We start from the raw sequence: 54,049 nt of genomic DNA on the forward strand, positions 1-54,049 counted from the left end.
CTGAACACAGAAAGCACGTCTTTTTCTGACTTATCTGCCCCCAACTACCTCTTATGCACCAACCAGAGTAAGCATGCTCTCACTGGTGTCAAAAAGAGTTGGAAGGAATTACTGAATTCAGTGTGATTTTCTGTGAGAGGAAGATTCTAAGCCTAAACCTAAAGACAACTCTGATAAAATAATGACAATGAATTGGAAGGTTTGGAACCATTTTACCACACTACTGTAATAAGGGATACCAAAAAGTCCATCTTGTTGATGGAAACTGTTTATTAACAGGTGGTACTTGGGTAAAAACTTAAGTTGCTCTATTTCATTGTGCTTCATCTGTGGAAAACAATTTATGAAGGTAGCTATGGATCCCCCAAATGGCTGTTTGTTAAACATAGACAAGTTTGCTTAAGAATGTTTTAAAAACTGTGTAAAAACATCTGACCTAGCCAAGAATGTTACAGCTACTGCCACTGTGGAGAGGAAAGGGAATTGTGCAAGTAAGGCCTCTGCCTCTGCTGGGCACCCAACAGCACTGACACAGACCGAGCAATGAAACACCACTGTACCTGCAACAGGTACAGAAAAACAATGGGAGAACATCTGAAGCCCCTCACCCCCCCCCCCGCCCATAACTTCTTTGTTCCAAGAGGGTGCTGAGAAAAATGAAGGTCTAAGTATCAAGTAGGATGGCCTCACATTCAATAGTCTCTGTGTAGCCATAGAGATCATGGAGAATCAGACAATGAAAGGACCACCAACCCGAGGATGAGTCTGGAGTGACATGGATATGAAGGTCAGTGGGATCCTTAAGGCCCTGTCCTCACATGCAGAAGAGGAAGTCATTCTTTTCTTTCAACTTTTTATTTTTGCTTTTTAAAAATTTCTATTGTTTATATCTCATATCATACCATAAGGACAATTTCTAGTCCAAAATTGGAAATGGCGTGACAGTCTTTGTTCCAAAATAGTACATTATTGTCTAGGTAAGAACATTAAAAGAGGAAAATTACCAAAGATTATATTTTTTTAAAACACTGATTTGAATTTGCTTTTTACATGATATTGTACAAATGTTTGTCACAGGCATTTACTTCAATAAGAGGTGAGTCAGTCTTCATTTTGCCTTGGTGCTTGGTGAATTAAATGTCATGAATAAGGAGTACAAAATTTGTTGTCCATACTTTTAGGACAGAGATGGACCTGATATCTAAAATGTAAACTAAGCATTATCATATGTGTGTGATTATATATTTATGTCTTCTTTGTTTTAGATTTATCATACTTGCAATTAAATTCAGATGTTTGATACTACCAATTCAAAGTCTGTCACACACATTTTTTAAGTGCACATTTCTTTGTAATTTTAAAATCCAATAAAAAGGATATATATAAAATAATATTTTCTATTATTTTGGGATAATTTTAACATAATTTAAAATAATGGTATTGTCAAATCATTATTTGGTCATAACATTTTGTAAATGGCACAAAACATGAAATGGGTCTTAAAAATCTAGCAAGAGAAAAATTTTGCAATTTGTACTGCACATCTGCAATTTGTACACACATACAAATTGTGTGAAAATATGAAAACACATGCACAGTTTCTTTTGGTTGGTAACTGATTAGTAGTTGAGGAACTGCTCCAACCTTTCAAGATAAAGAGTAAAATCATAAGAATTTTATTCACTTTGAAATTATATTAAAAGTTTGATAAAAATCTTAGGGGTCATTAGCATTCAAACAATAATATTTCTAGGTCTGTCAAAAATTATACTTTATTAAAGTTGTTTGTATATAGGTTATATGAGTATATTCTTGTTTTTATTTTCTTTATTGACTGGTACTAGAAATATGTATTTTTCTGTGTTCAGAAATATGTGATTTGGATAATGGCTGAATTCTTAAGTGTCACCATCATATCTGGAAAAAAATAATAAATACTCTCACAAAACCTAAGATGAATCAGTGGGTATATGCTTCATACACAGATGCCATTTAGCATGCAAGGAAGAGTTACTATAGGTGTTGGGTTAAAAATTTGAGTGGCCAGAGGACTTTCAAGAAAAAGCAGGCCTGGGGCTGGGGATGTGGCTCAAGCGGTAGCGCGCTCGCCTGGCATGCCTGCGGCCTGGGTTCGATCCTCAGCACCACATACAAACAAAGATGTTGTGTCCGCCAATAACTAAAAAATAAATATTAAAATTCTCTCTCTCTCCTCTCTCACTCTCTCTTTTAAAAAAAAGAAAGAAAAAGCAGGCCAGATGTTGCTTAGAGCCTTGATGAAGAGCCTACTCAATAGACATTTCCTATGAACCAATTTCTGCAAAGCTCTGGAGAAAACCTTTTGACTTCAAGTGACAAGATTCATGGATTAAAAAACAAAACAAACAAAACAAAACAAAGTGAGCCAGACATAGTGCTGCATGCCTGTAATCCCAACAACTTGGCAAGTTAAGGCAAGAGAGGCCAGCGTGGGCAACTTAGCAAAACCCTGTTTCAAAATAAAAAAATAAATCAAAGAGCTGGGGATGTAGCTAGGTGGTAGAGCATCCCTGACTTCAATCCCCAGTACTACAAACAAACATGTAGAAACAAATTATAAAAAAGAAATCTTTCAAAACTGCTTGAGAGTAATAGAATATTAACAAGCCTTAAAACTATTGAAAAACAGCTAGGAGAACTACCAGATAACATTGAATGGTATTTTTCTTTCCTTTCAATATAAGTACATGACTGGATGAGGGACTCTGGCTCTGACTGTTTGGCTCAGTCTGAGAATTTGAGACTTTGAGAGAAAGGATGTGCTCGGAGAGCCAGAGTCTATCTGCACACTTTGGTGGTATTTACTGTTTAACCCTAAATATATTCTGAAATTCTGTGAAATAAGGATGCCCTAATATTCATGGAACAGCAATGAATATTTTGTTGCAGTTTTCAACTTCCTATATGCATGGGTAAGAAAAAAACTGCACTTTAGCTGAAAATGAAATACATATTTGCTTAATCTCAAGTTCAACTCAGAATTGAATATTTATGCAGGAAAGAAACAAGTACAGGTTTGATATTAAAGAAGTAAGATTCACTCTTCATTTTGAGTTTCAAAAAAACATTTTTTGTACATATCTAAGACTATATAAAAGATGAATAACCAATACAAATCTAGAATAATGTTGAGATTGCTAGGCTTATGTTTAGGTCACTCAGAAACGTTTTTTAAAATTTTGTCTAAAATTGTGACATGGCTATTTGTGCATGTGGTACTAGGAAATGAATGTAGGGCTTCACACAGGTGAGGCAAGCACCCTACCACTGAGCTACATCCCTAGTTCTTTCTATTTTGAGACAAAGTCTCTCTAAGTTGCCCCCACTGGCCTCAAACTTGCAATCCTCCTGCCTCAATTTCTCAAGTAGCTAGGATTATAAGCATATAATCCTGGCCAGCTATTTTTTTTTTTAAATTTGTATTACTTTGTTTTATCATTTAGAAGCTTTAATATTCAACATGATAAATAAATTTTCAGGTAATAAATAATAGGTCATAAATTTTTATCCTCTATTTAAATGAAATCTACTGAGATTACCTTAAGAAAATTAAACTACTATTTGGACTTAAGCCAGTTAGTGTTTAAAGCAGTACAAAAAAGTTACTGTCTTATGAGAATTGAAGGCTTTGAAAATGATAATAATGTCAAAGAAAGGTTCAACAATTTTTTATTCTTTTCAAGAAAGGTTGGATAAAAATCCATTTTTGATTTTAAATGGGAATAAACTACTCTTGATCATACCATATTCATATATTATACTTTATCTCATTAGCTTAACAGTAGTAGTGTTTACCATGTGTGTTTGTCAAAACTTATAAAGCTGTACATTAAAAAAGATGCCTTTTATATATGTAAGGGACACCTTAATAAATCTTTTTTTAAAAAGATCACAATAAGCTAGATGCTATAGCACAAGCCTGGAATCCAGGTGACTTGGGAGGCTGAGGCAGGAGGATCCCAAGTTTAAGACTAATCTCAGCAACTAAGTGAGGCCCTAAGCAACTAAGTGAAATCCTGTCTCAAAATAAAAAATAAAAAGGGCTGAGAATGTGGCTCACTGGTAAAGTACCCCTGTGTTAAATCCTCAGTACCAAAAAAAAAAAAAAAGTACAACAAACTTACAATTATATAAATTACATAAAATAAAGGTAATAAAAATGTTATAATTCTTAGAAGCACCCTGCCATGATAATGTAGACACAACAGCCTTATCACAAATGAAATCTTGGATGTCCACAGTATAACAATTTTTTTCCCATTCTACAATTAAGTTAAAGGTCAAATTGTCCTTCAATGACATTTTCAATTTTATAATGACACAGGCCCTGGAAAATATGATCAAAAATCAAATATAGCTAATTGAACTATATGTACTCTTTCTTACTTTGAGGAAAATAATTCATGGAATAGAAAGGTTTAGTTAGCTTTCTGTATCTCTGAAATAAAATACCAAAATGCTACATCAGAATAAAAAAATCTAATTACTTTGGGCTTAATCTTTCATAGCAAATAGACTTAATTTACAGAGTTTCTTTTCAACTCAGCAACCTGAACCCCACAAAGACCTGTCCATTTCATGACTTACATCATCTGCTTTAAGAATCTTGTTTGCTACAGAAGTATAACTATTGAACAAATAACCAAACCCAGAAATTTATAGAACTGGAATCTATTTCAATTACAGCATGTGGTTTGAAAAGGAAATAAAAAATGCAGAAAAATTTTAGCAAATTTATTTACCTCATCATCTCAGCAATCTTGAATTTCCTACAAATATAACAAGTAAAATATAGCTCTTTATTCATAAAGACAAGCAGATTGGAAATAATTACCTTGTACCAAAGAAACACTAACAATAACATTTTATAGTGATTGTAATTTTTCTAATAATCCTATGGTGTAGGACTGTTAGCATCATTTATAGGTGATAATGAAAATACAGTAGCCACCACTACCCCAGCAAATGAAAAGTATAATGCCAAATGATTTGTATGTGGTGCCTAATTTTTATTGTAACCCTATGAATTAGACATTGTCAACATCTCCTTTTATAAAGAATTAAGTACAGTCACTTAACTACTGATTGGCAGATGTTAGACTCAAAAGCGCAGATATGTTATTGGTCTTTAAGCCTATACTGTTTATATTACAAACGTCTTCTACCAAAGAGTATTTAAATTACTGGAATATGACTTTAATTATGAAGTTTTCTGGATGATATGTATATTATATTTAATTATACCATAAAGCATAGAGTCTTTTAAAAAAATGCATCACAATAGTACAGTGCTATTTCTACACTTCCAAAAATGAACTAATTCATCAGAAGTAAAAACTGTGCACTGTATAAGAACAGAAGAAAGTATAGAAGTAGAAGAGGCAAATAATTTACTCAGGGTGCTTGACTACGGTATTTTACAACCTTGTCAAGATCTTCCAAAAATAAAAAGGACTTGCTATGTATTCTTTATTTCCCTGTTAAGGGCAACTGTTTAGTATCTATTCCTCCAGGTCCAGGTTTCACAATCATATATGATTATTTAAAGAACAGCTAGATATATAAAGAAAAGAATTAACATAGCAAACAGTTACTCTAGAAAGCCTACTTACAATGTTGGTCTATGGCTAGCATCTGGGAACCTGGATTTCATCAGGATTCCCATCATGCCCTGTTAAGAAGATCACTGTGCCTAAACCGTCCATGCAAACAATATGGTTTGTGCTGAACACTTGCTTTCTTCCTGGAGTCTGTAGTTTTGGTTCATGCTAACCCCAATAAGTGTCTTGTGCACTGAATCTCTACAGTGCTTCCCCAATAGACAATATTTTTTCATTTCACAGGTGTGAAAGAATGTTGAGAGAATCAAATACATATTTGACTCTGCTGGGAGAGGACTCTTAGAAGTTTGGTTTCCTCTGGAATTTGCCTGTGTGCCTTTACCCTTTGCTGATTTTGTTCTTGTGTTTTCTTGTTGTAATGACTCAGAATACAACTGTGAGTACAGCTATATGCTGAGTCCTGTGGGTCTTCCTAGCCAATCACTAAACATGTGATGTTTTGAGGATCCCTGACACAAATAGTAAGATACTTTCACAATAAACCGATAGCTACCGTTAACAGAATGGCCATGATAATTTGCTTAAGATTGGCAAACCTGGAGATGTTTTACCCACCACTAATAAGTACAAAAGTAAGTTCCAAACACCTGACCTTGAATTATATAATGTATATTTTTTGTACCCACCAGGCACTCTAGCAGGAAAAGAATTAGGAGACCCTGCTCCAGCACCACCTTCTTCTTCATCTTCTTCAAATTCCAAATGCTCTTCCTCACCAGGGGCTAAAATTCTCCTATATAAAAAAGGACAGAAAAATTAGTGAGCTACTCCACTTAATACACCAGCTAACCCTCATAGCCACTAACTTCCCAGATAAGATGCTGATTATTAGGTTGATGTTGATATAAATGTCAATGTCAATCATCTCATTGCTACCAGTCATATCACCAATACCAAATTTGATAGGGAAAAAAATACAGAAATATTTGAAAAACAGGCATAAAATAGATAATAAAATCAGAAGACAAAATATGGATGCTTATTTATTTACCTTAATGGGCTAGGCTGAACATCAAATGGAAATTCTTTATTATATGTGAGAATATTTTTTAGGACTAGAATAAAGACATAGACAAACATTAGTCTTATATCTTAGTCTTACATGTTATGTAAGTCTTATATATTAGTTAGTCTCATATGTTATATCTTAAATTGATACTTTTAATCATATTTTATAGTGTATTAAGCACACATTAATATATGTATTTTAAATTCCGAGCTTCACTATCATTTTAAGACTCTGCAATTGACTACTGAGTGTCTTAGCAAAATAAAAATGTCCATAATGGACTGCAGGTACCAGTATTTTCAGAGTACTGTAAGATCTCCAAGGAAAGTCTCAGAGCCCTCATAGAAAATGAACCATAAAATAGTTCTCCAATGTACAAGGTCCAAGGTGATATGGGGTACCAGTGAAAGAGAATACCTCTTCTCCTGAAGTATTTTAATTAAAAGATTGATACTGAAGATGATTAATTAAAGAGAAATAGATAATCACATCTTATTCTTTATCCTAAATAGATTTCCCTCAATACTTATCACACTGGTAAGGTTTGTAGCAGCAAGGTTATAATTCCAATATTTCTTTTATAATGAAATTTATTGTATATGTGTGCACACATATATACATGCATATATATATATATGTGTTTGTATATATATATATATATATATATATATATATATATATTTACACGTGTGTACACACACATACACATACACACACACACACACAGCAGACTTTCTCCTCAGGGAAGTCATCAAACAACATAATGCTATCACCTCTTGTGTCCTGGTTGATTACTTTCTGGCATGTAAGCCTACAGACAGATGTTCTACAATTCTATCTGTATCTGGAAAAGTATTTTATGAAATTTATTGTTTCATTTCCCAATTTATGGGTTCCTAGTGACTACCTGCAATTATTTCGAGGTGAATATTTAGCATTATTAATTGGGCAACCCATGGTTTTTACTCTAATTACTCAGACTTTAATTTTGGAGTCTTGCAGATTTCAGTTAAAAGGAGTATGGCATATTGGGTTCCTAAATAAGGAAATTCAAAAAGAACAGGTTGTAATTACATAACTTATTCCAATAGGAGTCAATCATACAGTGAGAAAGAAGTTGGAAACTTGTACCCAGATTCTCATTACTCACTCTTATTCTCTCTCCCTTTAGCTCTTCTTCATTCTTTATCTCTTTCTTCTTCTCAACAAATGCATACCGAGTACTCACAATGTTCCAATCACTGTTTTAGGTGCTAAAGATACACAGTAATCAAGAACTCATATTTGGACCTTAGACCTTACTAAGGAAAAGTAGACAATAAATATGCCAACAAATAAACAAGATAATGTAAGATGTGATTAGTGGTATGAAGGATACAAGCAGGATGCTGTGTAAAAGCAGAGAGAACCTGGTAGAGTAGCTAAGGTAGACAGGGTGCCTTTCAAAACTAAACTGTAAGAAGACATTTGAGCCAAGACCTGAGATGAGAGGAATCATCCATAAGTGGCTCTAGCATAAGGCTTCCCAGGTATTAAAGAACAGGCTTGAGCAACAACAAAGGTTCCAAGTAGGAAACAGTTTGCCTTATTCAAGGCACAGAAAGGACTGTGGGAACTTAAGTCTGACAAGCAAAGGGGAAGCAGCAGGAGATCAAAGTAGAAGGTTTAAACCAAAACCTAGCCCTACAATTACAACAATAACTTGAACATTTACATAAATACTCTAATCTCCCCAGTTCTAAAATGAGAATGCTACTTCCTTTACAGGCTATTGAGAGAATTACAGCCTAAATAAATGTATACAAAATGGCAAGGGAAAATCTAAAATGGACATTCACTCTCTCCATGACCTTTTTGATCTAGTTGACTAGAATCCTAATATTTCTTATCTCACTAAGAAGTACTGTTTATTTTTTAATACAAGAACATCTTTTCTATACTTCTGCATGATCATTGTTACTAAACTTTTAAATCAACTCAATATTAATAAGTAATATTAATAAATATTGATCACTTACACAACAATGGAATAGATACCAAGAATGGGGAGCAGGTAACAAAAAGATCATGTCTCACTCATACCAGAAACAAACACACAGAAATGATCATATTGTAATAAGAGTTTAATGAAATGAGCAAAGAAATCAACCATTAAAAATGTATATAACAATAATTTTTAAAAGCTGATCCTGTTATGGTGTCATGTGTCTGTAATCCCAGGTACCAAAAGCCTGATTCAGGAGGACTAGAAGTTCATCTGCCTAAGCAATGTAGGGAGACCCTGTCTCAAAATAAAAATAAAACAATAAAAGGGCTGGGGTTGTAGTTCAGTGGTAGAGTGCTTGCCTTGCACATGTGGCAATGGGTTCAATGCTTAGCACTACATGAAATGAATAAATAAAATAAAGGTATTGTGTCCATCTACAACTAAAAATGTTTTAAAAAATAAAAATAAAAAGGACTGGAAATATAGCTCAGTGGTAGAGCACCCCTGGGTTCAATCCCCAGTACGTCAAAAACAAACAAAAAAGTTGAAAAATATCTTGGTTATTAAGAATATCTTGGCTGAGTGTGGTAGTGCACACCTGTAATCCCAGAGGCTTAGGAGGATTAAGAATTCAAAGCCAGCCTCAGCAAAAGTGAGGCATAAGCAACTCAGTGAGACCCTGTCTCTAAATAAAATACAAAATAGGACTGGGGATGTGGCTCAGTGGTTATCTTGCATTTGTATTGTAACAGAATAATTAAATAGTATTTTCATTTCTTTGGTATCAAAGCTCTGAAGAGGAAGTATTTGCTTTAGAAGAATAGCTTTGTTATATTATTTTTACAAGTTAAAGTACTATGAAACATTTAATTTATGTGAATAGCTTTAGAACAAATTTAAATAGCTTTAAAACAAATTCTGTTTTACTTTCTATAACTGTATTATAGGTTTACATTTTCAACAACTATGGAATAACAGATTCTATTGTTCTTTTAAAATAGCTTAAACTTTACATAGAGTTTTCTTTCTACCAATACTAGCAATGATGTCTTAGGAGGAATTGAAGAGGAGCTTGAATTTTACAAAAGACATTATCATAAGTATGAAGCATGTCATGGGTTGGAGATTCATTGGCTGATTTGGTAGGACTTACACACTTTGGATCACTACATGGCAGACATCTGATGCTACTCCACCATGGAAAATTCAGCACTCCCAGCCTTTCTCTTGGAGCACAGACCTACCAACCTCCTGAAGCTAACCCTCAAAAGATGACACACAGGCAAATATCAAAATGCATTTTGCTTTTGGTGACTGACGTGTTTCATTTTTGTGGTAGGAAAATGGGCAGCTGCCTCAATTTTGAAAGGTTATTTTTTAAATTATAGGAAAAGATTCCTTCAAAACATTCAAATCTATTTAACTCAACACAATCTTGCCAAGTTCATACTACACTTAAAGCATTCAATAGGCTCTGGGGTGGGGGAAGAGTTCATTCAAATCTCTTTGAGGACTAAAACAAATACAAGTGAAAATAACACATGTGAGAATCTGACAATGGATAGTTAAAATGATTCTATACAGGAGAGGAGGCAGAGTTTATTTATGCCTCTATAGAGACAGCAGAGAAAGCTTTCAGGGAGAGGTGGGATTTCTGTGAAGCCTTGAAGGGTGGCTTAACAGAAGGGAATTTTGCAGGGTGGTGGTGGGGAGATATGCTTGAGTAAGCAGCAGTACATTACTGCAATTAACATAAGAAAAAATGGCTCAGACTTTCACAATCATAGTTTTAGTATTTTCAGCAGAATTTAAAAGATTTCAAAATGTTCAAGTAAAGAATACATCAGCCTAATAAACCAGCCAAGAGCTAGTGATGTAGCTCAGTGGTAGAAGATTTGCCTTATATGGGAAATGCCCTGGGTTCGATCCCCAGCACCACACACACGCATTAACTTTAAAAAAAAACTTTTTTAAAAGAAAGGAAACCAGTTAAGTTCAACATATTAAAAGTTAGAATTCACTATTTTCCTTAGAAGAGGCTTAACATTTTAAAAAGAAGGCTTGAATAAGTATACTTAATCTGAAATATTACTAAATACCAATTTGTAGAAAATATTTAATTCCAACTCAATAATTAACTCACAACAAGTGCCCTGCTTGGATAAATTCCAAATTACAGAGTCTACCCTACTGAAATACAGAATACTCACTTATGTTTCTTTGAGAAGCAACAGCAAATTAAAATCATCTAAAAAGATAACTATCAAGAAGGGAAAAGTACAAATGAAAAACATTATATAAAGTATAATAAAGTGAATCTCCAAAATACTCTTTCCATTTCTATTCCAAATCTTTTTTAAAAAGCCAAAAAATTAATAGATTTTAACCTGATCATCGACTAATACATGGGTCAATAATTTCTTAGGAATTTGAACTGGAGAGCTGTACTTAGGAATGATGTAGTACAGCACCACTACAGGTATTACTAACAGCATAGTGAAAGAACCAATCCAGGTGACCCTAAAACTCATTGCTGGGATTTACAAGCTAGTGTCGGTGTTGTCCTTAGCAGAATGTTACTGAGAGGATTCGAGTGCTTAGCATATAGATGCTATTTTAAAAAAAAAAAAGGCAATTAATGAAAGATCTTGTGAGGCAATAGAAGTACTTGAGTATGCTCAGAGGAAGAGAAGAGATAATAAATATATGAAATATACATCCACAGTCTTTACGGCCACTCTGTGTAACTATAAGATTCTTAAATTTTGTTTGGAAATAAACAACTAATAGGAAATAGTAACTGAATAAGAAGCCAAAATCCTAATAATTTTTATCATAAAAAACTGAGGGCTGGTGACATAGTTTATGGTAAAGCACTTGTCTAACATGCCCAAAGCCCTTAGTTCAATCCCCTGCCTCATCTCTCTCTCTCTCTCTCTCTCTCTCTCTCTCTCTCTCTCTCTCTCTCTCTCTCTCTCTCACACACACACACACACACACACACACACACACACACTCACACACAAACATAATTTTCAGTAGAACCACCATATAAACAACTGTTGCAATCTTTTATTTAAAGCCATCAATGTGTTTTTCTCAAAATAATCTTATATGTAGTCAGTCATAAAAGATCATATATCATATGAGTCCATTTAAATAAAATATCTACAATAGGACAATTTATAGACAGAAATCAAACTAATGGTTTCATAGGGCTGGGAATTGGAAGGGATTTTAGGGGAATGGCAAGAAGTGAATGACTGCTCTGCTCATGGGAATAGGGTTTCTTCTTGTGGTGATGAAAATGTCCTAAAATTGATTGTGGTGATGTCTGCATAACTCTTCCAATTTACTAAAAAAATTGAATGATACGTTAAATTGGTGAATTGTGCTTTATATAAATTATATCTCAATCTTATACAAAGTATTTATTAATGCTTTTGAGAAATAAAGTTTTAGATACAAAAAAACCCCAAAATTTGTGAGAAATATTACATTGATTAGTATCCTTATATACATTGGATATAGGCATAAGAACTATTTCTGAATATAAGTTGTGTCTCTTATAACATCTCCAACTCTTATGATCTAGGGCTGGAGATGTAGCTCAATGGTGAAATACTTGCCTAGCATGTGTGAGGTCATGGGTTTGATCCCCAGAACCACAAAGAAAAAAAAACTTTATGATCTGGATTACATAAAGAAACCAAAACTATTAAAATGACAGAATTCTTGCCATATTCAGAAGAATGGTGTTCTGAAGAAATGAAATATGATCATCTAAAACTGTGGAAAAGCCACCAGAATCACAACAAATCTGCTATGCATTCCTTTGTTGTTGTCTGTTGTTGTTGTTAACTTCTCTTTTCCAACCCAAACAACAGAAAATCAGATCCCCTTCAGTATACTCTGAGAATCCTTTTTCTATCCTGGATCTGCAATACAATCACATTTCAGCTATCTCAATAATATATGTCTTTGTTAGAATTGCTATAATGAATTAGATATTGGCAGTTTGTGGAATTTATAGGAACATTCTATTTAGTTCTTTTTTGGCAGGGGGTACTGGGATTAAACTCAGGGGCACTTGACCACTGAGCCACATCCCCAGCCCTATTTTGTATTTTATTTAGAGACAGGGTCTCACTAAGTTGCTTAGTGCCTTGCTTTGCTAGGGTTGGCTTTGAATTTGATATCCTTCTGCCTCAGCCTCCCGAGCGGCTGTGATTACAGGCATGCGCCACTGTGCAAGGCTCTCTTTAGTTCTTAAATTAATTTTTTCCCTCTTACTCAAAGCATGTTTACATTAAAAGGATTGCACTAGTGTGAACTGAGATACACTGACAAATGTTCTGAGATTTAGGCCCTGCTCAGTTACTGGAGATTGAAGTGAAACAGGACAAACAAATCATTTCATTTCTTTCCTCAATAGAGAATGTGATCACAAGTCTGAGACTCCTTTCTGTTTGAAAATGCTTTGATTTTATGATTCCCTACTTAAAAATCTTACTTAGTTGGATAAATAAAATCTACTATTCCCTAGTCACATAAATGCACTGAGATGTGCAATCTTATCTCAATAAAAAAAGAGTACAGGAGCTGGGTTATAGTTCAGTTGGCAGAGCATTTGCCTTGCATGTGTGAGGTACTGGATTCGATCCTCAACACCACATAAAAACAAATAAATAAAATAAAGGTATTGTATCTGTCTACAACTAAAAAAGTTTTTTTAAAAAGGCTACATTAACTTACATTCATTCAGTTATTCACACTGTGCCTTTGCCCATACTGCAGACAGTTCTAAGAGAGCAATCATTTGAAACAGCAGAAAGGCTTTATTTGGGAATATCCTAACAAACAAGATAACTGAAGGAATTGTTTACTTTTTAAAATTTTGAAGAAGGGAAAAAAATGGAGACAACAAAAAAACACTTTGTAATGCATTCCCAACATTCAGACTGTAGTTTTCAATAACATGTAATGTGAATGGGCATTAATGACTGTAACCTTATATTCTCTACTGGACTCTACTGAAAATGTTTATCAAAATAATTATAATCTTATTAAAGCCATTAAGACAAATTAAAGGTTAATTTGGATATTTAGATGAAGTACAAAATATATATTCTATAATAAAGATTAAATCCAAATGGTAATTAAAAATACAAATATTGTAGGAATTTTAAAAGCACCAAAAAATAAGAGAAATAAATCCAATCACTTTCTGTGCTAAACAATCTTAATATTCACAACAGATAAAACTCTCTTCCTAAAAAAAATATCACTAAAAAATATAAAACAAAACTTACTTGGTTCTAGCTTCTTCAGGTCCTCCAGTTTAAATTCTTCCTGGGACTGTGTGGACTAAATTTAAAATATGCATATTATATCTTTTCATTACAAAGATTTCACTGCACCCTATGTCTTTTAAATGGCAAGAATAAAATATTTAAAATAAATATATTTCTTGTTTTAAAGGTAGAAAATGAAAAGTTCCAAACTGATTTTTGGAATATTCAAGCTAATAGAAACAGAAAAAATTAGAATCATATCTTTTATTTCTACCGTTTACAAAGTATGAACTAAATCATTTAAGTGTGAGTTCAACTGATCAATTCCAATTGTTATAAAACCCTTCTGAGATAATATTGCTTTGGGCATGAATGTCTAATATCTTATCAGAACAATTTAGAATAATTCATTTAAAAAAATCCATTTATCTGTAATGCTGCACTTCGCAATTCCAAGCATGTTGCAATTTTGCCTATGGTTTTCTGTAGGAAAAAAAATGCTATAAATCCCAAGATAATTTTAACTGTCCGTTACTAAAATCAAGAATTTTTATTTATAAGAGATCTATAGGGACTGGGATTTTAGCTCAGTGGTTGAACACTTGCCTCACATGTGTGAGGCACTGGGCTCGATCCTCAGTACCACATAAAAAAAATAAATAAAAAAAAGATATAGTGTCCATCTACAATTTAAAAAATTTACAAAAGAGATCTATACTTCTTTAAATAAATTATTATTCCTTTTCTAGCACCTTGCAGGTTTTAGAGAAGAGAATCAGAAGACAAAGGGCTGAGAAGTGGGAGAGAGATGAGTATATATTCTCTTCTAAACTAATATGCCACAACCAATTCTAAATCAAGTTTGGTTTGGTGATAGGTCTAGATATGATTTAATTATATATAATTTAATTATATATTATTTTAATTATATATAATTTAATTAGATATGGTCTGCAGTTACACCTGGCAGCCAGAAATGCCTCCTGGGCAGGTATTATAAATAATATGTTCCTCAGAAATCAGGCTTCCAGGAAAGGAGGAGGTACAGACCACTTCACAGGTAGAGGTCACTGGAGTTTTAGGAAGGAAAGACCTTTTAAAGTCACTTAAGAGTTCTCTAATCTCTCATTTCTTATATAAGGAAAACCAGGCCCAGAGCCAAAGCCAGGATGCAAGACTTAAGTCTTCTGACTCTAGGTCTCAGCTCTCTCCCCTAGGTCCTGCAGCCTCCTGGATCTTTTGGAGTACAAGATCTGGGGGTCTTTATAACCAAAGACAAGCTGGACAGCTATAAATTAAAGAATCAATAGCATTCTCAACAACAACTCTAGTCTCAGAATAATAAAGAAAATGAAGAAAAAGTTAATTTTTTCCTCGTCACTTAACAAGGTTAATTTTTTGATATTAACCTGTTTGTTTTGTAATTTTAAAATGTTTTAGGAGGTCAAAAGACTTTAATCTCAGCCCATGTGGCTCACAGGTTCTACTCCTGAGCAACAAATGCTGGAGAAATCTAACTAATTGAAGGCAAATAGGTGACTAAAATATGGGATCATTAAAACTTTTTTACATTTTTTATTGTCTTCATATTCATAACATACTTCATTAACTATTAATTTATGTACCTGGATATCTAAGATTCTATTCATCAAGATTTAGATATTTTAAGTCTTAATTCAATGATGCCAGCTGATCACTTCCTAATCAGTTCCTAGATAGATTTCACAAATCTTACAGAAGTGGGATAGTGTATAGTCTTTGTTCCTTTCCTTAAGCATATCAGCTATTTCCTTTGTGATAATTATTTTCCAGGACTAACATCCTAAGTCTCTTAAATCTATTGTGGATATTAGCACTTACTAAGGAAAGATGAAAAACACCCTTTCAAATTGTAGTAACATAATTTTTTAAGTAGATTTTAAATATTTTAAAAATACAAATATATTTGGGCAAGAAATACGGCTAACCCTCTGGGGGCTTTTTCTCCCCAAACTCCTGGAACTAAGAATCAATAAACACAGGCCTATGGATTAAAAACTTGCTTAAGTTTAATTAAAAAGTTATGCAAAAAATTACTCCCATTTCCCCTTGTGCAAAAAAAGAAAAGTATTAATAAGACTGAATTAGGTCACCAGGGTTTTCACACTGCCTTTTCTTAAGAGATGAGGAAAAGGGGGATAGTAGAGGATAGGAAAGGTAGCAGAATACAACAGTTACTAATAGGGCATTATGTAAAATTGTGGCTGTGTAACCAATGTGATTCTGCAATCTGTATTTGGGGTAAAAATGGGAGTTCATAACCCACTTGAATCTAATGTATGAAATATGAAATGTCAAGAGCTTTGTAATGTTTTGAACAACCAATAATAAATAAATAAATAAATAAAAATAAAATAAAATTTATTCAAAAACAAGAGATGAATAAAAGACTAACACATACTTTTCACTATCTACAAGATTAAAAATTGACTTAACACTACTTACTCTGAGCCAGGAGAAAATGGGTGTTGTTTCCTCCCATTTCTTCTCTTCTTTTAGAATAAGTTACTTTAAAGTATCCCCTTTTACATAATCTCTATCAGGGAATCAACTTGACATACAAAAATTTTAATTCAAGGAAGAAAGAACAGTAGTGAAACATTTTGCAATCTTATATGTTTATTTAGCTGACAGGTCTGTATGCCAAGTTCTTGACTTGACCTAATTTTTTTTCCATTTGTTTTTTGGTTTGGGGGGTTTTGTGTGTGTTTTCTTTTTTGCTTTGAGAGGTGATACATAAAGAGTTATGAAAATTCAGAGTTAAGCATTGAGGTGGAATGAAGTTATTCCCAATCCTTCTGTTTTTCCAAGTGACTCGGAACAAACTCCAGTCTTTGGGTTACCCATGCTTTTCAACTAAAGTGTGGATGACTTCCGTTAGAGTTAAATAAGGCCTAAATAGTTAAGAAATTCATTAAGTGATAAGTTATATATCTGTATAAATGTTCACTTAATGTTAGGCAAAGCATGATCAATCTGATTTTTTTTTACTTAAATATAACAGTTTTTTGTTTATTTTTCTGCTTAATGGACTCAAGAGCAATTTCATTTGGAATTGAATATATCTAGATATTATTTGATGGTACCTTTTGCTCTTCTGTGAATTCAGAATTGTTGTGTTGAGCTTGGGCCTCTTTTTGTAGATGTCTTGCTAATCTGTAAGAAAACATTTTTTTTTAAGGACTGAAAGCAAACTATCTCAACTGCAACAAAGTAAAACAAATTAAATCTCTTAATAACAATAAAGTACATAATACTTCGTTCTGTTTTTGAAGTAATTCCACATTTTCAAGGCAAATCTACATTACCCTGAGAATCAAACTTTTTACAAAAAAAAGTTTGTACAAAATAATGATGCAATAAGATACTTTTCATACCATTTCACTGGGACAAATTTCAGAATCTTAAAGCTGAAAAAAATCTGAAAAAGCACATAATTCAACTTTCTTTATTATGCACTAATTTTTTCTATAAACAACCAATAAATAGTTTTCTAGATTCTACTTTAACACTTCCAGTGAGCACCAATAAGAGTATCAACCATAGATACGTTATCATTCTATCATAATTAATTTCCCAATAAGATTTGCCCAAATCCAAATTACAGCCATGACAATAACTCCATCAAAATATGCTTTTGAAACATTTTTAATGGAAAATAAAGAAAAGCCGTCCACCAATCAAAAACAGAAAATACTGCTTGCCCAGTTATCATCATATCTAAAAATGGCAGGTAGGCCTTGAGTGAGTTTTCCAGGATGAATTTATGATGCTAGTCCAAGCTCAACAGTGAAGATCCAAAGCTATTTCTGAGACAGTAAAAGGCAAAAATTTACTCTTATGAAGAAAGAGGGGAAAAAAAGACCAATTTTAGACACAGTACTTGATTAGACATGTTTCTAAACAAGATATAAAAATGGCCAATGAACACATGAAAAGATATTCAGTATCATTAGACATCAGGGAAATGCATATCAGAATCATAAAATAATTACTTAGCACCCATGCAGATGGATATAATTTAAAAAAAAAAAGAGATGAAGAAAATAATAGGCATAGGGAGAGTACGGAAAAAACTGGAAACCTCATGCATTGCTGATGGGAATGTAAATTGGTGCCAGCTGTTGTGGAAAAGTTTAATATAGTTAAATACAGAGGAACTGTATGCTCCATCAACTCCTAGATGGATATATCCAAAAAACTAAAAATAAATGTTCGCACAAAGCACATGTACACAAATGTTTATAGCAGCATTATTTGTAATAATCAAAAAGTCATACAACCAAATTGTCCATCAATTAATGGATGAACAAAACGTGGTACATATATTCAGTAGAATATTATTCAGTCATAAAGAGGAATGAAACTCAGATAATATGCTAGCTACAGTATGAATGAACTTCAAAAAGATTATGCTATATAAAAGAAGTCAGATGTAAATGGTCATGTTATATGATTCCATTTACATGAAATGTCCAGGAAAGGTAAATTCATAGAGAAAGAAAGCAGATGAGTGGTTGCCAGGATATGGAGAAATTTAGAATGATTGACACCAGGTATGAATTTTCTTCTGGGAGTAGGAGAAATTTTTAGGAATTACAATAGTGATGGTTATAACACACTGTGAATACATTAAAGACCACTTCACTGTACACATTAAAATAGTGAGTTTTATGGTATATGCTAAAAAAATGCAAGAAAAAAGCTAGCAAAAGATTTTGAAAATAAGATTGCTATTTTGGTTGAGGTATAGGAGTAGGAATGGCAGCAAGTGCTAGCTAGAAAAAGGCAATTAAAAAAGAGAGTTCATCACAGTTCCAAAAAACAAGTACTAGATAAGAGTTCTCTATGCAATCATATCCTTAAAGATCAAGTAGTATTCTCAATGGTCTCTATCCTCTTTATGAAAAGTCTGCATCCTTTATCATTAAGCAATAAATTCTTACAAGAAATCTTAACATTTGCTAAGATAGCTCCACCATGTTACTTAGTCAAATTTTCATCCATTTACTTACTTGCTTCCAAAGCTGGAAACCACACAATATATTTTCCTAAAATGTCATTCACTTACTCACAGTCTCACAGTTTTATGAATTCTTATGCAGGAGAAGGTACAAATAAATATGGCCCATTGTCCTTTTTCTGGATTTGCTTTCTTTTTTTTAAACGCTTGCTGACCTATGTGGACTCTTAAAGGAATTCATGGTCTATACACCCTTAGCAATGTCAACTATACATCCCTGAGTTCAGGGAAGTTATAGTGTAATAGTTTCTTTATTTGAATATTTCTACATATAATTTGCTTAGTGTGGCTATCAACCTAAGCAGGATTCTTTTTTTCTTTAAATAGTTTTGTTTTGTTATTTTTTTAGTTGTAGTTGGAACCAATACCTTTTATTTTATGTATTTATTTTATGTGGTGCTGAGGATGGAACCCAGTGCCTTGCACATGCTAGGCAAGTACTCTACCAATAAGCCCAAGCTCCAGCCCCAGCCCCTAAGCAGGATTCTTGTCAGGAAAAAAAAAGTATAGCTTTCAACTCCTGTTTAAATACTAATAATCAGGGCTGGGGTTGTGGCTCAGTGGTAGAGTGCTCGCCTAGCATGCACAAGGCACTGGGTTTGATCCTCAGCACCACATAAATGTAAAGAACACCTACAACTCAATAGGTAAGAGATAATTCAATTTAAAAAATAGGTAAAAGATTTGAACAGACATTTCACAAACAAGATTTACAGAGGGAAAATAAGCATATGAAAAGACATTCAACATTATTAGACATTAGAAAAATGTAAATTAAACCTATAGTTAAGTATACTGATAATAGCTACAATCAAAAAAATAATAATAAATGCTGCTATACAGAGAAACAGAAAACCCCTTCATACTGCTGGTAGACATATAAAATGGTACACCCAATTTGGAAAATTTGACAGCTACTGTAAAAAGTTACAAACTGAACATATGACTCAGCAATTCTACTTATAGGTATTTATTCAAGAGAAATGAAGAATGTGTCCACATAAAATATTGACATGAATGTTCAATGCAGTTTTATTGATAATAACCAAAATTCAAATGTCAACCAACTTATGAGTGAATAGGCACATAAAACATGAGACAGCCATACAATGTAATACTGTAAATTCACCAATAAAAAGGAATAAAATCATAATACATGCTAACCCTAACCCTAACCCTAACCCCCAACACTAACCCAAAACCCTAAACCCTAACCCTAACCCAACCCTAACCCTAACACCAACCCCTAACCCTAAACTCTAAACCCTACCCTCACCCTAATCCTAACCCTAAACCCCAAACCCTAACCCCAACCCCAACCCTAAACCTTAACCCCCTAACCCTAACCCCCTAACCCTAACCACCCCAACCCCAACCCCAACTCTAACCCTAACCCTAACAACCCTAACCCTAACAACCCTCACCCTAACAACCCTAACCCTAACCCTAACAACCCTAACCCTAACAACCCTCACCCTAACAACCCTAACCCTAACCCTAACAACCCTAACCCTAACTACCCTAACCCTAACCCTAACAACCCTAACCCTAACTACCCTAACCCTAACCCTAACCCTAACCCAACCTAACCCTAACCCTAAATGCCTATTCTGTCTCTAGAAGCAGGTTTCTGCTCTCAAGGTTCTTGAGACAAGATTTACTTATATAATTAACCAGAGAAGAAAATAAGGCTATGTATAATGAAATGCTGAATTAGCTAAATGAACACAAATGAAGTAAATTCAGAGTTAGGACAGGATCCAGGCTTGAAAAAAATTGGCTATTTGCAGAGATAGAATGTGGATAAATAGGTACCTTAAGATAAACAATAAAGCTGGGCCTGGTGGTATACACCTGTAATCCCAATAGCTTGGGAGGCTGAATCAGGAGGATCATGAGTTCAAAGTCAGCCTCAGCAAAAGCAAGGTGCTAAGCAACTCAGTGAGACCCTATCTCTAAATAAAATATAAAAAAGGATGGGGATGTGGCTTAGTGGTTGAGTGCCCCTGAGTTCAATCCCTGGTACCATCTCCCCCACAAAAAAAAAGATAAATAAGAAAGTTTTCAAACCCTGCTCTACAGGAATCCTCAGGATCTTGTGAAGGGCAGGGCTACTATGTAAAAGTGGAGAAAGGACACTGCCCCTGCTTCTACCCTGGACTTCAATCAAAAAAGCTCTACTTTTTCTTGAAGTCTGATACTGGGGCTGGGGATGTGGTTCAGTGGCAGCAAGCAAGCCCTGGGTTCATCCCCTGCACCACCAAAAATAAAATAAACAAATAAATAAATAGCGTGACAAGCTCCTTAATTTACAAATGCATTTTTTTAAAAATCCATAGAGAAATGTCTCAAAGCTATGCAACTAATTAATGATACAGAACCCAGGTCTGAGGAGGGGCTTGAGGGGTCCTCTGGGCAGGGGCATTGAAGTCACACTTCTGTCCCCCTCTGGACTGCCATAGCCTTAATAACTGGCTGTTTCAAAGGGTCTTTGATGACAAGAGCCCTCTGCTACCCACACCCCCACAGGAGTCTTTCTTTTCCCTTCACCAGATTGGAAACTACAATGGTAGGTGCGATGGCTGGAGAAGGTGCTCAGAACCCAGAATAAGATTAGCTCACAGTCACTGACATCTCAGGGGCCCTGCAAACACAGAGGGGTGGTCCTGTGCATATGTATACACGTGGTCCTGTGCATATGTATACAGGTCCTGTGTTGTTGACCGGTGACTGTTGGCCGGTGACGAGTCCTTGCTTCCCTGATGTTGAAGAATAACACCAAAGAAGCACGCCGAGGCAAGGTCAGAGTAGAAATTAGAAGTTTATTAAAGGACAGCAGAAAAGACTTCTCCCGGAGGAAGAAGGGGACCGAAGAGGTGGAATCTGTGGAAGTGCGGTTGTCTCCCCTTTTTATAGTTTTGGTGATGGAATGTAGGTTGGAGGGCCCAAGGGGTGGGACACAGGTGGGCCAAAGAAGTAATCTGATCAGGAAGGACTTCATTATCACTTCTTTGGGATGGACTTTGGCATAGGGCCTTTTTGGGACTTCATTAACATTCCATGAATTGTCCTGTGTTTTCCCTGAGTCATTCCCAGCATGGCCTCCATTTTGGATTTCACTCGATATTAGACCCAATTTACCTAACTACACTGACTACCTAACTTTAAATCTGGCTTCAGCATCACGCTGTGATCCACTGAGTGACTGCAGCAGGCGGGAACACAGGCCATGCCCCTGGGGATCTAGCTGGAGGCCATGCAACCGCAGCTGCTTAATGGCCCAGTGTTCTTGTCCCCATCTTCCTTCAGCTGCCCCCACTGGTCACCTGCTCTTACTGCCTGCCTGGGACATTCTAGTCCCCATCCCCTGGCAGATGGGCTTGGAGTGGTTGTCACAGCTGAACTGATGAGCTTCTCCCCTTTTCAAGGTGATGTCCCCTCTAGGCCCTCTATCTACCTGCACCTGGGGGGACATGGGGCTCTAGTAGCTCAGAGTTTTTCAGAGACATGCTCCTCCCAGCTGTGGCCATGCAGGCCAGTGTGTGTGATGCACAATGACAGACGCAGGGGTACATGAGCTCAGGCTTCATTCCTCCCCGCCACCTCGGTGTCTGTAGGAGACACGTTCTGGATCCCTCAGAAAGCCAAATGTGTGGCTGCTCAAGTTCCTTATGTAAAGTGGCCATGTATTTGCACAGGACCTGTGTAAATCCTCCCGTGGGCTTCAAACCATCAGATTAGTTATAATACTCACTACGATGCATGTGCTACATAAATCGTTGTTTAGGGAAAGTCAAAAAGTCAAAAAAAGCAAAAAAGAAAGTCAAAAGTGCATTTTGGTTTTGTTTTGTCTCTGCCAAGGATTGAGTGTGAGGAGGCAGAACCTGCCAGCAGGCGGACCAGCTGTGGCAGTGGCTATGCACAACCTGTGCTCCAGGTGGGTGACCAGTGTTACTATGGTTCCTAGTACCTACCGGAGTCGGATGAAATAATTTGTGGAAGGAGAAGGGGCAGAGATGACTTGGTGATGGAAGGTGTTCCCAGAGGGCTGTCACAGTATTTCCAGAGCCAAGGGTACTGGGGTATTTCTTTCCAAAATGAGAAAAGTTTTCTCAAATAAAAGCTGGAGTAGATGAGAGATTTTAGAGGGCATGACCAACTTTCCTCCCTTGGTGACAGCTGCTTGGCCAGCATCCCACCTGCTGAGAAAACATGGTGCCCCGTGGGCCTGCCCCCATGCATTTGGAATGAAGGCAAAGGTGTCCTCAGTCCCACGTGGTTTAATGAAATTCAAGTGTCACTAGTTTGTTATAAATTAAAGATTAGTTTATGTTTTTCATTTGACTCAAAAAACAAGGTGACAGCCAGTGGATTAATGTGATAGATGTTCAGAAAATCACATTAGCCCGACTCCTGTAGCCCAAGGGAGGGTGGTTAATAAGGAAATGGGTGTGAGTAGACAGGAGAGGTCTCAGCAGGCATCATCTGCTGGCTCCCTTATGCCAAGGCAGGTGTGGGGCAGGCTCGTGAAACTCAAGGAGAGCCTGGTGGCACAGGGCTGGGTCAGCAGCCCAGGCTGGGACTGGAGGGCCCAAAGAGCAGGGATCAGCAATGCACTTCCCACATTTCCCTCTTGAGGGGGCCTCAGAGCCGGGGAAACAGGGGCTGGTGGAGAACAGGCCAGACAGGTGCCCCTGGGGTGGTTCTGCTACTATCCGGGGATGGCAGCTGGGGGGCATGGCCACAGGGCACAGTTCTGCCTGAATTAGGAGGATCTGAAAATTTGGTCTATGAGGATTCCTGAATTTTAGATTTTTAATTTTTTTTAAGTAGTAGACAGAAACAATACCTTTATTTTATTTATTTAATTTTATGTGGTGCTGAGGATCCAACCCAGTGCCTCCCATTTGCCAGGCGAGTGCTCTACCACTGAGCCTCAGCCCCAGCCCCCAACTTTAGATTTTGATAGCTAATCCTGAAAGGGTAAAGTTTCTAAACTGCAAAGCATGGGTTAATTCCTGAGGCAGTTAGGACAAGGCTCCACTGGCCATTTAGTTGAATTATGGCCTGGAGTCCTGTGCAATTCCTCACGTAGATATTCAGGGTCCAAACCAATCAATTTAAATGTAACCCCCTCCTTAGGAAAGACCTATCACTCCAGCCAGCCCTGTTCCCGCCAATAAATGTACTAATCAAGTCTAAGAACTATTGTTTGATTTTCCCGAGGTGTAAGGTGATTTGTTAAAGGAGACTGTGATGTATGCAAAGCCCCCCACCCCAGTCCTCCCCAAAAGGTGTACTTAAGCATTGTTCAACTCCTGCTCTGGGCTTTGGGCTGCTCTTGCTTCTTGAGTGGGCCTAGAGTCTCAGCGCGCTGAATTGGATCCTAAATTAAAAAATCCCCTTGTATGTTTTTCATGAAGCCAGTCACTTGTGGTCTCTTTCTCCGATGCTCCGCCGGACCCTTACAATCCAAAACATTCCCTGGCCTAGAACCTTCCAAATGATTGACACACTTGATCAAGGAGATCTTAAATTACAGTCATCTCTTAATGGCCCCCTTACAGGACCCCCCTGTCTCCAGTCCAGTGGTGCCATCTGAGAATGGAGGTGGGTGTTGTCAGACCTTCCTGGCAGGAATCCCATAATTAAGGAGGAGAGTGCTGCCCAGGGCAAGGCAGGTTGGGGTTGCTGCCCTCAGCCTCGGGGGCAAGGTGTACCCACTGAGCATCCCTGGCCTGCTGTGAGGTGTGGCTTCCTCCTTGGAGGAGGCTGGAGGGGGAGAAGAGCTGAGAGGAGCGATGGTCAGCCCTGAATCAAAGGGTCCTGAGCTGTTCACACACCAGGACCATAGCAGACTGCCATGGGGGCCCAGCAGGGCTGCCCAGCAGGTGCTGGGGTTGCTGCCCTTGTTGTCCTGGCCCCGCAGTAGAACCGCTGGCTCACTACAGCACATGTCTTCCCCATGAACCACCCAGCCTCACAATGCTCCCCACCCCAGGGTGACTTTGAAGCCTGCTGTGGCTCCACTCCCAGGACACCTTGTCTTTGAGGTTTCTCTGGACCTGATGGCTCACTTACCCGTGCTGGATCCTGTGCAGGAGTTAATAGAGCAGGCCTGGGGCTGCCACCCTCAGAAAGAGGCTTCCATGACACGTGGGACTTGGTTCTCTAGAGTGTGGCACCCCTTCTGTGCAGGATGGTGTAGTACACCCTACTGCTGTCACTGACAATGTGGTTCATGCTGAGCACCTGCTTCCAGAGGTGCCCGAGTGACCCACGTCCAGGACAGCCCTGGACCTTGAGCCTCTGAAACGCAGCCTGACATGCAACTTGAACACGAGTGGTCACAGCTCCTTGCTGGAGGAACGAGGCTCATCCTGTGGGACTCTGCTGGGAGGGGACTCTGGAAAGGTCCTTCAGGTTTGCTCTGGACCTTGCTGATGTGGGCTGAGTTTTCTGTGTGTGCTTCTATGGTCACTCAGGCGGTTGGGAGCACCCAGATTCTTGCCCCTGTAGGCACAGGTGGAGGCTGCAGAGCCTCTGACAGCCCATGCCTGTCTCAGGGTGTCACTGTGGGGCCTTGGGAACAAATTGCAGGTCATCCTGAGCTGCAGCACGGCCAGCTTCTTCAAGGACCAGGCTTGTTCCACCCACGCTCTAGATCCCTTGTTAGCAAGGGAACAGGCACCCAAATCTCTGGCCCCAGGGGACTCAAGGACACAGGTGGCAAGGACACAGAGTCTGCTTGAGCCCTGCCTCTAGGGTAGAGCAACATAAATTTCCTGCTGCTGACATTCACTTGCTCAGGTGAGTATGACAGAGAACAGGCAGGGGAGAAGAGGCAGAGACCAGGACCAGTGCAGAGCTGCCTAGTGATGACAGCAGGCCACCCTCACATCCTGACCCCAGAGCAGAACAGCTGGCTCATTACATCGTATGTTGTTCCTTTGGAAGGAATGATTTTCATGTTTTATAAAATACACTGTAGGGCTGGGCACCTCGGACCACAGTTTCCCACAGACTTTGGAGAACACCCACAGCAAGAGCTAAAGCCTTTGGCCTATGGCCCTAGTGACCCCAGGTGTCCTGCAGATTCAGTCAGGATGCCTTGGTGGCTGCCGCAGTCTGGCTGGGCACAAATCACGAGCCACTCAAGAAGGAACAAACTTTATTTCTGTTCTCCCTCGAATGCCACGCACATGGCCTTCTCCCGGGACACACCACATACCAACTGGAAATCCCTCCTCTGGCACTTCTCCAACCAATGAGAACTCCCCAGGAATCCCCATGAGAACTCCCAAGTAGCCAGCACCTGAGGCGGACAGCAGGGGTCTAATATACAATTGTATACACAGCTTAACATAACCATCCCTGGCTTCACCTCTCAACCACTCCATTCTGGCAAATTCCAACTCAGCTGCATCATTCTGCATCATTCCAACTCAGCTATGGCTCTCAGCAGGTGGCCCTGCGCTCCTTGGTACGCAGCCATCTGCAGTTTCATACATTTAATTTAGTTGACTTGTTTTCTTGACTTAAATATTTACTCATGGTTTGTCCCATGAAAGGATGCATTTGATGTGCTAATTATACTTCCCCCTCAACCTACAATTAGAATATGGCGAGCAATTAAAAAGGAGGCTTGGAAGTGAATACAACAAGGTGTTCTCAGTTGTAGAAACTCGGCGAGGGCCATAAGCACATTTCATGTTCACAAGAAAACGATGTGAATTGAGAAGCAAAGCACATGCCCACACCTCCCCAGGAATTCTCTCTGCTCTCCAGTGCACTCGCACACTGGAGTAGCAATGACTGGCCTGCCTCCCTGTTCTTCTCCATCTCCACGGAAGCCAAGCAGTGTTCTGGGGCTGCATTCCCAAGCTCCCTGAGGGCTCTTATGGTCCCCAGGATGTCCACCTGCCTGATTGCAGCTGAGTGGCTCCCCGCCTGCTGCCTGCCCCCCAGAGCCCCAGTTTCCTCATCTGTCAGAAGGAAGGGAGGCCTGCACAGGCCCCCGGCTCCTTTCCCAGGACAGCAAAACAAAGGGAGGCAAACAGGCTTGTCAGACCTTGAAGCGCGGTGAAAGTTGGGGTGTTCTGAGACCTACTGATTCCCCTGTCCCAGTTCTTCCAGGACTGTGCAGCGATGGTCTATTGGTTGCCATGGCAACCAACTCCAGGGAGCAGAGGAAATCTCCACCTCCTCCTGTACCACTGGCCCTGAAGTTGAACAGACATCGAGCCTCGCCCATGAGTGGACCCTGCTCGTGCTAAATGACTAGGTCATCACTGTGGTCAGAAAGGCTCATACTGTGCTCATACCTAGCACAGCCACATGATGACCAGTGACCAACACCATCTGGAGATGTAAGATGCTGCCCTCAGCCACACACATGCTGCCCTTGTTCAGAGGGCGGCTTAGGTGTTTTTCCAAAGGACTCAGCAATGGGAGCAGCTCATCCTGCAGGTGCCTGAGGCCTCAGAAAAGAAAAATCAGCCCAATGAAACCAAATCAGGATTCAAGTCCAAATGATGGACCCATCATCATTCAGCAGGAAGCCAGTACCTCTGCACCCTTCCCTCTTTCCCAGCTCCTGACCCTCACTGGTCTGCTTTCTTCCCCTCTGGATTCACATATGCTGGACATTTCACACAGGCAGAGTCAGAAATAGGGGCTCACAAGGCAGTGCTGGTCACCATGGACTAAACCTTCCCAAGGTCCCTCAGCCAAAGAATGGCTAAGGAAAGGGTAGTCGTCCACATTCCGGGGTGTCCTCCAGCCCTGGAAAGGAAGGAAATTCAGACCCGTGCTATGGAATGGGCAAACCTGGGAACACCCAGCTAGCTTAAGAAGCAAGATCCGAAGGGTAGATATTTCCATGATTTTTTTCACAGTTAGTTTTCCACAGAACATTCTATTAATTGAAAAAAAATCAAAAAAATTAAAAAGTAGGTGTCTTAAAAGTCGTAATAATATTTTTAAATTCAAATACTTCACTTATACCCCACACAGATGTTATTATAACTGCTTTCTTGACCTCTTGAATCATCAAAATCAATTTTGTTAAAGCTTTGGTCACTGAGACATCCATGGAGCACACATGCAGAGGCATATACAGTGCCTTCAGTCTCGGGCTTCAGTACGACCCACAGGGAACCTCACCTTGTCCTTATTTGACATTTTGACATTTTGTCCATCATGGATTTTTTTCCTGCATTTATTATAATGACCTGGAGCTTGATTGCTAGTGTCTGTGACACCCCTTCACTACTGTGTCTCAAGGAAAGCCCAAGTTTTCTTGCCAATCCCAGCATCTGCTGTTCCCCAGCTGCTGCTGATGAGATGCACTGATCATGAGGCTCAGGGAGAAGCTGCCCAGGGCTGATGCTGGGCCAGGCCTATTCAAGGTCCATTTACTCCTCACCATAGTACCTAGCAGGAAGAGCGCAGGCATATCATGTTGAAGATGCAGCAGTTTTAGTCTTAGAGAAGCAAAGTCACTTGCTAAGTGGTAAGAAAACTGGACTTTAAACACAGCTTTTAGGTTCACGCAGAATCCACCCTCCTCTACCCCACTGTCCTGCTGTCCCCACAGCTTTGAATGCAGAGGGATGGTCACCTGGTCCCAGATTGTCTGGGACATTTCTGGCTTTACCACTCAAACATTTTTATCCCAGGGAAGCCCTGAGTCCTGTCAGAGGGGACTGTAGGTCACCTTGTCAACAGGGCACAGGGACAGGGGTTTGCAGACCCAATTCAAGTCCTTGTCTCTGTGGCGAAGTCCCTTCGTGATGGGGCTTTCCTGTCCTCCTGCAAGGATTCTTCCTAGGATAGTCGTCCTTTCAACCCCTGTTTGGCCCTGATGTGGATTCATAAAAGAACAAAACAGGCAGGTTAATGTAACTGGAAAAAATAATTCAGCTTAGAGGAGAGCGACGCGGGGGTAACAAGTTTAGGATTTTTAGTACAAGGCAAGTTACTGCTAAATATGAAAACCGATGTCTGAGAAGGATGGGTTCTCCCCAGAGGTTCCCAGTCCCAGGGGCTGGAAGGGGGAGCAGGGCGAGGAGGCGCTGGGGAGGTAGATGCTGGGCTGGAGCTCAGGCATCCTCTCCCCTGTAGCCAGAAGCCATGCACAGAGGCACGTGCAGAGGCCAGGGCCATTTAGGAGGAAGATAGGTTTGGTGGCCGTTGAAGACACACAAGATTTACAGGGGAACAGAAAGCACTGGGAATGGAGACAAAGCCTGTAAGGCCCAAGCCCTTGAGAGGAGCAGCACGGAATGGAGAGAGTGGGGCCTGAGCCTTCTGTGAGAATGTTCTGGAAGGTCTCTTGTTCCCATGACCCAAGCCTGACAGACCATCAGATGTCCCATGTTCCCAATATCCCTGCCACTGGCTGATCCCTCCAGTGGTTGTGCTGCTGTTGCCCCTGGGTGGGCCCTTGAGTGCCCACGCTTGTGGGGTCTGATCTTCAGAGCTGGCGAGTCTCGCCCCTCCCCCTTCCTGAGGTCCAGCCCCACCTTCAGGAATCCCTCAGGAGGGCCCATTGATCTACTATGACACAACTCGTTTTGTTCTTTAAAGCCTAAGTATCAGGCTGCCCCCCCCCAGCCCCATACACTCTGGTTCCTAAGCAAGACCTGCTTCAGAATTCCCTGGAAGGCTGTAAAAACAGGGATTGATGTGTTACCTGTTTACCATCCGAGTAGCACGTGCAGTGCCCTCCTCTCCTGGAGGTTGTCAATTGCACTTTGCAGCATGGGGTGGCTTTGACAAGATGGCCTTTTGTCAGGTGTGGCCACACCTGGCAGGTGGAACCTGAGATGATGGTCAATTGGTACCTTGGGGAACATTCACTATGTTGAATGAAGATATTTTTCTTCTCTGTGTTTTTCCCTGGGGAAAAAAATGGATTCAGACAGCAGCTCCTCCCCTCATTGAACCTGCCGCCAGCCCCCCTGGCTGCCTGGTGGAGGGGGCTCCTTCTTGGCACCTGTTATTTGGGAGACCCTGAGACCAGGAGCTGTAAGTGGAAGAACAGAACAGACCAAGGGAGGACTGTCAGAAAGCGACAGCCCAAGTCCCTGGCTGATGAGAGCTAAGCCTGCCTTCTTAAAAGGCAGAGAATCTGAACAAAAGAGCTCTTTACAAAAAAAATTTAAATGACTTCACAAATTTGGCAAGAAATTCCAAACTCTGTTCGAATGCCTAAGAAGCCATAGCTGCCCAAGGCCGTCCCTAATTACACTTCTGAAGTGGGCTTGAAACAATCCATTTCCATTATCTTTCTTTCTCAGTGGGTTCTGGTAGGGCCTGGGGAATCAATTGCAAAATTCAACTTCAAGTTTTCTTTGCAAGAAACCTGGTGACATGCGATTTAACTGAATTTCACTTGTTAGATACTAATGGCAGATCCGAGCAGGGGCTTGATAGACTGGGGGTTTTCTTTTTGCAGCTAACAAAAGCCAATTCCTGGGAGGTCATGGTTGGCATTCATCATTAGAGCCCTTTCAGTTAATCTTCGGTAAAACCTGGGTAAAACCACAAAGACCTAGAGTCAGCCTTGCAGCCATCATTGCTGGACACAGGAAAGGGGGAAGTGGCGTCTCCTTGGCATCCAGGGACAAGAAGCCTCTAAGTCAATTATGAAATTGAGAATCCTGAACTTGGATTTACACAGGCAAGTCAGAGCAAGCCTGCTCCAGGCCTGGAGAATTGCCAAGGTGCGGAAGCTCCTGGAAATCACCTTGGAACCATGACCTGGTCTTGCAAGGTCAAGCTCCAAGGTGCCTTCCTGGTTGGAAGTTTGGTAGCATGCTCATAATGCAAACCACTCAAGTCAGTATGGTTCAAGCTTATGGGTCTTAAGTCTTTTATTATAAATATATGTTTCATAGTAAATATATGAAATAAAAATTACTCAAGGACCAACTCTCTAAAGTCCACTGCCAAGGGCAACCAATATCATCACTTAGAAAGTATTCTACAGATTTTCTCTTGATCAGCCAAAAACATTTGGTCCTTAGAGCATATACATTTTAAATTACATAAGCATTTTGTTAATATTTATTATTAAATATGTACCACTTGACTCATTATTTCCAGCTCCATTACTATTCCAAATGGTACACTGAATTATAAATTAGAAAAATCTGCGACTTTGGTAAGATACTTAGCAGTAATCTGCAAGAAAATCACATGATACATGTTGAATGTTGCATGGACTATCAATATGAATGATCATCCCCCAGAGTTGTAAAGTGGGAAACCTGCCCAACTGGACTGTGGTCATCTGCCAATGTGGAACCTGTGTCATGGCCCCCGGTGAAAGTCTCAGGCTTAAAGACCTGGGTGGGCTTCCCTGGGTGAAAATGTTTCTTATGGATTGCTGAAGGTCACGGCTAGATGAGAAAACCACTTCCCATGTGACTCCCTGAGGAAGGGCTCTGGAGGTCTTAGCTCGCTCCTCCATGCTTGGTACACCTCTTGCTGTCCCTCCTGTCCACCTGCAGGCATGAACCTTAGTCAGGACAGTGACTTTGAGTTCTTCTAGCAAATCATGGTGAATTGGTCTTGTGAGTCCTTCTAATAAATCCCAAGACTTGAAGGTGGTCATGAGACACACTTCATTTGGAAAATGGAATAAATATCCCCCAAGGTAAGACATTTCTCCCAGAATTATCCATTATCACACAGCCACCAGCTGAGCACACTGCAGACTTGCTTAACGTGGTGCTCTGTTGTGACACCACAGGAACCAAAGGGAACAAAGCCTGGTGGTGTTACAGCACGGTCCATCCTGACCACACAGGCAAGTGTTGAAACCAGAGGTGATGGACAGCTGCAGCTTAGGTCCTCGGTGGGCATGACGAGCTGGCCCTTACCTCCTCATTTTACAGATGAAGTGATGCAGGTGAGGGAGGAGTCCATGTCCCCATGCAGCCTGATCAGACGCAGCTGGAGGGCCCATGGTACACCAGGCTCCGGGCATCACCTGGAGATAGAAGTACCCATCACCAGGACATCCATGCTGTGTCCAACCCATCAGCAGAAGGACCCCAACCTCCCTTCCCTTGAGTGACCACTGACACCTCTTCATAGATGGGTAGCCATGTGCCTTCCTGTCATGTCCTGTAGTCCTATGGACCCAGTCACCTCTTGGGGGACCTCACTGCTGCCCTGTAGTGGCGCCCCCTTCTCCGCCAATGCATCTTAATTAAGCTTCTACAAAGACCCTCACCATAATTGTTATTTTTTTTTTAAGAGAGAGTGAGAGAGACAGAAAGAAAATTTTTAAAATATTTATGTTTTAGTTTTCGACAGACACAACATCTTTGTTTGTATGCGGTGTTGAGGATCGAACTTGGGCCGCATCCATGCCAGGCCAGCGTGATACCGCTTGAGCCACATCCCCAGCTCACCATAATTGTTCTTGTTAACAAGATGCCAGAAAAGATATCTGCAGAAGAGTTCCGTGTGTTTAGAACGATCTATTTCCTGTTTCTCTGTCTTACAAAAAGCTCAGTTTAACCATGGACTTGATGGTGTTGCTCCCGCTTTTGTGGTAAAACATGTAAAACCTCTGACGGTTCCAAAAAAAAAAAAAAAAATGAGACAAAACTTACGAGAATTCAAAGAAAAAAAATTACTCTTATGTAGACTCTGGCAAAAATGTAGACGCATGGTCCAGAGAGTTTTAGGCAAGAGCCCCTCTGACCCGACAGCCTTGGCCATGTCCTTCCTCTCCAGAACTTGGTTTTCTCTGGCTTCCTGATCCTGCGTGATTGCACATCCACGGACCACTTTAAGAACCTGCCACCAGCCGGACACAGCAGGTATGGACATCGATGCTGGGGTAACCACCACGATGGCCTTCTCTCTCCTTCTTTTAATGTGGAAGCACGTCTTTCAGATGCCAACTCAACTTGGGAAAGAGAGCGGAAGGGAACGTCCCCTCCCACCAAGCCTCACCTGCCTCCTAAACAAATGCTCTGCAGAGCCGGCCTTGCGTAGCTCTGCGCCTGGTGAGGCCCTAGGCTTGCTGTGCAGGAAGGAGGCACACTTAACACTCATTGGTCTGTGCAAGACATTCGGCCAGTCCTCCAGCTAGGTGGTCACTGAATGAACAAGGAAGGAGACCAGGTTCCAGGCTTCCAGCTTTCTGTTCTGCTGAGATGGGAGGGTAAACTCTGGGGACAGTGCCTGAGGACAGAACCTCACCCACCACCAGGGCAGCACCAGAAGACGAGGTCTGGATCCCCGCTCTGTTGACAGCCCCAGGAAAACAAATCCGGGAGCCTGGGCACCCTGTTTCCTGCTCAGCTCCCACCCCATGGTCTGTAGGACATGATGAGGGCTCTGGGCTCTGTTCTGGGTGGATAGAAGGTATTGGAGGGTCTGGAGCAAAGGAGTGAGGCTGTTTCTATGGCATTTAGGAAGCAGCCCTGTGGCTGCTGTAGGGAATAAAGGGGAGATGCAAAAGCAACAGCCAGGGACTGCCAAACCCAACCTTGAATTTTTACAAAAGAAAGAAGATCATATGTTAAGATACACTTAATGAATCTAAAAAAAATTGTATAATCAGTATAAGAATTTAGGATTCTTTTGTAATTTTAGTACTTATGGCATTAGGAATTTTGAAATATAGTCTGTAGTACTTCACTTTCACAGTAATGAAAAAAAGTAAATGTTGTATATAAAATTTAGTATTTGGATGTTTAATTTTTTCTTTTGAAAGTCTGGGGATTTAACCCATAATTTCATGTATTCTAATAACCGTGTGCTTTACCACTGGATTACATCCTCACTCCAACTTAATATTTTTGTCACTTGATTTGAGATAGTTCTCACTTGAAGAAATTAGGAATTAGAACTGTGTAATCATTGAATAATCTTATATTCATTTTTTTATTAGGGATCCTGTTTGCCCTTTTTATAATCATCAATTAAGAAGCAAGCACCTGGCCATCAAAAAAACGAAAGAAATTCAGAAAAACATAGATGGATGGGAAGGCAAAGATATTGGACAGTGCTGCAATGAATTTATAATGGAAGGACCATTGACAAGAACTGGTGCTAAACATGAACGACATATTTTTCTCTTTGATGGCTTAATGATCAGCTGTAAACCTAATCATGGCCAGACCCCGCTTCCAGGTTATAGTAGTGCAGAATATAGATTAAAAGAAAAGTTTGTCATGAGGAAAGTACAAATCTGTGATAAGGAAGATACTTGTGAGTGCAGACATGCTTTTGAATTAGTATCCAAAGACAGCATAATATTTGCTGCTAATTCTGCAGAAGAGAAAAATAATTGGATGGCAACCATTATTTCTCTTCATTATCGTAGTACTCTAGATAGAATGCTAGATTCTGTTTTATTGAAAGAAGAAAATGATCAGCCACTGAGATTACCAAGTCCAGATGTGTATCGTTTTGTGGTAAAAGACTCTGAGGAAAACATTGTTTTTGAAGACAACTTGCAAAGTAGAAGTGGAATCCCCATTATTAAAGGAGGAACTGTGGTGAAATTAATTGAAAGGTTAACATATCATATGTATGCAGGTATGTGAAACTCATTGTGAGTACTTATCTAGGGCCTAATTCCCAAAAGCTTTTAAATGGTGTTCAAAGATAATGTATAAACCCATTTATCCATCATCCAACTTTAATAATTGTCAACTCATGTTTCATCTGTTTCATTACAGATTTAAATACCTACTCCCAGAATTATTTAGAAGATCTCAGGAAAAAAAAAATGAATTGCCTCCAGAATATTAAAATACTGCAGAATCAAAAGGGATAAATAGCTAATTAAATATTGTTAACTTGATTAGTTATTAAATAAGTGCTCATAAAATTTGCATATTAATGCAAATTTTAAAAATTTGAAAACAATCCTTATTTATCAAGAAAATACCACAGTTGGCAGGAAGAACCAAACTAAAAAGGAAGGGAAATATGGTATTTTGAATTAATTAAACTGAAAAATTGAACATGAAATATGTTTATGCTCTACTTTTTCAGATCCCAATTTTGTTCATACTTTTCTTACTACATATCGTTCGTTTTGTAAACCAGGAATTGCTAAGCTTACTGATTGAACGGTGAGAAAAATGTATATTTTACTTGCATTAATATTTTATAAAAAAAAATTAACTGTTCTGTACCTTGCAAAGTGCCTAGTAGCTGGTACCTACTCAGGTAGGTGTTGACATAATTTATTTGGCATTACATTAGATGTATTACCATACTTTTTAAGTAGTGTTTGCTGTTTGTAACATAGTTCTTTTCGGCTATTAGCAATATTCCAAGAGGTAATCTTAAATATCCAATTTAATACAGTTTTTGAAAATATTTTTTAGTTGTAGTTGGGCACAATACCTTTATTTTATGTATTTATTTTTACGTGGTGTTGAGGATGGAACCTAGCACCTCACATGTGCTAGGCGAGCGCTCTACTGCTGAGCCACAATCCCAGCCCATTAAAGACCCAATTTAGAGAGGAAAAAAACAACATTATAGTAAAATTTGTTCTGTTATTTAAGGAAATTTTCCACTTTTTGATTTTAAAACAAATTTGTTATGGAAAATTTCAAACATGTGCAAGAGTAGACAGAAAATATAATGAACCCATTTATCCATTATCTAACTTCAATAATTATCAACACATGTTTTATCTGCTTCCCTACAGATTTAAATATTCTACCCCCAGGATTATTTTGAAGTAGATCTCAGAAAACATATTTCGTCTGTAAATACTTCTATGTGTGTCTCTGAAAGTTAAAAATTTTTATTTTAAATAAATCATGTATTATTATTAAGCCTAAAAAACAATTCCTTTATTAATATTTAAAAATTTTTTGAATTGAAAAATTTTTTTAACTGAATGTTTTTACTTAGTGATACTTTAAATGCTTTGTAGTTTAAAAAGAAGAACCTGGCTGGATGTCATGGAATGGGTCTATAATTCTGGTACTTGGGAGACTGAGGCAGAAGGATCATTTCAGACAGCCTGTGCAACATAATGAGATCCAATTTCAAAAAACAAAATGTACTAAAATACATATATACATACACAAATATGTATATGTATATGTATATACACACATGTATATGAATATGTACATATATAATCTGAACTACAAAATGATTTTTGTTTTACGTTTATAAACTTAACTAAAATTTTGTCTTGACCCCTATTTCCATTTTGTTCTATGAAATTAAACTTACAAGACTTAGTATAATATGTTCTGAAAATCTATTGTTCTATTTCTGTGTCCAAAATAAGGAAAGTATATTTGCTAGACTTACATTATAGCTATATTTCCTAACTTACATTATAGCTATATTTCCTCTGGTTAGGCAAGGTTTTTGGTTTTTTAATTTTGATTTTTTACCTTACCCACTTAGGTTTAGGTTATGTTCTTAATTTAAAAGTTCATCTTGGGCTTCCTTTTTGAATTTCATACTCACGTATTTAAGGAAATTGATTAGTCCGCTTTCATTTTATGATATAAATATTAAGGATAGATGGTTAGATAAGTCCTTTCTTTCACATTATGGTACTGGGGATTGAATACAGGGACTCGCAGAAGCTAGCTAGAGCTCTACCACTGAGCTACATGCTCAGTCTCTTTTATTTTATTTGAGACAGTCTCACTGAATTGTTGAATTTGACTTTGAACTTGCAGTCCTCCTGCCTCAACTCCCTAGTAGTTGAGATTACAGGCATACACTAAATCTCCCAGCTCTTTATGATCTTTAAAGAAGTTATATTCCTGTGGATTCTTTTCTTGGATCTTTTCTTGTATCTTTTCCATGAACCTTTTGTTGGTTGATTAATGCTAATCATAAAAAACTTTTTATAAAGATTTGATATAAAATCTTAGGATCATATAGCTGAAGGCAATTTTTGTACTTGTGTAGTATGGAGTACTGCAGGGAAGGCTTAACAGTAATTGCACTTTCTACAAAGTGATAGGAAAGGGGATTCTTTGGTCAATATTTTTTGTTGTATTTAAAATATCTTTCATTTATTTATGAACAAATTCCTGTCCTTTTGGTTTTCTTCTTAGATTTCAAATTCCAGAGCCAGAACCTACTGAAGCAGACAAATTGGCAATAGAGAAAGGTGAGCAGCCAATCAGTGCAGACCTTAAAAGATTCCGAAAGGAATACGTTCAACCAGTACAACTTAGGTTTGACCTGAATATTACATTTCTTATGTGCCATTTTCAGTATATAGTTAACACAAAATTCTTAGCTCTTAATTAAATATAAATATTATTGTTAATTTTATGACAGTCAAATTTCCAAATTTCTTTCACTGTGAAGCTATTTTAAATAAATATCCTGAAGAAATTTATATAAGTATACCATGTTATTTACATCAGCTCTCTCTGACATGTGATATATTTACAGATCAAAATAAATGTGTGTTATTATAAGTAAAACTTACATATATAAGCTTGCTTACTGTCAGCTTTCCACTTTATTTCTCTTATGTCCCTTTGTAATGGTACTTGGTCCTTGTTTGTTTTTTTATAATTTTTAATATTTATGGAAGTTCTACTGCTTTTTCTACTCTTTATCCTATGTAAAGTTACCTAAGGAATCATTGCAGTAATTTCTATAATAGATTTAATTATAGAGTTGCCAGTTAGGTACTTTCTGTGCTAGATATTACCCTAAGTGCTTTATCTTTTTTTAATCTCATCCTCAAAACACATTTTTTTTATGGTGCAACACAATGATTATTCTAACTTTGTATATGAAGAAATGGAAAACTTAGTATGATTAAGTAATTTGAACTTGGGTCATGTAAAGGGAGTGACAGGATGGGATCATATATGACCTCTTGAGCCATTGTGTTTTTGTTTCACTAAGCATTAAAAATTGGAAGCTCCTTTAACCTTCTTATAATCCAAATGAAAACTAAAGTATTATCTACCCCTTATGATTGGATATTGAGTTATCATATTAACTATATATGATGTAAATATTTTTTCTAAATATTGTTTCCTTGATTACTGTTAACTAATAAATTATAGTTTTGAACTGGATTTATTATTTTCCAGGATAATTACCATAAATAAATTCAATTTTAGAGGAATATTGGTGTTCCTAGCTATATGTCTTTCAGCCAAAACTTTTAACATGTCATTCTTTGTATAAGAAAATGAGATTTTTTACTCATTACATTAGCAAGAAAGAAGAATAATTTTTCTCAAGTAACTGTAATGCATTTGCACTAATCTACTCAAATGAGGCATACATTTATGAGGTCCCTATTATAGGGCAGACAGAAAATAAGATCTTAGATCTCAGTCATGTGAATTATTTAAATGTTTATATCTACGCATGTTCTCAGTTGTATACTTGTCGACTTATGGTGAATACAAAAATAATAGACTGTCATGATATGGTTCCATAATATTATGATTTTATTGGGGTAAAAATATACATGTAATAGTTATACATTATACTACTTTGAATAGTTCAATGGCTCACAAAAATATACTCCTATAAAACTTCAGGAATAGCTAAGATTAGACTCCAGTAGTTAGGGAAGACATCTTAGAAGAGGTAAAATCTGAGATTGTCCCGAAGGGATGTGTAGAATTTAGATATGCAGAAAGGTGATTGAAGGTATGGAGGGTACCTAGAAGTAGTATGAACAAAGGTTAAAAGACAGGATTGAGAATGGTGTGCAGAGGAAATAGGTAAGGAAATTGAACTTAGAGGAATGAAGACATTGTATTGTAAGTTGTAATAGAGGAGATTAACTATATTGGGGTAGAGTTGAAGATGGCTTTGAAATTCAAGCCAGTTTGTTAAACTTTTTCTGTGAGCATTGAAGGAATTTTAGTAAAATGTAAGCTAATATATTTTATTTAGCAATTTATTCTGACATTTTAAAAAAGAGAAAAATTGAGAGAATTTCATAGTGAACAATGATAAACCCACCAGATCAACTGTTAACATTTTATTTTACTTACTTTTATCACATATATTTATTTTTCATTTTTCACTCAGTTCATTAATCACCTAATCTTTTGCATGTGTTTCAAAATACACTATTTCTTAAATGCTTCAACTATTTTATCTATTGTATATAGTTTAGCTCTGATTTTAATTTGTCAGTATTCTGTATGGATGATGTGTCCATCAATGAAAATATAGTGCTGAAGTCCCAAAGTGTTATTGCACTGGAGTTCATTACATGAGACATAATAACATTTGTATAATATATACAAGTGATGAAAAATTGGGTATGCCGTTCCTTAGATGAATGTCATAAAATTTTTTTATGATTATGCATGATTCTTAAATTGAAGACATTCTATTAAAATATGCTTGTGTACCATGCGTTTTCATTCAACACTCTTTTGTCACTGTGTGACTCTAGTTCATTACTTTTGATTGATTTATTATAACTCATGTCTGTTACTCATTTATGTGTGTGTTGCTATAATGATGCACAATTATGTGTTTACTTCCATTCTCTACACTAAAATCATAATGAGAGAAGTCTTCATATGTATCTACTTATGGGTCCAGAGGAAGACCAAATCATAGTAGTATATATAGCAAGATTTATATTATCACCTCTTTCTTTTGTCAGCTTTTTCTTGTTGTTATTATCAAATTATCATAAATTGTTTATATATGTCAGGTTTTAAAATATAATTTTACTAAATAGTTAATATCCTACTTTAGTTTCATACATGATTAAAGCCTTTTACATTGAGGATAGCCTACTACTTTACTAGAAATCTTAAGACTCAAGTAGATCTGTAGCATGATGTATGGAAATTTTGTTCTCTGACATTTCCTAGGGGCTAGTTTTGACATACTTCATGTACTTGGGAGAGAACAAAGAATGAAAGAGACACATAATAGTTCCAAAATATTATCTAGTGGACACAAAGTATTTATGCAATCTGTAGGAGGAATGTTCTTTTCCAAAGAATGAGGATTTTTTCTTAGCAAGGGCGATGGGATGCATGAAACCTTTGCAACATGAAGGAGAAGTCTAACTCTGTTTTCTTGTATATGAAATGCAGATATGAAACAATGTAGAGTTGTTTTTACAAATAGCATGAATGAATAACATAAAGATTTTAGAAGATTGCCTATATTTTATAAAAGAGACATTTAATAAATATTTACTCATGTTCCATTATACAACTTTATTACATATGTTAGTTATTAAAACATTAGGGCAGTTGGCATGTTTACTGTATAAAATATAGATGAATATCTACATCTTTCTGTATGTTCAGATATATTTCAAAAACTGACAATTGATATAAAAAGAAAATAATAGTACTAGATGAAAACATCAGAAAACATATATAATACACATAAATATTTTAAAAATCTAAGCAGAGATTCAGAAAGTTTCCTCTGCACTTGCATGCACACGAGCACGTATGCACGCACACACACGCACATACACACACACACACACACTCACGATAATGCAAATATACAAAGAGTGTGCTATATAGATGTTATGGAACACCAAAAGCAACTAAAATCTAAAAGAGGTATAGGAAACAAATTCTCATCACCAGTGAAAGGAACCAACCCTGTAAACACCTTAGTTTCAATCTTCTGGTGACTTGAAATCTAAGAAAAAATTAACTATATAGTTTGTGGTATATTTAATTGTAGAAACTCTAGCATATTTATATATTTTCCAGTGAAAAATAAATAAAAAACAATAAACTCTTACATATAAATATTAAATGTTTTGCATTAGATACATGATTGATGAGAAGCCTCTGTGATAATTTATAAAATTGAAACTAATTTCTAATATTTTAACTGTAATTAGCTTGTAAAGATCAGAAAGTCTAGCATTAGAAATAATTCTAAAAGATAAAAGATTGTAGGCATTTATATTCATTTAATAAAATGATACCAATGCTTACATTCATTGAAAGCCAATGTGGGAATAGAAGCCAATGTTTCAAATATGCACATTCCTGGGATTATCAGGATACATGTCCTATTTTTAATTTGTTCAGGAAATTCTTTCCTTCTATGGAAGAATTTCTAAAAATAAAACAATCATGTTCATTAGCTTTTCATTGCAGTAACCAAAATAACTGACAGTGATAACAGAAAACTAAAAGTTTAATTTTGATTTATGGATTCAGTGTTCTTAGTCCACAATCACTTGCACCAAGGAGAAACATCATTAACAAGTGGCATGATAAAGGAAAGCTTTTTACCTCATAGCATCCTGGAAGCAGAGAGACAGTTTGGAAAGGGCTGAGGATAGATATAATCCAAGGTCACATTCCCAGTAATCTGCTTTCTTCAGCAATGCCTCAGATGCCAAGAGTCACCACCCAGATGTCCATTAGAATTATTAATCTCATCATTATTTATAAAATTACAGCTTTAAAAATCTGATTTTTTTACCACTCAACATTGTTATATTTCCTAACACATGAACTTTTTTGGAAGATATTTCTAGGCCCTCACCATAACATTCTGTCCATGCCCCCAAAATTCAGTTTCATCTCACAATAAAAAATGCATTTGGTCCATCTCTATGAATCCCATAGTTTTAACAGTTCTGGCATTGCTCAAAAGTCCACATCCAAAGTCTCCATGGATCTTAAGGATAACTCTTAACTATGAGCTCCTAAAAGGAACAAAAGCTAGTTATGAATACAATATACAGTGGCACAGAGTAAGTGTTCACATTATAAAAGAGAATGATAGGTGTAGGGAAAGAAGAAATGGGACCAAAACAAGAGTAAAACCGAGAAGTGCAAACATGAAATCCTTATTGCTCCATGTCCAGCGTCTGGGACACACAGGATCAAGATATTATCTCCACAGGGCCTTCATAGATCTACCTCTGTGGCCTTGTTCTTGTGGCTCACATGACTTCTCTTTTTTCTGGAATTTGTTTAAGTGCAGCTATCTCTGACAGACATTCCATATTAATGGCATCTGTTGGTAGTTTCCATTGGGACTTTTGCTTCATACACAGATTTACACCTGGCCCTCTTAGTAATTCCCTGCAGAAATTTCAATCCTGCTTTGCTCTGGCTGACCTCCCAGGACTTTATTTGAAATCTTTTACAAATACTTTGTGACCCAGTAATTTCCGCATCCTGCATTTCTACAGAATGAGCAGCATGTGGATGATTTGCATTCGGGTAAAGCAGTAGCCAGACCCACTTGGACCTTGTGAGAACCTGGGTTCTCCATTATATAATTGATAGAATCCTTATGTCACAGATATTATTGGAATCCTACTACACCTAGTTTTTGTGATCTCCATCTTCCTCAGGCCATTTCAAAGCAATTAGGGAATATCAATACCTATTTGAAAGTAGCAGCACATGGCCCCACCATAGGCACAAGGGTCAACAGACGTCAGGTTTTGGCTATCTGTAACCCACAGACCAAATCTGGTCTGTTTGTATCAATAAAGCTTTTTTGAAACCCGGCCCATGCACACCCTGTTTCTGGTTGCTTTTACACTATGCTGGCCAAGTAGAGGAGTTGTGGCAGAGAGCAGATGACCAGCAAACCTGAAGTGTTTACACTCTGGCTCTACAGAAAAAGCCTGTGAAGCCTTGCCCAGGCAGCAGTCCAGTCTGAGAGATGCCAGCCCTGGTGACAATTCCAGACTGATATCTGTGCCCACCACCTTGAGAAGCCACTCTGTGGGCTACTCACAGTCATCATCATGGGAAACCAAGGTCATCCCTTCAATTCTCCCTCCTTGGAACACAAACAGCAAACCCAGAGGGCCAATTCCTCAATGTAAACCCCCAGGAACCTCCAAAGGATCAACTCTGCTTCTTGGCCCTCAGGATACAGATCTTGCCATACAACACAGTGTCTGTCCATCTGGGCATTAGCTCTGATATTGTTTGTTCACTTAAGAGCAGCGAGCCTGACTGGAGACGTACTGAGACACTCAAAGCCCAGAAGTCCCTGTGAGGAGGGCTGCCAGGGCTTGGTACTCCCGCTGCTCATGCTACCATGCTGGGACCAGCTCAGCATGCTAACATGTGTTTTCTGTGCAGTTCAAGGAGCCTCCAGGGTTCAGGGGGAGAACCCATCCGTGCTCACAGTGCAAGAGGGCCTGGAAAGTTCCAGAAGAGAACTCAATTCACAGAAGAGCTGCCCAGGGTACAGAAGTAGGGTCTTATGGGTCAGTAAAACGGGCAGCATGATTTTTTCCTTTGACACAGCCCCCTGGGGCCTCATACCTGTGTCCTACTTGGGGGACTCTGATAAAAGCCAAGCAAAATATAAATAAGCTGTTTCATCAAAATCCCCATGTGACAGTGAGAGCATACGGTTGTAACTCTTAAGGATTTCCCCTCAATGAAGGAAGCCATAAAGAAGGAAAAAAGACAGATGGTTCACTCTAAGAAGTTATTTTCACTGTATAAAACAACAAGGGATTACTGTCTAGAATAAACAAAGAAGTTTTGTAAATTATATAAAAAAAAAAAACAGTAAGTGGTTAGCAAAAGGGGCAGCAGCCAGCAAGTACACACAGAGATGCTGAAAGCTGCTGGTGTGGAGAAAAGAGCAAAACAGTGGTGGAAAACCAAACTCAGGGTGGGACTTTGGGAGGGGATACAGGAAGGGGCTGGGCCTGTGAAGCAGAGAGCCATCCCAGAACCCATTCAGCCCTGATTTAGGTTCCACTCCCAAAACTCAGGACTGTCACTCCAGGCCCAGGGGCCACGTACAAGGATGTCCACTGAGGTCTTCCCTAGAGAGCACCTTAGCCTGCCTCCCAGGAGAGCCCCAGAGTAGAGCACCAACTATGCCACAGAGCTGGTCCCACCAGAAGCAGAAGAACACCAAATCGGCCAGTGACCCACTAGTGACCCACCACAGGAGCTGCAAGACCTCCTGGGGGAGGCAGCTTTGTCCCATCACAGGAGAGAGATAATCAAAGAGCACAGCTCTGAGCCATCCGAAGCTCAGACCACAGCTGCTGGGAGCTCAAGCCCAGCAAGAGGAGAGTGCCGCCCTCAAGACGTCTGACCAAGGGGGGTCACCAATGGGTGGGGGTCCTAGTCTCCTAGAGGTTCTGCAGTGAAGAAGTAGAAGCCAGTGGATTAAAACAGCAGAGCATCCTCACAGCTCTAGGGGGTGGGGGATGTGTAGTCAGCAGGGCCTGGCTCCCTCCACAGCCTTTTCCAGCTTCTGGTGGCTCCAGCCCACACCGCCCAGTACGCCTTACATTGGAGAATGTCCCACTCCAATCTCTGTGTTCACCGTTGCATGGCCTTTTCCCTGCACAACTGCATCTGTGTCCTCTCTTAAAAAGACCAGTCATTAAGTTTAGGGTCCACTCTAGTCCAGCTGATCCTTTACTTACACAGACTGTTCCAAACAAGGTCCCCTTCATAGGTAAGGGGGCTAGAACTTCAACATAGCCTCTTGGCAGTCACAACCGAACCCAAAACACTGAGGATAACTGAAGAGGTCACATCCCTAATAGACTCAGAGGCCACCTCACCCAGTGACACTGCAGAAAACTCGCTGTTAGCTCCTTGATGAGAAGGCTGCTAATTAAAAGCACTGGGGCCAACTTTCATCTGCTAAAAGAATCACAATCACCAGTCCAAGTGGCTAAAGTAAAGGAGCACTTACACTTGAAGGGACACCCTCTGGCTGCTGTGCTTCTCTGTAGAGAGGAAAGCGTTTGGCCCACTAAGTGGGTGTCAGGCAGACAGCAGAGGAGGCAGCCGTGATCTTTCCATGTGAAGAACAGGACACTGGAAAAACAGCTGTGATGCCCCTTGGAGCCAGACCATGCTGTGGATTCCCACAAGCGGTCCTCCTCCTCCAAAGTTCTTTTCAGTTTCCTCTTCATCCCACAGGCTCCCCTCCCCCAAAACAGAACTGCAAGGCAGAGGTCAGTGGCTGCAGGGAAGAGCTGACCCCCAGAGGCCCCCAGAAAGCAGTCCTCTCTGTTCCTGGAAGCTGCAGAACCAACTCAGAATCCAGAACAGAGGCACAGTCTGGGAAACCAAGGTTTTCAGCTTAAAGCTTCAGGTAGGTGAGAGAAAAAAAAAGGGTTTTTTTTATTGTATTCCAAGTGAAATCAAGAGCAAGCCTAAGCAAAGAAATCAATCCATAGCTCACAGTGAGAACAATTGGCATTCCTGTGCAGGGGATGTTGGGCTTACAGGGGAAAAGCAAGAGACATGAGGTGGAGTGAGCCCTGCACCCTCCTTGAGATCAAGAAGAGCTGTGGTGAGCCTGTGGTGGTGCATCACTCATGGTGTCCTGAGAGACAACTCCAACAGGAGACCTATGCATACAGATAGGTGATGACAGACAGACAGATGATGGGTAGAGAGATAGATGATGGATGGATGGATAGATGATAGATGGACAGATATATAAATGATGGATATATAGATAAATATATTATGGACAGGTAGATAGATGATGGATGGATGGATAGATGATAGATGGACAGATATATAAATGATGGATATATAGATAAATATATTATGGACAGGTAGATAGATGATGGATGGATGGATGGAGAGATAGATGGATGATAGATGGACAGATAGATAGATGATGGATGGATAGATAGATGATAGATGGACAGATAGATAGATGATGGATGGATAGATAGATAGATGATGGACAGGTAGATAGATGATGGATGAATGGATAGAGAGATAGATGATGGAGGAATAGATAGATAGATAATGGATAGATAGATGATGGATGGATACATGATGGATGGATAGGTAGGTAGATAGATGATAGATGGACAGATAAATGTTGGATACATAGATAGATGATGGATGGATGGATGATAGATAGATAGATAGATAGATAGATAGATAGATAGATAGATAGATAGATAGGAAGGATAGATAGATAGACTCATGCACAATGTAGGCTAAGAAGTTCCACGATCTGTTATTTGCAAGCTGGAGATAGATGAGGAAAGTCAGTGGTATAGTTCTAAAGCCTGAGACAGAGGGATGATATAAGAGTGAATCTTGATCTGAAGATCTGAAAATCTGAGGATCAGGAGTGCTAAAAACGAAAGATCAATGTCCCAGCTCAAGCACTCAAGCAGACAGGAGACAGCAATAAAGACTTTAGAGAGAGAGAGATAAATACCACACACACACACACACACACACACACACACACACACACACACACACAGTCTTTCCTTCTTCTACCTTTCTATATTATTAAGACCCTCAGCATACTGGATGACACCTGGGGAAAGACGTAAGTTTTACTCAGCCCATGAACTCAAAGGCTTATCTCACAGACATACCCACAGACAATGTCCAATGAAATACCTGAGTATTCTTTGGTCCAGTCAAGTAGACAAGAGGTTTCTGGAGCTGAGAAGGGGGAGCAGAGCTGGTTTAGGCAGAAGGGAGGCTGAGTTGACCCTGCCTCTCACTCCTCACTCCTGCAGATTAGGAAAGACCTGGGAGTCCCCAGATATTGGAGTGGGATGCCAAGGGCAGCTGAAGGTCAACAGCTGGCATACCTGAAGAGAAAGGGACTTTGTTATGAGCCCAGAGACCACGGGGCATCCCAAGCTAGAGACCAACAGAGAACCTGGTTGAGTCTGCAGAAGCTGAACTGGGGGATGGGCAAGGACAAAGCCAGGACTGGTGGCCAGCTCCAAGGACCAGCCATGGGCTGCTGCCCTCCATGGTCAGAGGTTAGCCCAGACCAGATGGTCTGCTTACTCACCAGGCCCATAGATCACCCCTGGGGAAAGTGATTTGGAATCCTGAACTGATTCCCTGCAAAAGATCCCATGCTTTAAACCAGGACTGCCAGAATCACCCGGAATTGGCAAGATTAAGTTCTCCACCATTAGCAGAAATGAGGGTGTGTGAGCTAAATTAAGCTCAATTATAAAAAGAAATAAAGTTACATTTCTGCACACTGGAGTTTTATGGTTGTGAAATTTGTACTCACTATACAAGAACTGTGATTGTAATTCAAGGCAGTGAGTGATACATGCCATATCTGCTGTAGAAGCAAAGTGTTATATGAGTTAAGAAAAGGAGAAAGTGTGCCTACTGGAGTTTTAGAACCTGTCTCTGTTTATAGTTCAGCCTCTCCATCTTATAGATTACCTGACACCTTTTCTCAAACCCAACTTCCCATAACTATATTATTTATGATACTTTATGCTTTGAGTGACAAACACTCTAACTCAAATAAGCTTAAGAAAAGGAAAAAGAATTTCTTTGCTCACACACCTGAAGAATCCAGAGGTCATTATTGCTTCAGGCATAGCTTGATCCAGGACTCACATGACCTCACAGGGATGGAGTTTATATCTCTGGATTTCTGGGCTCTGCTTCCCTGAGTTTAGTCCATACTCAGACCCATGAACCACAAGAAATCTGACCCAATTCAGCCCTGCAATCTTCTCACATTCCAACAGAAAAAGGAAGTATACCCTGATACTTCCAACCAAAACCTGGAAAATGGTTCCTTTTGGCTGTGCTTGGTGAGGGTTATGTCATGTGACCATCAGGAAGTCAATCGCTGCTCCAACAGGTGGGACTTGCTGACCACTGGCTTAACAGAGCTGCTTTACCCACACGGCATCATTGGAGAACAGAAGAGCAATGCTTTCCCCTGGGGCAAAGAGCTGACTACAGCACAGTGTTGTTTGTTTTTGTTTTGCTTCTCTTTCCAAGGCAGACTAATGGTTCAGGTTCCCGAGCCTGGAAAACAGCCCATTTGCTTTCTCATTTTGGGGCTATGGAAAAACTCCATGAACTCCCTGGTCCATGTCTTTGGCTGTAAGTAAAATAAACTGGTTAATGTCCGCGGCTGTAAGTAAGATAAACCAATGCAAGTGCCTCAGGTGGAAAGAAGGCAAGGAGGCAAGGAATGGAGGACAGGAAAGAAGGACAAACTGTCAAGCCACAGAAACTGAGGGACAGGAAAGAAGGACAAACTGTCAAGCCACAGACACCAGCATGGAACCTCTGGGAGAGACAGAAGCAGACCTTGGAAAGCCATGGAAACCCTCTGCTTTCTGTCTCTCATCCTTTCCACGTGTTCCTGTCAGTCTTTCTCTCATTTTAGTAGGCACTCCCTCTGCTTCTCTGTGTGCATGGCGTAACGTGTTCCTTAGGGCTCCAGTGGGCAGGGGACATTTGGCAACTTGGGGGATTTCCCTTACTCTTGTTTCTCCTGTTTCTCTAAATCCTTGGCTCTGCTTGTAACTCCAGGTGAGCCACAGTCAGAGCATTACATTTTCCCAGCCACAGGGACTGGCTCAGCCATAGGCATGTGACTCAAGCAGAGCCTAGGAGATGCAGTGAGGTCATCAATGGGACTTTAGGGAACTAACACTGAACTCTGCTTTGTGGACTTAGACTTGACAGTTGTAAACTGGAGCTTCTGCAGCTCTCTTGGCACCATGATCTGAGATTGCAACAACACTAAGAAAACAGAGTCAAGAAGTGGAGATGGTCTGGATCCTGTTATAATATTTAGGTCTTTGGATCAAGCTACACCTTCACTGAGTCTTATCTTTCAATATTTTTAGAGAGAAAGAGAATTTTTTAATATTTACTTTTTTTAGTTTTCAGTGGACACAACATCTTTATTTTATTTTTATGTGGTGCTGAGAATCTAACCCAGTGCCACACTCATGCCAAGCAAGCACGCTACCTCTTGAGCCACATCCCAGCCCCTCAATGTTTTATTCCAGTCAATCAATGTCTTTATGAGTAATGCCCTTGGACTGGATATCAACCACCTATGCCTGAAAATAATTCTGCCATACCATACTGACATGTTGCCACCCAGGTAACATGTAATGTTATAGGACCAGGCTGGGTTAAGTGTCCACACCTGGCCCAACCAATTTGGCCCAAAGGGTTTTGTAATCTTAGCAAAGGTACAGGCAGTCCCAATGGAAGGAGACACAATGGGAAGCCAAGCAGAAACACCACCATATGTAATTTATCCCAGTGCATTCGGTGCTTAAATGCCTCTCTACACTTTGGGTAGAAAAGAGTAACTCTACCTACTTGGTTTATATTCTCCATGTATTAATGAACCTCACAAAGAAGATGTAATTATTCACCTTTATCCATGGGAGATCCATTCCAAGACCACAGTGTACGCCTGAAACTTCAGATAGTACCTAGACATATACACTATGCTTTGTACTATACATATACAGTTTAATTTATAAATTAGGCACAGTAAGAGGTTAACAACAATAAAATACAGCAATTATAACTATGTACAATGATAAAAGTTGTGTGGGTTTTGTTACCCAAAACCATGGGAAATGGGAGGCTTCAGTAACACACGAGGTTGGATTGGTATATTTCTCCCAGGGCAACTCCACTGACAGAGAACATGGTGGTTGTGTGCTGGAGGTGGCTGTGATCCTCTTCATTGTCAGAATGCTTTCCACCAGGCCTCTGGCTGCAGTGGTATCCTCCTTGGTAAGAAGCACAGTGAGCCAAAGGAAGGACCCATGCAAAAGCAAGGGAATGAATCACCTGAAACAAACCAAAATACATCAAAAGCAAAATCCATTGACATCTCAGCAGAAGAAATGCCAGAGAAGGAATTTAGAATGTTGATAGTAAGATTGATCTGCAAGGGAAAGGATGATGTAAAGGAGAAAATACAGGAAGAAAAAGATGACTTAAAAAAAGTAATAGAGATTCTGAAAAAAAAAACAATGAAAAAACAAAACAAAACAAAAACAACAAGCAGAAATCCTCAAAATGAAGGAAACAATAAACCAAATAAACCATTCATTGGAAAATATAACCAGAGGACTAGTCCACTTAGAAGAAAGAGTCTCAGGCAATGAAGACAAAATACATAATCTTGAAAATAAAGTTGACCACAGAAAAACTATGTTAAGAGACTATGAACAGAACTTCCAAGAAATATGGGATATCCTGAAAAGACCAAATTTAAGATTTATCAGGATAGACAAAGGCTCAGAGGTACAACCCAAAAGAATGCATAATCTTTTCAATGGAACAATATCTGAAATTTTCTGAAACCTTAGGAATGAAATAAAAAATCAAATACAGGAAGCATACAGGACCCCCACTATACAAAATTACAACAGACTCACACCAAGGTTTATTATTATAAATATGCCTAACATACAGAATAAGGATAGAATTATAAAGGCTGCCAGAGGAGGAAAAAAAAGACAAGTCACATGTAGAGGGAAACCAAGTCAGGTCTCAATTGATTTTTCAACCCAGACCCTCAAAGCTAGGAGGTCTTGGAATTATTTATACCAAGCTCTGAAATAAAATTAATTCCAGTTAAGAATACCAGACCCTGCAAAATTAAGCTTCACATTTGATGATGAAATAAAAACCTTCCATGATAAATAAAAGTTAAAAGAATTCATAACTAAAAACTCTGCACTACAAAACATTCTCAACAAAATAGTTCATGAAGAATACATTCAAAATAAAACTCAAAAGCAGCAAAGGGAGGAACTATGCAAGAAGAACAGTTAATGAAAAGAGCAACTAATTCAAATTAAAAACCAGAAATAATTCAAATTGACAGGGAATAAAAATAATATCTCAATAATAACATTGAATGTAAATGTCCTAAGCTCATCAATAAAAGACATAAACTAGCACGTTGGATTAAAAAACATGACCCAACAATATGTTGTCTCCAAGAGATTTTCCTTACAGGCAAAGACATTCACAGACTGAAGGTAAAAGTATGGGAAAAAACTTGCCATTCATGTGGACCTCATAAACAAGCAGGGTTTCTATCCTTAGATCTGATAAAGTCCACTTCAAATCAAAATTAATCAGAAGGCAAAAAGAAGGCCATTTCATACTGCTTAAGGAACTGTACATTAAGAAGACGTAACAATTGTAAATATTTACACCACAAAATATGAAGTGTCTATATATCAAATAGACTACTCTTCACAATCTCAAGAATCAGATAATTTGCAATACAATAATATCAGGTGACTTCAACATGGCTCTCTCACCAATTGATAGATCTTCAAAGAAAAAATAATAAAAAGGTATAGAACTAAAAATATAATTACTAATTTAGATTTAACAGAAATATAAAAATATTTCATTTATCAATGACTTAATATACTTTCTTCTCAGCAGCACATGAATCCTTCTCTAAAACAGACCATATATTAGACCAAAAAGCAACTCTAAGCAAATACAAAAAATAGAGCTAATACCTTGCATTTTATCAGATCATAATAAAATAAATTTAGAAATCAATTATAAAATAAAAGATTAAGCTACTGTAACTCCTGAAAACTAACTGGTATACTATTGAATGACCAATAGATAGCTGAAGAAATCAGGGATGAACTAAAAAAATACTTAGAGATAAATGAGAATAGTGACACAACATATCAAAATTTCTGGGACACTTTAAAGGCAATTCTAATAGTAATGTTCATTGCATTGACATCATTCATAAAAAAGAATAGAAATTCACCAAATAAAAAGCCTAACTTTACATCTCAAAGCCCTAGAAAAAGAGGAACAAATCAACACCCTAAGCAGTAGAACACAAGAAATATTGAAATCAGAGCCTAAATTAATGAAATTGAAGCAACAGCAACAAGAAAAAAAGCAATTAAAAATTGACAAAACAACAAGTTGGTTCTTTAAATAAGTAAATAAAATTAATACCACCATGAACATTACTGAAATACAGACTATAATCAGAAGCTACTTTGAAAAATCTATACTCAAATATAAAAATCAGTGTATAACCAGAGATATGAAAAATTGTGCACTATATGTGTAATATGAATTGTAATTTATTCTGTTGTCATATATAACAAATTAAAATAAAAAATGACATATTTCTAGAGACAAATGGCCTACCCAAATTGAATCAAGAAGACATAGAAAATTTAAACAGATCAACTTCTTTTTTTTAAATAGATACAGTAATTTATTTATTTTTTATTCTAATTTGTTATATATGACAGCAGAATGCATTATAATTCATATTAAACAGACAAATTTCAAGCAATGAAATAGAAGACACCATCAAAAGCCTACCAAGAAAGAAAACACCAGGACCAGATGCATTCTCAGTGGAGTTCTACCAGACCTTCAAAGAAGAAATAACACCAATCCTCCTCAAATCATTCTATGAAACAGAAAAGGAGGGAATCCTTCCAAACTCATTCTATGAAGCTAGTATCTCCTAGATGCCAAAACTAGACAAAGACACATCAAGGAAAGAAAACTTCAGACCAATATCCCTGATGAATATAGATGCAAAAATTCTCAATAAAATACTGGCAAGTTGCATACAAAAACATGTTATAAAGATGGTGCACCATAATGAAGTGAAGTTAATTCCAGGGATGCAAGGTTCATTCAACATACAGAAATCAGTCAATATAATTCACCACATTAATAGACTTAAAGAATCACCTGATTACCTCAATAGATGCAGAAAAAGCATTTGACAAAATTCACCATTTATTAATTTTTAAAACACTAGAAAAACTAGGGATAGTAAGAACATACCTCAACATTGTAAAAGTTGTATAACCTAAACTCAAGGCCAACATCATTTTATTTTATTTTTTAATATTTAATTTTTAGTTATAGTTGGACACAATACCTTTATTTAATTTATTTATTTTTATGTGGTGCTGAGGATCAAACCCAGGACCCTGCATGTGCTGGGCAAGTGCTCTACCGCTCAGCCACAACCCCAGCCCGCCAACATCATTTTAAGTGGAGAAAAATTGAAAGCACTCCCTGTAACAACTGGAACAAGACAATGATGCATTCTTTTACCACTCTTATTAAACTTATTCCTTGAAACTCTAGCCAGAGCAATTAGATAAAAGAAAAAAATAAAGGGCTAAGAATAGGAAAAGAAGAACACAAACTATCTCTATTTGCCAATGAAATGATTCTATATTTAGGAGACCCCCTCAAAAATGCCACCAGAAAGCTTCTAGAACTCATAGTGAATTCAGCAAAGTAGCAGGGTATAATATCAACACCCATAAATCAATCACATTCCTATCTACCAATGACGTATTAGTAGAACTAGAAATTAGGAAACATATACCAATAGCAATAACTTTTAAAAAATACTTAGGAATCAATTTAACAAGACAGGTAAAAGACTTCTAAGATGAAGACTACAGAACACTATGGAAAAAAATTGAAGAAGACCTCAGAAAATGGAAAGACCATGTTCTTGGATAGACAGAATTAATATACTCAAAATGGCCATACTGTGAAAAGTGCTACACAGATATAATGCAATTTCTATTAAAATTTCAATGATATTCTTTATAGAAGTACATAAATAGTATAAAATTCATTTGAGGCCCAGAATAGCCAAAGAAATTCATTCTGAGAAAAGTGAAGCAGGAGGCATCACAATACCAGATCTTAAATTATGCTACAGAGCCATAGTATAAAACACAAAAAGCCAAAAAATAAAAAATAAAAAAACAAAACATGGCATGGTACTGTCACCAAAACACACAGAACAGAATAGAAGACAAACCCAGTGGAGAAAAGCCCACATAAATACAGTTATCTCTTACTAGACAAAGGCATTATAAACATACATTGGAGAACAGATTAACCTTTCCAACAAATAGTTCTGGGAAATGGATCTATATCTAGTACAAAGAATTTGAACCCCATCTCTACCCTGAACAAAACTCAACTAAGTGGATCAAGAACCTTGACATTAGAGCAGAGACCCTGTGCTTACTAGAAGGAAAGTAGGCCTAATTCATGCAGGCTTAGGAATAGACTTCCTCAATAAGACCCCGAAAGTGCAAGTAGTAAAATCAAGAAACAATAAATGGAATGGTATCAAAATAAAACGCTTCTTCACAGCAAAGGAAATAATCAAGAATATAGAGAGAGCCTACAGAATGGGAGAAAATCTTTACCACCTGCACCTCAGATATAGCATTAATTTCCAGGATATACAAAGAACTCAAAAAACTTAATACCA

General features: G+C 38.4%; 1 protein-coding gene and 1 long non-coding RNA gene across 2 annotated transcripts; one reads left to right on the plus strand and one right to left on the minus strand.

Moving 5' to 3' along the window:
* Positions 1-2,167: 2,167 nt before the first annotated feature.
* Positions 2,168-17,148, minus strand: LOC144374814 (uncharacterized). The gene is made up of 4 exons (XR_013434095.1): positions 17,076-17,148; positions 6,652-6,715; positions 6,287-6,393; positions 2,168-2,179 (listed from the first exon to the last, which is right to left on the minus strand). It is a non-coding gene; the product is annotated as an uncharacterized LOC144374814 (long non-coding RNA).
* An 8,742-nt stretch (positions 17,149-25,890) lies between these two features.
* LOC144374813 (son of sevenless homolog 2-like) lies at positions 25,891-35,121 on the plus strand. The gene is made up of 6 exons (XM_078037577.1): positions 25,891-26,112; positions 30,699-30,815; positions 31,773-31,931; positions 32,768-32,853; positions 33,933-34,582; positions 35,045-35,121. The coding sequence occupies exons 1-6, from the start codon at positions 25,891-25,893 to the stop codon at positions 35,119-35,121; spliced, it is 1,311 nt and encodes a 436-aa protein (XP_077893703.1).
* The last annotated feature ends 18,928 nt before the right edge of the window (positions 35,122-54,049 follow it).

The sequence above is a fragment of the Ictidomys tridecemlineatus genome, unplaced genomic scaffold, assembly GCF_052094955.1.
Source record: "Ictidomys tridecemlineatus isolate mIctTri1 unplaced genomic scaffold, mIctTri1.hap1 Scaffold_89, whole genome shotgun sequence".
Lineage (NCBI taxonomy): Eukaryota > Metazoa > Chordata > Mammalia > Rodentia > Sciuridae > Ictidomys > Ictidomys tridecemlineatus.

Bases quoted from the DNA above. Each gene is read 5' to 3' on its own strand.
- LOC144374813 (XM_078037577.1), top strand. From the start codon at position 25,891: ATGACAGCAGGCCACCCTCACATCCTGACCCCAGAGCAGAACAGCTGG. The intron at 26,113-30,698 runs GTCAGGATGCCT...GGATTTACACAG, and splicing joins CCAGGTGTCCTGCAGATTCA to GCAAGTCAGAGCAAGCCTGC. The intron at 30,816-31,772 runs GTTGGAAGTTTG...GTGACACCACAG, and splicing joins AGCTCCAAGGTGCCTTCCTG to GAACCAAAGGGAACAAAGCC.